This window comes from Aotus nancymaae, unplaced genomic scaffold (genome assembly GCF_030222135.1).
Source record: "Aotus nancymaae isolate 86718 unplaced genomic scaffold, 86718_ANA_hifiasm-v0.15.2.pri h1tg000067l, whole genome shotgun sequence".
Lineage (NCBI taxonomy): Eukaryota > Metazoa > Chordata > Mammalia > Primates > Aotidae > Aotus > Aotus nancymaae.
The window spans coordinates 11,545,222-11,617,310 of NW_026988482.1; the positions used below are offsets into that span (position 1 = coordinate 11,545,222).

At 35.7% G+C, this 72,089-nt stretch overlaps 2 protein-coding genes across 2 annotated transcripts; one reads left to right on the forward strand and one right to left on the reverse strand.

Annotated features, from left to right (window-relative positions):
* Nucleotides 1-15,859: 15,859 nt before the first annotated feature.
* On the forward strand, nt 15,860-43,622 carry CLDN16 (claudin 16). Its single transcript, XM_012448930.3, has 5 exons — nt 15,860-16,279; nt 30,412-30,514; nt 34,145-34,309; nt 37,380-37,571; nt 38,441-43,622. Exons 1-5 carry the CDS (start codon nt 15,956-15,958, stop codon nt 38,572-38,574), a joined length of 918 nt encoding a protein of 305 aa, XP_012304353.2. The 5' UTR covers nt 15,860-15,955; the 3' UTR covers nt 38,575-43,622.
* A 7,556-nt stretch (nt 43,623-51,178) lies between these two features.
* TMEM207 (transmembrane protein 207) lies at nt 51,179-71,932 on the reverse strand. Its single transcript, XM_012448981.3, has 5 exons — nt 71,645-71,932; nt 69,707-69,744; nt 63,044-63,088; nt 62,071-62,213; nt 51,179-52,245 (listed from the first exon to the last, which is right to left on the reverse strand). Exons 1-5 carry the CDS (start codon nt 71,717-71,719, stop codon nt 52,115-52,117), a joined length of 432 nt encoding a protein of 143 aa, XP_012304404.2. The 5' UTR covers nt 71,720-71,932; the 3' UTR covers nt 51,179-52,114.
* Nucleotides 71,933-72,089: the final 157 nt, after the last annotated feature.

The following is a 72,089-nucleotide window of genomic DNA, read 5'->3' on the forward strand; positions in this document are numbered from 1 at the left end:
ATGATAATTTCTTTTTAGTATATTCTCTGGCTTTCCTCCTGTCTCACACGTCCAAACCCTACACTTTGTAGGTTCACTGCCACTCCAGGATATGGGAAGAAGTGTATCTCTATTAAGAAGGAACTTAATAAGTCACAGACTAATAGTCCAGGCAAAAGGAATTAAGTCAGACTCTGATGTTATCAATTTTCCCACTAATGCCTGCTCTTGAAATTATGTTCCCAACCTGTTCCTTGGTACCCAAATTATTTGCTGGTTTCCTTCAAACAAAAAGTTCTATGAAGTAGTGATTTTTGTCTATTTTTCACTGATATAATCCCAGACTGCAGGAAAACCTTGAATTAGGAACTGACCAATAAATATTTGTTGAAGCAGTTCATTAACAAATATTCTGTCAATTCAACTGGAAGCTGGTGATTTGCTCATTCCTGAACCCTAGTTCTAAGTCAGATGCTCAGTCTGCTAAAGTTTCTGCCATTTTCCTTGGTTCTGTAAATTGCAAAACACCAGATTCCCTGACACTGAAGCCCACGTATTTGCTGTCCCACGTCACTGAACATCTACCTGGCTGGCTGTTGGCTGCCCTTGGACACCACAAGATTTTGCTTCTGTGCTCTCTTTCTTGAGCTGTTTGCCCTCACATATAAGGGTGTTTTAGTCTGGCTCTAAGCACCTGCTCCAGTATGAAATGCATTTTATCTCAGGTCCCATGTCTTGTCTCACAATCTTTCTCACTTCCCATTTCCCAGTAGGATTAGCCGTACTTGAGGCTGGCTAAGGATGAATCTTGCATTTGGACAGCGTTTGGAAATTATTGTTTTAACCCAAGAGTTGAAAAGCTTTGCAAACAGAGGGAGACACCACTGTCAGCCTCATTACCAATACTTCCAAGATAGACACCCAGCTCCTTCATATCCCTGAGACTGGGAAAAGTTACTAATGCTCTCTGAACTTCAGTTTCTCCAAAAACAAACCAAAATTAGAGCTAGTATTGAGCCTGGCACAGTGGCTCGCACTTGTTTTCCCAAATACTCAGGAGGCTGAAGCTGTAGTATCCCTTGAGGCCAGGAGTTTGAGATAAGGCTGGGAAACATATTGAGACCCCCCTCCCCCCCAAAATTAAAAATAATATTTAGTCTGGCTTGTCTCACACACCTGTAGTTCTAGCTACTTGGGAGGCTGAGGTGGGAGGATCAATTGAGGCTGCAGTGAGCTATGAATGTGCTACTGCCCTTCAGCCTTGGTGACAAAGCAAGACTAGGCCTCTAACCAAAAATAAATGAATAAATGAACTAAAAGTAAATAAAAATGAGCTAGCATTTGTGAACTTGTATAACGTGGCCCTTGGTCCCTAGCAATATTTTTTCTTCAATCCTTTCCTTAAAGGAAAACATAAAAGCAGGCATTCGTCAAAGGCCTTCTTTAAGTATCAAGGTCTTCCCAATGTGGTGGGGGGAGGGCCTGTACCTGTATCTGATCTGCTTATCTGAGCCTGCATCTTTAGCTCCATCCAGCCCAGCTCCTGTTTCCTGACTATTGACTCCAGCCATTTAACCCCTCATCTTTCTCTTCCTTCTGGCATTTCTACCTGTGTCTGAATCCTTACTGTACATGCTGATAATCTGCCTGACTCTGCAAAGGGCAGCCCCTTTGTTTGTTCTGCCTTCCAATCCCTGACATAGCCAGCTCGCTCTTTCTGTCTCTCAAGTGTTCTTTATCTGACATATGTAATGTTTAGGAAATTCAATTTAGAATAAGAATTTTAGCAGCTGAGAAGTCTCTTCCCTTTTTCCTTATACTTTGAAAATGAGGCTCAAGGCAGTGATATGATTTTCCTAATATAATAAATACCTGTCTCCGTTGGGGTTGAAGCCAGGGTTTCCAGAGGCTTAGTCCATTGACTCACCCAATCTGCTCTTTATCCCTCGTCCATCCTCAGGGAGTCCCTGAGCCTATTAGTTAGCAAATTCTTACTTCGCACCTATGACCGCAGCAGCATTGTGTTAACAGTGTCATTAATCATACAGGCTAAGAACATACAATTTTATGAATAACTCATTTAGAACAAATAAATTTGTTCTCTGATTCCCTATCTTCTTGAAAAGCTTCAAAGAAATTTTGACATAATGTTTTTTTTTTTAACCATAAAGGCTCTAAGAAAGACTATACTAACTTTTTAAGTATAGTTTGAGTGGTTAGGCCTCAAATATAGTTCTAATACATTGCATTTAACTAATTTATACTGCCTTAAATAATGCTATTGTGCTTAAGATAGATTGTGAGCTCCTAGAGAACAGGTCTTAGTCATCACTTTATCTAGTACCTAGACCAGTGCTCAGGCAGCATTCTTATTGTATGAATAAATTCCTCAGAACTAGTCAATGATATAGGAAATAGAGTTGACAGTGGTAAGTATTTTAAATTGTCTATAATATGCCCATACTTTAAAAAATAGAAAACAGATTAGTATTGTTTCGGTGGTCTGGCAAAAGACCCGAGAGATCCTTATACATTTCCCTTGCAAGTACAAGACTTATTTTACTTGTTAGGAAACTTCTAAATTATCCTTTTTCTCCATTTGGATGGGAGAAACTTTTCAGTGGCTAAAATTTATCTCCACATGTTTGTATTTCTTCTGAATAATACAAGGAGTAGGAATTTTAAGCAGCAAAAATTTAGCTTGTTAGGCTTTATGTCATATAATCATAGAACTCAGTCATAGAAAGGTTTCGGAGAGATCAAAATGCAGGTAAAAATCTCCAGATTCCAAGAATCTAGACTCATCTACCATATAAGTAATGAGGTCATCATCCATCTATGGGGGCATTAGGTTTCCTTCCAGCCCTGAAAAACATTGTGTGTGTGTGTGTGTGCGTGTGTGTGTGAGTGTGTGTGTGTGTGTGTTTCTGGTTTTCCCTGAATCAGAGTCAGAGACCCTTAATGTGTACAGAGCCAAATGTGTAAGTTATCAACAAGTTCCGTGAATTGCTTTTGACCAGAAAAAGTTCATAGACTATAAAGGATGTCATTTAAGGGAGCGGCAAGCTAAGTGTTTACTTCTCTTTCCTGCTCTTTCTAACAGGTTTAAGCAATCCATTCTTTATCACTCTGCAGGACTGAACTCATGTTGGCCACCTGTTTGGAAAACCATTCTCTTGTGGTTGGGCCTGATACATATGGCATGTGAAGATCAGCAAGTAAGGTTTTGAGTTTTTTCCCACATCTAGACATTAACTTTCTAGCTAGATCTAGGCATATTATTTATCATTTTTAATTCTTCAGTTTTCAGTCATTTATTTTAAAAAAAAACAACAATACTTGTTTGTTAAAATAAACAAAAAAGTAAGTTTGTTTTTAAAAAGATCAAGGCAACTAAACCTAGATCAGATTAGTGAGATGCACTTTAGGATAAGTGATAAGTAACCCTACCTTTTTCTTTCATATATAATTCCTTAAGATCAAAGAAATAATCTTTGTTTAATAACTTACTGACAGCATTTTTGCAAATGTTAACTGACCAAGAGGATTTAGGCTGTTTCATTTTGTTTAACAAACATGGTATTTAATTTTCCTTCAGCCTCTAGGCTCCTTGGAATGCCAAGGTTGCAAGTGTAGGATGGTTATAGATCTAGAGAAAGCTATTGGCCAGATGAAACTCAGATGAAAAAAGATCACGTGATGGAATTAAGAGGAAGTACCTCATACACGACCATGGGTCACAGTCATGCATAAAGAAACCAATGTGTTTTACGGTTGATCCTAGTTACAGCTGAGAGATTTAGACATTTCTACACAAAGCAGATAGCAGGAGGTTAAAAAACAGGTTATTACGGTACTAAATGAAATTTTAAACATAAGTAAAACCGGATATTCATTAATGCATTTACTTGTTCTTTCACTTATCTCTTTATTAAACATTTACAATTGATTCCAGTTTATTTCCTTTGAGTCTCCCCTCTATCCAGCAAGGCTTTTGTGAGTTAATGCAAAATGAGTGCCTCAAAGGTATTCCATTTTTAGAAGATCTGGCTTCTCCAAGTAAATTGTTACTTTCCTCTGGTCATCTTTTCTCTGATTCTTGTTCATTGCTTCACCCTTGCCTCTCAGTTAAACATTTCCATCAAAAAAAAAAACAAAAAAAAAAAACCTGATTAGTCTCTGCTGGCCCAGTATCTTGATCTCATAATATATCTGGCAAAATAATTCCAGTAACCCCCTCCATTTTTGCCAAACATCACAATTATTCTCTTGGACTTTTTGTTTGTTTTAGTGGCAGGTACTACTAGGTATAGCTTGGAACTGAAAGAGCAATAGGGTTGGATGTTTGAGGCACAATTCTCAAAGGAATCCACATCACTGACTTCAGAATAAGTTGTGCTGAAACTGTCAATTACAGATTTATTTATTATTAAGAATCCTGTACCCAATTTGAGCACGTAAGACTTTCCTTAGTACTTGTGCAGGAGAACTGGATTTCTGAGGAATAAATGATGTGAAAGATTAGAAAATTAAAGAAGTATAAAATTTTGATAATTCAACAACAGAAATGAGAGATATATTGATGATTACTGAAGGAATCACAAAATTGAAAAAAAATCTTAGTCTTGGATTTCAGGAGCTGAGAACTCAGTGGGAGAGATGCTCAAACACATAAATATAAGACTACAAAGTGTTGTGAGAGAAAAATCAACAAAAGTATCTTCCATGGGAATATACAGCAAGGAGAGAGTAATTTTATCCAGAGTCTGAAAAAGATATTGGAAAATAAAGGGTTGTATATGGTCATATTGTGGGCAGAGGAAACAATTTGAGTAAATAAGCTAATGATCTGCCAACCTAATTTACTTATTTAAGTATCCAAACTTAATCACTGAGATAATACTGGTGTTACAGAAATGTAAGGCATTTGTCAGCCCATAAAGAATTCCCAACCTGGTAGGGAGAAGAGACACAGAGAATTACAGTCTGATAAGTGATGCAACAGGAAGAGGTAAACTCAGAGAAGTTATCTCAGGTGGTGCTTTCTCAGACTCTCCTGGTGATTCAATTTTAAGAAACGACAATGCCTGTAAATCACTATTTCACTGGGCATCTGATGTTTAATAGCAATTCCCAGGCGACTCTGGTGATCAAACAGGTTTTAGAATCAACTGGCTATCAGATGATAAGACCTGAGTCTAGAAGGAGGCAGAGGAGCTAGTTAAGTGCTGAGGGGGTGAGGAAAGGGGAAGAACAGAGAACTTCTAGGCAAAGGGAAGAGCCTTTTCTGGATCCCAGAGAAAATGTTATTGGTTTCACAGGAACTGTATGCACTTCAGAATAGCAAGAAAGCAGGGAACATATTAGGGATGTGTAATAAGTGAGTCTAGAGAAGAAAAGAAGACCCAGCTTGGGAAAGATCTTGCGTGTCGTGCTAAATACTTTGCATTTTACTCTGCTATTAATGAGAATCTTTTAAAAGACACAAATGTGGTAAAGGAAGCACCTAGAAAATGCTGCTGCTAATGCATTTGATATGCAAATAACTTTTTTTCACTTAAGTTTAAATTCTTAGGATGAAACATTTTACTAAAAATGGAGGTCACATGGTCATTATCCTTCTATCATAGGAGTTTATACTCTTGGGCTCCATTTGAAGCTTCGATAGTTACATCTCTGCAAATGAGTTTAGTTGAGCTTTGTCCCTAGTAAAACAAAACAAAACAAAACAACTCAATATTTTTAGATTCTCTGTTTAAAGTCTCCTTAGATATGCTAATAAGTAAGTTACTGGTTTGTATTCAATGTATGTTATTAGTAACCATGATAAGCTCTAATATCTCTCTATTTTCTGATTAGTGATCTTTGGTTGCCAAAAAGTTTCAGTGAAATATAGTTCTTTAGGCCCTTGCTATGAGCAGAATGTGTGTGTAAATTCTGCAAGTGATAAGAGAGTGAGCAGGTGCCCTCTCTGCCCTTATGAATCTTACAGGTATAGATAAAAGTATGAAGTGAAGAAAATTTGAGTCTCATGTGTCTCACTAACAGCTGTCATCCTGGATAAAATACTTGCCTGCAACCTCCATTTATTCATCTGTAAAATGAATTAGTGAATAAGAGTATCTCCAAGGTCCCTTCCAGTTTTAACTAGGAGTTTCCAGTAATCTAGTACAGAAGGATATGGAGCTAACAAGTTAGAAGTCTATATTGCATAGTGTTATTTAGGACCATGTTCTCTGGAGTCAGTCAAACCTGGGTTTAAATCCTGGCTTCATTATTTACTTATTGTAAAAACTGGGATAAGTTACCACCCCAATCATCTGTTTCCTCATCCATCAAACATATGTTTATAACAGTGACTACCTCTTATATAATTATTATTACGATAAGCAAAGAGCTAATATTAATTCAAAGAAAAGATCACATATAAATGAGGGCTCACAATGCACTTATAAGAAGACGAGAATTGAGAAGATCTTTAAAGATAGAGGAGGATCTCAGTAGACAAGAGAGAGAAGAGGCAAAAATGAGAGAAGTTCTTTCTTAAGGAGGTAAAACTCACAAGGTTTTCATGCATGTATAGAACAGGATATACAGTATGATAGAACCTTCTATCTTTCATGAGTGATGGTTCCCTGAAGGCTGATCACTCATGATCACTCATGATTGAAACTACTTCACTGATAAATTCAAGGGAATGAAGTGACATGCTTCATCGTTTCAGTAGAGAGCTTTCATGAAACAAGGATGACAATCCAAATATAAGTGCCAGGCCCTGATTCCACGCTATTCAATGGTAGATGTGTTCTTACATATGAGTCCTGCTTTAGGATCCTGATGAGTAAGGGTTTGGACAAGTAACAGGTGGAATGGAAGCTTGTTCCTGAATAAGTGCCAGTTTTGAGTAGGCCTTGCTTTCTTTCGGAGGACTTCCATTTCCCTGACTCATCTGCTCTGGCTTTCGTAATTTCCGCTGGATGCTTACCTATATTCTACTTGGCTTGTCTTGGATCCAAACTCTAATTCTGCCACTTTCTAGCTGTGTCATGTTAAATAAGTCACTTAATATACAGTCCTCATTTTTGTCATCTATAAAATGGTGATATGATGCCTTTCCAATTATGTCTTGTAATACAAAATAAAAATAAATGCAAATGTTTATATACTCCAATTGAATATGACTAACATGAGGAATAATGATACTTATTTCCATTAATTCTTCAAAAACTGGGCTATAGACCTTTGCTAATTTGAGGCATAGGCAAACAAATTTACTTGATTTGTTTTTGTTGTTTGGAGCCTCAGTTACATAAGTTGGCTATCTACAATGGTCAGACTGACTGAACAATTGTCAAAGTTTCACCTTCTTTATTTCAATATAATATAAGCTAAAAAATTCTGAAGTGTACCTTGGACTGAAACCGAGTTTCTATAATTCCAGTCCATTTTCCTGTAAGTGCTCTGCCTCTTGAATGTAAAATATTTTCCAAATAAAGTACATGATTACAGGGTCACCTTAGAAGAATCTCTTTAGAATGCTCACAGTAAAATATCTCATCTCATAGAAAGATAGCAAAAATCTACTGAGAGCCTAAATGCAATTGGACACCATACTCCAACTAGAATATCTTGTTCACTGATTAATTTCTAGTGGCTAGCACAATGTTTGGCACATAGAATTCATTTGTTTATTTATTCATTCACTCAACATATATGTATTGAAACTCAGAATTTAATAAAGTTAGTCACACAATCCCTATTCTCACTGGGCTTTAAGTCTTTAACAAACAAACAATGTCATCATGTGGTCATCTACAATGATACATTCACTACACTTGGTGGTGTTACGTACTTACAAGCACAGGCGAAGGAAAGAATTCCTACTCCTAAGTTGTTTATAAGATGCTTCTCACAAACACATTGCTTAATAAAGTGATGCACATTCACAACTCTGTGTCTCTGTTCAAAAGGTAGGTTTCCCTTTAGGAACACTCCCTTCTTTTCTAACCAATTCTCATTATTTAAGAGCTACATCAACCATTATCTTTTCCATGAAGCATTTTGTAATGACTTCCCAGAGGCATTAATCATTTCCTCATTTATGATCCTAAAACATTTTGTGGAAACATATATTTCAACGCTGTAGATACAGATTGATCTATCATCTATCTATCTGTCTACCTATCTCTATCTATCTATCTATCTATCTATCTATCTATCTATCTATCTATCTATCTGAGCCTCTACTTGCCTGCAAGCTTCTTGAATGGTGTTTTATTAATCTATAGATACTAAGTGCCTGACCCTGATCCTGACATATTTTCTACTTGGTGAAATCTCCTTCCCTTCCCTCCTTCCTTCCTTCCTCCCTCCCTCCCTTTTGGTTATAGACTAATAAACATCACCTAGAGGCATCAAATACATAGAAAACTTAATTGTGACATACTAAACTATGCAGTTACTAATTATAAGTTCAACAGACAGAGAGGAAAGTGAACTGAACATATCAATTTGGACTTCATAAAGTTAATAGTTATTCCTGAGGATGGTTAGGATTATGATAAATGGTAGGGAAAATAAAAAGCATTTTAGGCAGAAGAAATTGAATAAACGTTGTTGAGAGACTGAAGTATTCAGGGTTAGGAAGAAAGCATAAAATTGACAAATGAGATATTATTAAACTAAAGGGCTTTTGCACAACAAAAGAAATTATCAACAGAGTAAACAGACAACCTACAGAATGGGAGAAAAATTTTGCAATCTATGCATCTGACAAAGATCTAATATCCAACATTTATAAGAACCTAAACTAATTTACAGGAAGAAAAAATACAACCCCATTAAAAAATGAGCAAAGGGCATGAACAGACACTTCTCAAAAGAAGACATGTATAGCCAACAAACATGGGGAAAAAAGCTCAAATCACTGATTGTTAAATAAATGCAAATCAAAACCACAATAAGATACCATCTCACATCAGTAAGAACGGCTATTATTAAAAAAACAACAGATTCTAGCAAGCGTGTACAGAAAAAGGAGCTCTTTTACACTGTTGGTGGGAGTGTAAATTAGTTCAACCATTGTGGAAGACTGTGTGGTGATTCCTCAAGACCTAAAGGCAGAAATATCATTTGACCCTGCAATCCCATTACTGGATATATACCTAAAGGAATATAAATCATTTTAATATAAAGATGCCTGAATGCATATGTTCATTGCAGCACTATTCACAGTAGCAAAGGCATAGAATCAACATAAATGCCCATCAATGATAGACTGGATAAAGAAAATGTGGTACATATACACCATGGAATACTATGCAGCCCTAAAAAGGAATGATATCACGTCCTTTGCAGGTCACAGATGGCGCTGGAGGCCATTATTATCCTTAGCGAACTAAAGCAGGTACATAAAACCAAATACCACATGTTCTCACTTATAAGTGGGAGCTAAATGATGACAGCACATGGACACATCGACACTGACTTCGTAAGAGAATACTTAAATATTTGGAGAGAAAACAAGAAGGAAATACAAAATGATGAGAGGACATTAATTATGACCAATTGAATGTATTTGAGTCAAAAGAAAAAAAAATCTCAACTTGTGAGATTAAGCCCAATTCAGATAGATTCATTTCATATCCTATTTCATAATAAGCATAGGATATATGTGGAAGGGTGTAGGGTGTTCAAGAGAAAGGTTTTATGCCAGAATGACTTCATGAGTTGCCTGCTAACTCAGAGGGAGTAAAATGTCAGCCTTTGACATCAGGTTTATTCCATCCTGGTTCACTCAAAACACCCTGATGGCTTAATCATGCTGTGCCGTGATGAACGTCTTGTTTTTCCAGATGAAATAAGTTACAGAATGAGTAATGACATATACCTTGCTACTAAATTTGAGGTTGATTTTTGATGAATGATTCACTGAGTCATTGCTGAGATTTGGCTTAAGTAAAATTCAAATTCTATGTAAGAAAACAGATACATAAAGAGCATAAATTTTTTAGCCCCCCACGCTTGCCCACATATTCTCCACATCGGAGATGTCAATTATTTCCATCATGAACTTATTCGTGAATTTTATAGGTAACATTTGTACCAATGGTGATCCTAGCACATTTGAACTCTCACCAAACCAGATCATTTCCCTTTCAGTCAGGTCTAATTTTTGGAAAGTTCTTCCTTAACTGAGCATAATTCTGCTTCTCTGTGCTTTTACAATAATTTGCTAGTTATATTCTCTGAAGCCTGCTAGAAAGATCATAATCCTTTGGGTCATCCACCGATTATTTAAAACCCACTGTCACATTTGCTCTGTTCCTTTTTAAAAAAATTAAAATACCGATTTCTTTCAGTCATGCCTGCTGTGAGATAGTTGCCAATCTCCTCATTAATATCACTAACTGGAACCTCTGTCGGTGGGCTTTAGTTTGTCTTAAATGATACTATCCAAGAGTAAACACAACAAATACAGGTGTGATCTGCCCAGGATAAACACTAGACTTCCAGTGCAACAACACATAAGCCAGTGTGATAGGATTTAAATTAGAATCATTTCTAACCCAGTTTTGACTGAGACCACTAGACAATAAAGACCAAGTTCCAAAACGAAGCAACAGACCTAGGCTGAAGTTGCAAAAATGGTGTCTGAGATCCAGTTCTGCAGCCTCTAGAGGACCTGCTATCTCCCTCCCCTTGAAAAAAAACAAACAAATAAAATTAACTCCAAGAAAGGAGTTCGAGATTAAGAGATAATTTTTGGAGGGAGGTATTGATATGTACTGAGTTCCACTTTTATGTCACGATTGAGGAGGCAGACACTGGGAGTTCTTGAATCTCACTTTAAGCAGAAAGAACAAGGCTTCAATTCATCTACTCTGAACGCTTGGTACTTGCTCCCTGGATCTAGAGAAACAAGAACTACTGCACCTCTCCAGCGTAAGAAATCTAAGGAACAAAAGTGATAGCAGGCACATTGCCTGCATGATGGAGGATGACTATGTGATGGAGGAGTGACTGCAAAGAGATTGCACTGTGTACGGGTGTACAGATGTACAGATATTTATATCACTGGAAAGAAGCTGTATCTCTGTGCTTTTAAATGACTAAAAAACTTTATATTATCTGAAATATTACCTGAAAATGACATAAATGTCATAGAACTTGTCCTGTATTTTATTCAAGGGTCAGGGGAAGAATAGGCCCAGACCAAATGGATTTGAAGACACCATAGGAGACAAAAATAAAATTGTTTTATGATTACACATTTTCTTTCCTGTGTTTTCAATTTACTAAGTTGTTTTTTATATAGATATAGATGGATAGATAGATGCAGATATACATACACACACATACATGTATGTATATACCAACATATGTATATGCATGGCACATATGTAAAACAGCAAACTTGTAACAAAAATTATACTAGCTACAATTTATTGCTTACTTATGAAGTTCTGTGCCCTGCATTAAGAACTTTACAAATGTTATTCATTTTTCGCCGCCACTTTAAGGGACAGAATTCATAATTCTCATTTTATTGACCAGAAGGCAGCCTCAGAAATGTTAAGTAGCCTGCTCAAGATCTGTCATAAATAAATGGGCTTAGCCTAAACTCTAGTCTGCCTGACTCCGAGGTTCAAGCTTTTAACCACCAATTTATTTTGCGTTAGTTCTAGCTAGCATGGCCTTTGAGAACAGCAACTGATTTGATTGTCTAGATTTTTCCAATGAGCGCTAGAGATTTCACAGGGAGTGAGAAGACTATAAGATATGGAATTAAGTCAGTTTACGCCTTCTAAGAACTCATATTATCATAATGAATATGGAGGGAACATTTTGTGACATTAAGGGAAACAACAGAATCAACACAAAAACATTTCGCTGTTCTGCTCAACTGAAAATGCAAGGCTGCTTCCACCTGCAGACCAAAAGGACAATTGCAGTATTTTCAGTTCTACAATTACTTCCTTTAATAGACCAAGAGCCAGGGTGTTAGATTAAGGGTGTCACTCAACTGATCACCAGGTGGCTCTAAAACCTCATCCAGGAGTCGTGCAAGTACTGGTTGAGTAGGAGCATAGTGCATAGTGAACAGACCAACATGTTTGTCTTAGAGATCTTGCAGAATGAATAGCCCTTGAGCTGCAAAGAATAGATCACTTTTGCCAACCTAGTATCCATCCTGGAGGACCCTGAACGTTTCAAAAGGGGAAAGTCCAATATTACTCCCTCTTCTGTAAAATTTAGGGTCTCTGAGAATTAAATTAAATTAGTATACATTTATTGAAGCGTACCCTATGCCAGTTAGAATTTTAAGCATGTGGGATGCACTGGTAAACAAAAAATGCCTGTCTTCCTGGAGTTTAGATGAGATAATGTATTTGAAACTATTCTGTAAACCTTATTGAGCAACATACAGCGACAATTTTTCTGTTTATAATAAATTGGAAAACACATCATATTTCTAACTAATATGCCTACGTACTCATACTGGGAGTGGTAGTATAACTTAAGACTGTTATCAGAATTACCTGAATGGAGTTCTTTGCTTCCTGCTTCTGGTTCACTCACTGAAGAGCAAACCTTTCAAGGACTAGGATGAGCTCTTCCAATCATTTATTTTCTGTGTCCCAAGAGAAAATACTAGAGTCAGAGTACACTGTCCATAAATGTGTGCTGCATGGAATAGAATTAAACTATAAAAGAGTTGATAAAGCAAAATATTGAAGTCTAGGAAGTGGCAGAACGCAAAAGAGATGTGTTTATATAGATTGGTGAGCAATTTATTCTGCACCTGTGTCCTGCATCCTCACAACTCCCTGTACATTTCTTAGAAGTGCACTCACATCCCATCCACAAAGTCTTTACTGCTCTAACAGCCTGCATGATTCTCCTTTCTTGTATCTCCTATTATATCATGGCCTCACTCACAGAAATTAACATTCAAACCTGACTGTTTTATGCTATTCTCTAAAAGTAGTAAACTTCAACTCAGGAACAATTCTATAGCCACCTGAACAATTCCCTACTCCCAATCACATACAACGTCCAGTGACTATGAATAAATGTTATAGTCTAGATCTTTTTTTATGGAAGAATCTGTGATTTCCAGAGATACGTATGCACATGTGTGTTTGCATATGGCAATGCATGCACACACTCAGCATTTTTTTTTTCTTCTTTATTTCTCTCCATTAAGTTCAGATATTTGGATTTGGGATGTATTAGTGCTAGTTAGGCAGGAGTTTGTAGCAAATATATAATTCTGATATCTTCTGATATCTTCTTTTCTAAAGATTTATCTGTGATTGGTAGTATATAACTCTAAAAAACTGATTCATTTTTTTTTTTTTTATTGTTCTAAACTCATCTCTCAAAGCGTGGTCATCTGTTTCAAAATCAGAATATTATACAAAACACATGTAAAATATGAATTCCTGGCTTCCGCTCCCAATTTCTTGAATCTAGATCTCTGGGAGTGGAATGCCTGGGTCTGCATTTATAACAAGTGGCCTTAGAGATTCCAGTGTACACTCAGGTTGAAGAACTACTGCCTTGGAGTGCACTATTAGTAGGTAAAGTGCATTGTGAAAAGTCCCTGCATGAAAAGCCATCAAGAAGTCCATGACTTTTCCTGTAAAGAACATCTGCTTTTGGAATTGGTTTGCTCTCCCAGATCAATAGAGTAAATCTTTATAGCATTTTAAATTTTAGGGCACAGGGAAAGATTCTCCTGTGACTCACCAAAGCAGCATGTGTGGGTATGTGTATTCCATGGGCAATGACATTCTTCGAATGGGTACTTAAAAACAGGTATTATTTTTTTCCAACTGTTAAATAAAATAAGTCAAATAAAAAGCATCTGTGGCAGGGTGCAGTGGCTCACACCTGTAATCCCAGCACTTTGGGAGGCCGAGGAGGGTGGATCACAAGGTCAGGAGTTCGAGACCAGTCTGGCCAACACAGTGAAACCCCATATCTACTAAAAATACAAAAAATTAGCCAGGTGTGGTGTGTGTGACTGTAATCTCAGCTACTCAGAGGCTGAGGCAGGAGAATTGTGTGAACCCGGTAAGTGGAGGTTGCAGTGAGCCAAGATCGTGCCATTGCACTCCAGCCTGGGCAAAAGTGTGAGACTCCATCTCAAAAAAAAAAAAAAAAAAAGCATCTGTAATGTACCTCATAAACTAGTTATAACAATTGCTAATGTGTACAGTAATCCCCCCTTCTCCTTGAAGGATATGTTCAAAGACTCTCAGTGGATGTCAGAAACAGAGGACAGTACTGGACCCAACACACACTATACACAACAGTAGATCTGATCACTGAGGCAGCTACTAAGTGACTAAAGGGTGGGTAGTGTATGCACTGTGGAAATGCTGGACAAAGGGATGATTCATGTCCCACATGAAGTGGGATGGCTTGAGATTGCATCATGCTATTTAGAACAGTGCTCAATTTACAACCGATGAATCCCTTATCTATGACATTTTTCATATAATATTTGCAGACCATGATTAACCACCGGTAACTGAAACCTCAAAAAAGAAACTTTTTTTTAGACTGCAGGGGTGGTAACTCTAGATTCTCCATATAGAAATAATTAAGCTTATATTCCACCTATGGTTTTCCAGCTTTTGCATTTAAACTTACGTTTATATACTTGAATACAATGAATTAAAATTAGAAAAACAAAGTTTAGTCACAAAAGTTTATCATTGTAATGTATTTTCGAAAACAGTTTTCTCAATACTGATTTTAGCCTTTTATACTCTATTTTGCAATCAAATAATTTTCAACTGGAAAAAAAGTAATTCTTTTATGAACTATTAGTAAAATAAATATCTTCGTAGTTGATTCATTCCAGAGTAATTACCTGTTTCTGGCCGTTTCTTTACTCCTTTCTTTCTCTCTCTCCCAATTTCTTTCTCTCTGTCTCCCCCATTCACATTCTTTCCTGCATTAATAATAATAATTTTTTACAATTCTCATTCAAAACTTTTATTTTAGTATATAGACATCTACCTGATGAAGATAAAATGTTGATATATGTGCTTTTAAAAGCATATTAAAGAGTATCGGTTATGGAATTTTTAGACTCATTAAGGATATCTATTCAGATACAGGTAAAATTCCAGTTGCCCTGTTACATTAAAAACTTTTCTTTTAAGAAAGAAACAAACTTTCTTCCTAATATAACAGGTTTTTTTTCTTTATTAGACACATTTTCAAACATTGGCCCATGAGAGAAAAGTAATAATATAGGAAATTCTTAGTCACGTTAATATTTTCCATTTAGTTATTGTTGATAGACACTATTCTAAGTGGCTTACAGGCACAGTATCATTTATGACTCATATGAAGAGCAAATATCATATAAAGAAGATATTAATACCTGCATTTTCAGAAACTACAGCCTAAGAGCTCCCAGACCATAAATTCAGGGCAAGGATTTCCATCCAGAGCTGTCTGCATTAAAATGCACATTTGTTCCCATTCTACGATGCTGAAAGGTTAGGAGCCTTGGCCGTCCCTACTGCCCAGGTGCTACAAATCCTTCATGGGGCTGTTCTGTGCAACACTTTGGAATGCAAACTCCCTTGAGCAAGCACTTGTTTAGCATAGTTTCGCCAGTGGCCTGTCTGTCTAAGGTAGTCAGGGAATATTAAAGTAGTCCTAACAATAAAATAACACTCAGTCAACCGTGTAGCCTTCTTCTGAGGGGGAGGAGAGTAGCTCACTCTCCCTAGAGGGCCTGAGAAAGATCAGTTTACAGGTTCCAGCATGGGGTGGGACCCTTCCTCCTTCCCCCATCTTGGCACTGGCACTTGGTCTGGTGACCACCACCTCGCACTAGCCCACAGTTGGGTCAGAAAACGTTACAGAACTCCTCTCTCCCCCACCCGAAACATACTCAGCCCTTGCACTGACCTGGCTTCTGATTGGAGGCTGGTCGCTTCGGATAATGACCTCCAGGACCCCACTATTGGTTACAGCCTGTTTGTATTATTCTTACGGCAACTCAAGACACCTGCAGAGGGATGTGAGAAAAAGTAAAAGACTGGTATTTTCACATCCCCAGGTACCAGAAACACAGAAGATTGACAACCGCCACCTGAGTGGGCCCAGGGCTGGCATCTGCCCATGTTGCCATCTGGACGGGCTGCTCACCACAATGAGGGATCTTCTTCAATACATCGGTTGCTTCTTTGCCTTTTTCTCTACTGGTTTTTTGATTGTGGCCACCTGGACTGACTGTTGGATGGTGAATGCTGATGACTCTCTGGAGGTAAGAAGATAACTTCTTTTAGTGACTCATACCGGTCCAAATTTTTGCTAAGTCCCAACTGCTGTATACAACATTCGGTATCTCTACTAAGACTTATGATAGTAAAAATAGGCAACATGGATTATTTATTGAGTCTTTACATTATCAGCTCATTTAATCCTCATAGTTAACTTATGAGGTAAGTCTTGTTATCCCATTAAACAGGTGAAGTTACTAAATAGTTCCTCTTTTTTTCTTAAGGATGAATATACACAAGGATAATTAAGTGATCTGTGCTACTGAGACCTCCAGAAATTCACATCTTCCATTGCTGCATATATAAAATTGAAAAACATTTCAGTACCACCCTTTTTCAAAGAAAAATTTGTTACTCTTGATGACAGCATTAAGAATAGTGTGATAGACTCTTTTAAGGAGCACTAATAATCTAAAACATTGAGTAAGAAAAATGCAAAGCATGCAAAACCTACTCAACTACATGCAATAGAAAAAATGTTACCTAAATGATTTCAAAGTAAAAGAAAGTATTTTGAGGGAGAAAATGTCTTCGCAGTGCATCCCGGTGTACAGGGGAAAGACATGGAATTAAGAAATTCTCCCTTGAAAATGAGTTGCTGTCAGTAACTGACTACTAGGCAAGAGATAAGTGAGTAGGTTCACGTTTAAGGATTTTATTTTTCTCACTGGAGAAGCTCAGAAAGAAGAAATTTTGAAGTTAAAAAGCATTACCTGTGACCATAGGAATCTGAGAGAGGCAGAATTGAGTAAAAAATCAAATCTTCAGAATTAGCTGCTATTCATTAATGAGGCTTAGGAAATTGCAGGTAAGAAAAAGAAACAGTATTTCAAGAGTTCAAAAAAAGAGTATAGAGCAAAACAATTTGCTTTTTTTATGTACATCCTGAAGGGAACAATTTACCCTAGCAAATGCTGTCATGTCACCTCTATAAAGTTTAGGGAAGATACTCGAATGAACTTACATGTTTTTTATTTTAATTTTCTTTATTAAACTCTCACATTGGAGGTCCAAATGGAAAGCAATAATCATTCTATTTTTCTGTGCATTATGTTTGCTGTTCACTTTTTCTTGCTTTTAATTTTCCTCTGACTTCAACATGGCATTTCAAAACCAGTGGAGTTATGAATACCTCTTTAATGCAAGAAAGTTACATTTCCAAAAATTGTGATAGAATTGAACTACTGTAAAGGATGTCTGCTATAAGTGAGCCCAGTGATGCATTTTATCTGGCCATGAACACATGCAGTGAATGAAATAAATGCCCTTTGAACAGTGCTCAGAGAAAAGTGCAGATTAAACAACGTTTGCCATTATCTAGATGGCCAGTGGTAGGTGATTAATACAGATTAATACAGAAATATGTTGAACTTGAGCAAAAAATGTAAAATCTCATCTAAAGGCATTGTTAAAATATTTTCTAAAACAATTTAAAAGTCCTTCTGTTTAAGCTGACATAATTGCTAACTTCATTTGATAAGAAATAGTTTAGAAAGGGTCAAACCTTGCTGAGAGGGAGATTGAGAGTCTTGACATGTAAAGTGCCTTCTTCTCTCATTTTAGTATAACCAACCAATTTGCCATCTGTCCCATGAAAGAATACTTCTAGTTAAAATGAATAGAATGAGCAATCCAGGTTACACACCTCAAGTAAATCCTCGCTAACTTTGAACAATACTTAATATTTCTTAAACACCTTCTTATTTCCCATACTTAAAATGCATTGCTATAATATTCCCAATGAAACCTTCACATTAAAAGAGGAACCTTCTAACAAATCAGGCTCCCTTGCCTGTCAACAATGCCTTTAGTTGTCAGGGTTTTTGTTTTGTTTTGTTTTGTTTTTGTTTTTTTGAGACGGAGTCTTGCTGTGTCGCCCAGGCTGGTGTGGCTCACTGCAACCTCCGCTTCCGGGATTCAAGCGATTCTCCTGCCTCAGCCTCCCGAGTAGCTGGGATTACAGGCACACACCACCATGCCTGGCTAAATTTGGTATATTTTGTAGAGACATGGGTTTCACCATGTTGGTCAGGCTGGTCTCGAACTCCTAACCTCTTGATCCACCTTCTTCGGCCTCCCATAGTGCTGGGATTACAGGCGTGAGCCACCGTCTCCTGGAAGCTGTTAATGTTTTTAAAGAGACAGGAATCTCTTATAATAATCGCTACTTCAACAGGCCAGGATAGTTACATTATCCACAAATTTGAAGGTTTTGATACTCACTAGCTCAATTACTCTTCTCTTTTCTTTCCCCCATCCTCATTTATGTATCACCTTTGGTCGAGATATGTTTTTATTTTTATTTTTTTCTAGATAGAGTCTCACTCTGCACTCAGGCTAGAGTGTACTGGTGGGATCATATCTCATTGCAGACTCAAACTTCTAGGCTCAAGTGATCCTCCCACTTCAGCCTCCCTGGTAGCTAGGACTGCAGGTACATGCCCCCACAACTAGCTAATTTTTAAAATTTTTTGTAAGAACAAGGACTTTCTCTGTTCTCTCGGCTGATCTCCAACTCCAGGCCTCAAGCGATCCTCTTGCCTCAGCTTCCCTAGGTACTTGCATTATGGGAGTGAACCACCACAACAGCTCACTTTAAACAATTGTTGGACAAAAGACAATACAACAAGTGTTTTTTGTTGCTGTTTGTTTGTTTCTAGAAAAAAAGAAGAGAATACCAATGGAAAATTTAAATAAGAAGGAGGATTACACCTTTTTTTTGACTATTTTTGGATGATATAGGCATGGGAATTAGAAGAAGAGTTCTATGGTTCAATTCAGTATAAAAAATACTAAAATTATGTCATGTACAGGGAATTATGCTACTCCAACTAGGAGAGACAAAGATAAAGCAAAAATTGCTCATGTCTTCCAGTTTACATTTAATTAGGAGAAAACAAAAATACACATGAAACTATAATAAAAGGCATAAATAAATTCATATTTTAAGAAAGGAATAAGCAAAGTATCATTGGGGCAGAAAATATACAATAATTATTTCCTATCAGGGACACTGAAGCAGGTCTTATGAAAGAAAAGGCATTAGAGCAAAGCCTTGAAAGAATGTAAAGCATTTCAAAACGTAGAAAGGGCAGCAGGGGACTTCCAGATAAGCTGACAATGTGGCAAAAGCTCAAAGTGAAGAAAAGCTCAGGGCTTGTTAGAGGAGTAAAGTGAGTAACACAAAGCAAGAGGCAGAAAAAGCTCGTAATTCCCTTTGCGTACCACACTCTACCTACCTCAAATGAAGTTCTTTGTGTTAGGTAAAAATGCTAGGAAAAAGAAATAGTGCACAGAATTGCGATGTACACAACCCTAAATCAGTGACCAGAGGCCCTCAGCTACCATCCTGCTTTTGTCATTATTGATTCATCTGTGTCTGAGAAGACTGATGGGGAGAAGAGAATTTGGGTTTTGAGATTTTTCAAGCGTGTCTTTGCATCTTAACCCTTATTAACTGTCTTCTAGTAAGCAAGTCACATTTCTTGTCTTTGGCTCAGTTTTTTCCATTATACAATAAAGTTGAACTCAGTTGTTTCTGAAGTCCTTTTCAGTCTCTCTCTCTCTCTTTTTAACATCAGATCTCCCTGACTGTCTGCAACTCCATACAGTTGGATACTCACTAAGGGACTGGTGGTGTCTGGCACTTCCCCAGGCATTTCCATTGGAAATCTAATGGGAGTGTCCTCCATTTTTCTGTAACTTCAGACACTCTCCCTTCCTTCTTTCCAACTTTTTTCTCTTTTTCCATCATTTCTTTTTTCTGGTCTTCTTTTATTTACTTCCCTTCTCTCTTTTCATCCCTTTTCTTGTCTTTTTTTCTTTCCCTCCTATCTCGTTCTTTTTCTTTCTTTCCCTTTTCCCGTCATCTCTTTATCCCTCCATTTCTCTGTCTTTTCTTTCTACCTTTTGTCATTTCACAAATAGTTTTTGACAACTTCTGTATTCTTGGCCCGATGGTGGGTACAGTGTTACGAAGTAGAATGAGATCAGGAGCCTCCCTAGGTTGCTCCCAGTGTAGTGAAAGGGGCAATAGGCGAACTGACAGTTATAGCATGATGTATCAGACACCGTGATCATGAAAACCCTAAGTGGCTGACTCACTTGGTCTTGGATAACGAGTGAAGGCTACCTAAAAGAAGAGATATCTAAACTAGGACTTGAAGATCAGGTGAGCAAGGCAGGAGAAGTAGGCAGTATTCCAAGCACAGGAAATGACAGGAACCGTGATCAAGGTACAAGAGCACTGTATGTTTGTGGTATTTTATATAGTTCATCATAGTACAAGTTTCGAGTTTAGAGAAAAGGATACGGGGGTTGGGTCATCAAGAGTTTCCCATAGCATGTAAAATACAGATGTTATACCATAGGCAAGGGTTTGTCACTGTAAGCAATATGTGCATGTATTTTAGAAAGATTAATTGTTCTGGCTATATGTAGGAACAAGGTAAAAAATTGGACAAGGTAAAATGAGGTATGGGGAGAAAAACTAGGAGATTTTTGTTATAGACCACAAGGGAAACAATAGTGGTCTCAATTTGGGTGGCAGCAACCATGAAGAAATATGAAATATGGGAAACTCTAAAAATGTCAAATTGATGAGAGTTATAATTGACTGCATGTGGGGAAGTAGGTGATGAAGAGACACAGTCAAAGTTAAAATCTGCCTTTCTGATCTGGGGCAATTGGAGGGATAGTGAAGTTACTCACCAACAGCTTAAATGAATGAAAATTAGTGTCTATATAGAAATCTTTATGGAGCAATGTCAACCATCCTACTATATTTTTTTCTGCTTAGTTTATTATACAACACTTAGAGGTAGGAACACAATTCTTTTCAGTGGAGAATTTTACAGATTTAACTTTATGTCAGAGGGACCTGAGGTTAAATCCCACCTTACCAGGCAGTGGCTGTATGAATTTAGACAGACTCTTAAATAGCTTTAAACCACATTTCCTCTTCAGTAATGAGTGGATAATAATACACACATCATAAGTTTCTTGTGAGAATTAAATGAGCTTGTGTATCTAAAGCATTTGCCACAGTAGCAGGCAATATGAATCCACCAAAAAATGTTAGATATATTATTGTCTATTTGCAGTTTATTGGTTTGTTTTTGTTCTGGAGAAGGGAATGACATTTTGCATAATGTTCACTGAACAGAGAAATATAAGATTTAAATTCTATCCCTATTTTTGGTATTGCTTCTCTTGGAGAAATTTTGTTTACTTCTCTAAGCTGTCTTTTTTTTTTTTTTTTTTTTTTTTGAAAAAGAGTCTTTTTCTGTTGCCCAGGCTGGAGTGCAGTGGTGCCTTCTTGGCTCACTGCAACCTCTGCCTCCTGAGATCAAGCAATTCTCCTGCCTCAGCCTTTCCAGTAGCTGGGACTACAGGCACCTCCCACATTGTCTGGCTAATTTTTTTGTATTTTTTGTAGAGATGGGGTTTTGACATGTTGGCCAGGCTGATCTCAAACTCCTGACCTCAGGTGATCCACTCGCCTAGGCCTCCCAAAGTGGTGGGATTACAGGCGTGAGTCACCGTGCCCGGTCACCCATTTTTATATTTAGATCTATTTCCCTTTTGTCTGACCAGGGAAATAAGGCAGACAATAAGTCAAATAGTAAAGGTTATTTATCAAATGCTCACATTTGACAAAGAAAATAAATTATGAGATAATAACATTGTTAATATGTTAACTACAAGATATGTAATGCTTAATTATCTACACCAAAGAAATAGTTTCCTCACACAGTTATTAACCTCTCAAATATAAAAAGGAAAAAATGTTTTCACAAGATTTTATTTTCAATTCATCTTTGTTAATTACTTATTGAGAACCTGCTGTATGCTGAGCACTATTATGATTAAAACTTTATTACCTCAAAAGAAAGCAGCTCTCATTAGTATTTATTTTATCTCTATAATCAGGTTCTCTCCTGGGATTTCTATTTTCATTAACAATATTACAATTCTTTTAGACACAAAGTAAATATTAAAATTATTATATCCAGCATGCACTTTGATTATATACTTTTTTTTTAACCTTCCAATTGATTTCAAACTCTTTCGGCAGATGTTTGAGGCTACACATATTTCCTTATTCATCTCATGATTTCCTAAGCCCCTAGCACTGATGTACATGTAATGTGAACTCATGATACATTTGCTCACATGAGTTGATAGAGCACCTAGTAACATACTTACTTGTTGAAAGAATGAATATATTGATGACATAATATGAGGTGATTGTTGAAGATTTCACATTGAACCTTAAATAAGAGGTATGTCTGTAATGAAATGACCACTTGTTTTTAAAAAGCAAGATTTCATATCTTGCTACAATTTAAATATTTTCAGGATATGTATTTGGCTCATTTAAAAAATAATATTGGAATAAAAATCTGATTCTTGGGATATCTAATAAGGCTGATGAAGAGTATATTCTGGACTGGAGAATGTGGCTTTTTGCATGTTGCTTTCAAGAGATAAGTGTAAATTAGTTCAACCACTGTGGAAAACAGTGTGGTGATTCCTCAAGGACCTAGAAATAGAAATTCCATTTGACCCAGCAATCCCATTACTGGGCATATATCCAAAGGATTATAAATCGTTCTACTATAAGGACACATGCACACGAATGTTCATTGCAGCACAGTTTACAATAGCAAAGACCTGGAACCAACCCAAATGCCCATCGATGATAGACTGGACAGGAAAAATGTGGCACATATACACCATGGAATATTATGCAGCCATTAAAAATGAGGAGTTCGCGTCCTTTGTAGGGACATGGATGAACCTGGAAACCATCATTCTCAGCAAACTGACACAAGAACACAAAACCAAACACCACATGTTCTCACTCATAGGAGGGTGTTGAACAAGGAGAACACATGGACACAGGGAGGGGAGCACTATACACGGGGGTCTGTTGCGGGAGAGTGGGGGGGACAGCGGGGGGGGGAGTTGGGGAGGGATAGCATGGGGAGAAATGCCAGATATGGGTGAGGGGGAGGGAGGCAGCAAATCACACTGCCAGGTGTGCACCTGTGCAACAACTTTGCATGTTTTTCACATGCACCCCAAAACCTAAAATGCAATAAAAAAAATAAATAAATAAATAAAATTAAAAAAAAGAGATAAATAAACAAAAAAAAATTAGAGAAAAAAGGAATTAATAATTTGTATTATTTCACTCAACATAAATTGTGATCTTTATAACTGGGCAATAATCATTATAAGGTTGTAATGCCATATTTTTAAAAGGAAAACATTTTAATGTATGTAACAATTTAAAAATGTTAGAATGGAAATATTTGGAAAGTTCAGATGCATAACTTAGGTCATATACCTGTGAAAAGCACAAAATTTTATTTTTCTACTAAGTTTGCATTATCCAATTTCTTATGATTTATATGTTTAGCCAGTGCTCCACAAATAACCAGAGTTAAAACAAATTTTAGCAGATAAACTCATGTTTTTCTTTCACATCTTATAAATATAGGTTATAGGGTAAAAAGAAAAGGCAACACTGATTATGATTATTTTAGTCTTGCTCCCTCATATTTATTAAGGCCTGTATTGACTTCATTTAAGCCCTGGAATAGATAAGAAATATAAAATAAAATGTAAAAGTAAAATGTTCAGAATTTTAGTTGAAAAATTTAAATGCATTTTATGTTAAAATTGAAAATGTTTCCATTTTTAGTAGTAAAAAAATTATTTACTACAATGTTATTAAAACTTTTGCATCTTAATAAATATATCTAAGTAAGTACTAAGTAGGTATCTAAGTAGGAAAGTTACTTCTTCAATGTTAAAATATATCAGCTCATGGATGGTAAAGTGGTGTGAAAATTATAAATGCTTATAATTTGTATATGCAAGGTGTTTTTTTAAAAAATAACGTATCTTAATGGGTTATTTTGGTTGTCTCTGTACATTTATAATCTTAATGCATATTGACAAAGAAAAATCTTGTTTGATAGTGGTTAACCAAGAATAAACATTTACAAAATCTACCGCATATACTTACTATCCAGATAGATAGATAGATAGGTGGATGATAGATAGATAGGTAGGTAGGCAGATAGATAGATAGATAGATAGATAGATAGATAGATAGATAGATAGATAGATGATAGATAGATAGGTAGGTAGGCAGATAGATAGATAGATAGATAGATAGATGGATGATAGATAGATAGGCAGGTAGGCAGATAGATAGATAGATAGATGATAGATAGATAGGTAGGTAGGCAGATAGACAGATAGATAGATACACACATAATTTTCTGTTACTAGCGAAGAAATAAATGCCAAACACTGTTGAATCTCTCTAATTCTCAAGTATTTTTGAGTTTTTCTAATTCTCAAAAGTACCTATGCAACAATTTTGCATGTTCTTCACACATACCCCAAAACCTAAAATACAATTAAAAAATGTTAAAAAAAAAATAAGGCAGGCAAAATTGTTGCTGCTTATATTTCAAGATTGATAAGAGAAACTGGGAAAGACTAGCATAGAGAAGTCTTAATGGGAGACTGCTACAGAGACCAGAGTAAGAAAACCCAGGTTTAAGGAACTAATTTATGCCACTATAATTCAATCGGGAAGAGTCATCATCTCTATGGTTTCCTAACACTTTTAAGTGACATCCTACTCATTTGTAGTACTGTAGTAAACACTTTCCAAGCCAGTTGAGTAGACAAGGTCCAGAATGACACCAAATCAATGTAAGCTCTTCAGTCTAAATCATAATGTTTGGCTTCTGGATTTAGCTATTTTTGTTTATTTAGTCAAGTAGAATTGCACATATTAAGCAACAACTGTGTATACAATAGCCATTTTCTACTCCAAACTTCCAATAAGAGTTAATATGCATTGATTGAAACATTGAGATTTTCTTATCCTCAATAAACATTTATTAAGCACCTATTATGTACCAACAATAAGAGGCTGTATGCTCCTTGAAGCCAGCTGCCATGTTTGTCTTAATCCTTGTGGTATCTCCAGCATTAATATGGACAGCATGTTGACTAGTAAATAACAGGCATTTAATGAATATAGTTTTAAGAATGACAGAGGCCCTAAATGCACATATAAAAGATAATGCAATATTTAAAGGACTATGATAATATGGACAAATTCCTGTGGGATTTCAGGGTAGAATGTGACAAATGCCAGCTAGAGAGACTTGGGTGGCGGGGAAGCTGATGAAAAATCAGAAGTCTTTAAAATGGGGCTTGAATAATAAGTAGAAGTTTGACAGATTGAGAGCAAGGAAAATTATTCTCATTAGTATAATTAGTATGTACCAGGAGGAGAAAACTCAAATGCCTTAAGGAACCAAGTACTAACATTCATGAGAGAGACAGATTGGGTAGGATCTGTGGGGAACCTGGTGAGCACAAGCCCCACCTAAATGGGAGCAGCCACTCCTTTCTTGCTAATTGTTGCTTTGTGAGACTGGTGAGTTCAGGTACCCAGACTGACCAAGTTTCCAAGGGGAGCCTGAAATCTGAACTTTTCTGTAACATCTCTACACTTTAACTATTGGCAACTAATTAAGAGATTTTTTTGCTTTCCTCAAGCTTGTGATTTCTGCTTTATTGTCATACCTTAAATAAATAAACCTACTTCTCCCCATTTAGGAAATAACCCACTCTTCACTTTTAGGAACAATAGATATTCATTGAAATAACATAGAGATCAGCACTGTTTTAATGTTATTTATTAATATATAAATTGGATGTTAGGAGAAATAAAATCCTGTATTTCAGACAACTTTGTCAGATTAAAAGTTATTACTTAATATTTGCATTTTTTAACCTTTAAGAAAGGTTAACAATATTTTAAACATCAATCTGCTTTTTAAGAACCTTGTCTTAAAATGTTCAAGAACTTATATATGCTTGCCTTTGAGTTTCTAATAAGCCATTTTATCACAGAGGAATAAGTAAATGAAGACCATAAATTATACCAGAGAACGTTCCTAAATTTGATAAAAAACATGAAAAATTTTAACCTTGCCTTTTGTATACAAAGGCACCTTTAAGGGTGTCTCCAGTAAGTGCTATATTAACACAGAAGTTTAGTTAATTACAGCCACTATTCTCACGTACCTTAACTGAGTGTGAATACCAAGCAATCTAATAGTGTGCCCCTGAGCATTAATACCTAATGAAATTGGATTCCTTGTTTTCTCTAATGAGCTCATTGCTTTTCTAAATGTGGTCGTTGCAGGTAAATGATCAATAGCCTTGAAAGTGATACCACTACTGAATTATTCTGGCAAGACAGAAATACTCTTATTAGTGTAAAATAAGAATTTTTGAATATGCATGTCAGATCACTTTCTAAACAACGTCACATATAACAGGAAGGACCATAGTAGGCTAGCTTGTTTCAGTGGCTGGCTTAGAGAGTAAGAAACTGTGGACAGTCACTGTCTGATTTACAGTGGCTTCAAACTCATATCACCTACCTTCAGTTAAAGTGAACTGGATCCAGTGTGTTCCTGTTGATTAAGAGACAGAGGGGCAGTCAGCTTTGTGAAGGTCTGTTTTCTGTTATGATACAGCAGTTCTCTATAAACCATCTCTACTATACTTGTTTCCTAGGGCTGCCATAACAAATGACCATTAGCTCAGTGACTTAACAAAAGGTAACTTTATTCTCTCACAGTTCTGGAGGCTAGAAGCTTACAATCAAGAAGTTTGCAAGGCTGCATTCCCCCTGAAAGTTCTGGAAGAATCTGTTCCTAGCCTCTTCCAGCTTCTGGTGGCTCTAGACATTCCCTGACTTGTGGCTGTATCCCTCCAATCTCTCTGCCTCAGAGGTCACATTGCATCCTTCTTTTCTGTCTGTTTCCTGCATGTGTCTCTTGTAATGAAATTTGTCATTAATTTACAGCCCACCTGGATAACTCAATATGATCTCCTAATCTCTATGTCCTCAGTTACATCTTCAAAAATCATTTTTCCAAATAAGTTCATATTCTGGGGGTAAGAATGTGGACATATCTTTCTGAAGGCCACCATCTTTCTCCAACTTCACCGTGGTTAGTTAATAAAGCCCAATATAGTCACTGCTCAAGTCATTATGATGTTTAAGCACTTTACTACTACTATTTTTATTTATTGAGCATATCGTTTATATTGCGTATATATTTATAATTTTTAATTCTTATAACCGTCTATCATTACCTCCTGTATACAGATGAGGAGATTGAGGATCAAAAATGGTAAGATCTTGCCCAAGGTTGCAAAATAGACAGTAAGAGTGTCAATCTATATTTAATATTTAATGCATATATAAATTTAATGTCTGTAATGCCCATATAAAGTTAGATGTTCACATTCTTTAGAAATTTATGCATTAAATTTCACAGGATAGCTGTTTATCATTAGATTTTTTGGTCTCTGTGTTACACAGGGTCATATAATCTTCCAGAAAGTCCAAGGCATTGCTTCCAGCTTAAACCTAAGGAAGAGCATGCCAAAGCGAAGTTTTAATAGCCTTGGGATGAGGTTCAAGTTAGGGCTTACTTCGCCCAAAGCTATCATCCATACCCAATTCTGGATGATTTATCTTAAAATGAATTTGGAATTCTTTTGTAAAAATTGTTTTTAAACATTTTTAACTGTTTAAACAATTTTTTTAGCACATGTGCAATTTTTAATGGGGTACATAGAAATGTTTTGATACACAGAATGCATAGTGATCAGATTAGGGTAATTAGCATACCCATCATCACAGACATTTATATTTTTTGTTGAAAACATTAAATATCCTTCTTCTAGCTATTTGAAATTATATCATTGTTAACAATAGTTAGCCTAGAGTGCTATAGAACAGGGGTCCACAACCCCCAGGCCACAAACCAGTACTAGTCCGTGGCCTGTTAGGAACTGGGCTGCACAGGAGGAAGTGAGCAGTGGACATGTGAGCATTACCACCTAAGCTCCACCTTCTGTCAGATCAGCAACAGTATTAATTTCTCATAGGAGTGCAAACCCTACTGTGAACTGCACATGTGAGGGATCTAGGTTGCATGCTCCTTATAAGCATCTAATGCATAATGATCTGAGCTGGAACAGTTTCATCCAAAACCATCCCTAATCCCATACCCCTTGGTTCCGTGGAAAGAAATGTATTGCATGAAACGGGTTCCTGGTCCCAAAAAAGGTTGGGGGCCACTGTTATGGAACACTAGAAATTAGTCCTCTCTTAGCACATCTCTCTTTACTCCCTGCCCCCTACCCTTCCCAGCCTTCGGTATCCTCTGTCCTACTTTTTACTTCTATGCAATCAACTTTGTATAGCTTCCACATATGAATGAAAACATGCAATGTTTAACTTTCTATTCCTGGATTATTTCATTTAACATTACATCCTTCAGTTCCATCCATGCTGACTTGAATAAACAAATTTCATTTTTAATGGCTGAATAGTATTCCGTTGTGTGTATATGGCACATTGTATTTATCCATTGCTCTGCTGTTGGATATATAGGTTGACTCCATGTCTTGCATATTGTAACTAGTGCCACAAAGAGCATAGAGGTGCAGATATACTGATTTCCTTTCCTTTGAATAAATGCCCAATAATGAGACTTGTTGGATGATAAAAAATGAGTTTTAAATACACTGCAATGCTTAAGAGCACACACACATACTGCTGTGTTTGAGTCCTATCTCCTCCATTAACTATGATTTCTTGGGGTTATCACTTAACTTTCCTATGCCCCAATTTTCTCATTTTTAAAATGGATGATAAATAATATCTCTTAAGGTCCCTTAAGAAAGAAGCAAAATAATAATATGCTAAATAGTAACTGCTTCATGGTATAGACTCAGTATAGAAAAATTATTCCCAATTATAAGTATTTTACATATAAAGTAGTAATAGAGGTACCACATTCAGAATTGTGATGACGTTGCAAGCAGTAGGATTTTATTTGTCACATAACACAGCTTCAAAAAATAGCATGGGGCAGAGAGTTTCATAGTGCGTGTCTTCCTGACTATTATTTTATTTTGCAAAGCAAAACGTTTTTATGTTTTTTTCTCCCTACACGAATTTAACCCCTTTCCTTTGCATTCCTCTTCCCACCCTGCTCTGTTATTTATTCTTTTTTGGGGAAAAATTAAGTTTTTGTTTTCCAAGATAATTCATAGTTAAACTTTACTAAACTTTCCCAGATAGACAAGGTAATTTGAATCCATAACTAAGTCAGAGGAAACAATCGTATTAGCTCTGTTCCATATGCCTGAGCTCTAACAAGAACACCTGAAAGTATTTTCTGTTGGCATGTTTACGATTCTAAGAAATCTATTGTGACTTACAGTTTATAGATAGAGTATGAGAAGGTTCAGGGCACTGGTACCTTTTAGCTCTAAGTGGATGCTTAGAGTCATCTGCACGTCATTTCCAAGTAAAAATGGTTTACAGTTGTCAAGTTGTGTGAAATTAATGCTCAGTTTGTTTACCTCCATTACATAGCTTAAACATTTATAATATATCATGGAGCAAGAAATAAGACTTGGGGACTTTATATTTTATTTACTGGCATATTTTCATTTATTGGTTTTCTTTGCTAATTATTTTAAATTTATCTACTTCCTATGTAAAGGTAACATTTTTCTTCGTGGAACTCAGTATTCATGATATAGAAACAATATATATTTCTAATAGACTCAAGATGTCAACAGTTATCTATTGTTATATGGTTTTTTTTGTTTTTTGGTGAGTAAATGTCAGGACAGATAAATGAAACAATTTTTTTCCACAACCATAACTCAATGGTGGAAGCAGCCATAGATACTTAAACATATTTAGTTATGGTTTTATCTCTTCTAGCCCTGACTTTTTTACCTACCTCCACCTTACATGAGGAAGTGCATCATTTCCTGGTCCAGAAAGGCTTTAATTGTCAGTGCTTAAGGGAAAATATTCTAAAATGCATTGTTTGTTGTAAATGAAATTCTGATCACCCGTGTAACCACTTACTTTGCTATCAAACACAACAGCCAACTTCTCCCTTTGATCAAGGGGAGCTGAAGTGTGCCTGCATGAATTGTTTCACACGGCGTCTTCTCTAACATCTAGGTGAGCACAAAATGCCGAGGCCTCTGGTGGGAATGTGTCACAAATGCTTTTGATGGGATTCGCACCTGTGATGAGTACGACTCTATACTCGCGGAACATCCCCGTACGTATGCCTTACATCTCCCTGCTTGCCACGAAGGGGAAGGGACAGAAAACTGAGTTCAGGTTTCCATTTTGTGCTTTGTTTTCTATTGTACTATACTAAAGCTTGGTGCAGTTTGAAATGGTTCAATTAGAAATTGAGTTCATCTTAAAATGTGAATGGAAATACATGCTTTAGCGTATTTTCTCTTTTCTCTATATTTGTAAATTTCTTGAGGGTAAAAATATTAACTTACTCATCTCTGCTATCCCCTAAAGGGCCAGGCATAGCGCCTCATACACAGTAGACTTACAGTACCTGGTTTTTAAATTGAAATGAATTATTTAGGGTGCTGTAATTTCATGATCAGTCTGGACAGGTTAAGTGAAATGCATTTCAGAGATGTTTTAAGCAATGACTTAGTTCAAACAGAAAGTTTATAATTATTTCAATTAGAGGCTTGCTAAGAAAAAGAGAGGTGAAGATACAGTGGCCGAGACAGAAAGAGGTAGACAGCCAGAGAGAGAGACATAGACTATGGGAATCAGTAGAAGAAAACATCAACACATGTGACACACTGTTACAGGTAATATTAAAGCTAGCTCCCTTACCTTCCCTACTTTTAGGCTTAAATTATCGTTAAGGCCAGGTGCAGTGGCTCATGCCTGTTATCCTAGCACTTGAGTTCAGGAGTTCAAAACCAGCCTGGCCAACATGGTAAAACCCCATTTCTACTAAAAATACCCCTCAAAAATTAGCTTGGCATGGTAGTGGGCACCTGTAATCCAGCTACTTGGGAGGCTGAGGCGGGAGAATTGCTTGAACCCGGAAGGTGGTGGTTACAGTAAGCTGAGATTGCACCACTGCACTCTAGCCTGGGAGACAGAGTGAGACTCCATCTCAAAATAAAATAAAATAAAATAAATTATAGTTACATGTTAGCAGAGCTTACGTTGCTATGAATAAAGAAATCTCTTATATTTAAAAATCTTATTGTTGATTCTCTCAATCCTTCTCCATAGTGTTTATTTATTTTTTTATTTAGGAACATTACCCTGCTAAGAAACACCAGTTCTGTTATGAAAGCAAAGTGGTTTTAGTCTCTTTCAAAGCAAATGATGGGTGATGGCACCATAAGCCAACTTCTTTTCTCAAGATAAATAAAAAGTTAAACCCTTGGAATGTGACTTTTCACCTGAACAGCTACTTCAGTCCCGAGGAAAGCACTTAAAAAGAGTAGTGTTCTAAAATTCTTCATCTGCTATTTAAAAGTTGGGTGCCTGGAACATCTTTTAAAACATAATTCATAAGTCCTTTGTTTTATTTTTGTTAAAAAAGATTCTCTTAGTTGTTCTTCTTTTCCCCTCTCTGTGCTAACCTAGTTCTACCTACGAAGAAACGCTATTTGCTGAACAGGAATGAACATTTAGCCTGTTCTAAAACTTCATTAAAATGGATTTTAATTCATAAGCTGAGAAGAAAATGAAAGATGAAACATTTCAAACTTTTAAATACTGTTATATACATTTATGCAAGAATAAAATATAATAACTCATAAGCTCACTACATAGAGGAAACTACTGTTTATATTTAAATATGTTCCTTTTTCGTCTTTGACCTATGCTATCACGTTTCCCTTTTTTAACCTAGTACTTTCAAATAATACACTAAAGACCCATTACTTTTCTTTAAGAAATTCTGCCACATTTAAAGACAGCAGAGATGAAAATGTACCCTAGGAAAATGATATATCTATACCCTCTAGGTTAGGATGTTACGTATGAGGAAGTAGGATTTTAGTTTTACTTTTTGCTATCTTTCATACAACTACAATTAGATAACTCTTTTCACTGTCCTATATACTTAAGGTGTTTAATCCAGACAAATATGTTTGTCATGGCTCCAGCTGACATAGATAATTTGAGTCCCCACAAATCAGCATATTAACACTATTCTGGCAGTCAAATCTCACATGATCCCAGAAAAAGAAATTTATCACTGACCAGCATGACCTATCTGCTTTCTGGACTCTCTTCCTGGAGCCAGGCTGGCCATGGGGTCCCTGGTCCACCCCATAGGCTCTTCAGAGACCCTACATGTGGGATAGGAGTTGGAGAGTTCCGAAGGAAAGAAGACCTAGGCCCCCGAGAGTTTGAATGAGTTCAGACAGCCCGATTCTGATGATATTGTTGGCCCCAGACAGTACCGTGTTTCAAAGGGTACTTGAAAAATTTCAAGGGAGGCCATTCAAAGAACAAGAACCTTTTGGCTTAGGGCACAGAGTAGGAGGCCTACTTATATATGCTATTAAATCAAGAAGATGTGTTGAAATAGTAATATTATCCAATGGGTAACGTGTTTTTCTCTTTCCTCAATTTTGAGAAAAATGAGTTTTAGATTTGGAACATTTAAATTTTTTGTAATAACGCTGAATTTTGAGATCTTATGAATTCTGTTTTAGAAACAAACATTCATATGTATTAATAAGATAATTATAAATAGTATGTTTATTAATGAGGTAGAGGCTGATTTTATGCATTGATTTTCTCTCTCAGATGCATCATAATTTTTTTAAAATTTTAAGTTAAGGAATATTGGCTGCATTTTTGCAAGCAACATATTCCAAAATAAGCCCTAAGGTTACCTACCACTGGAGAAAAATAATTTAAAATACAAGGAAACTCCATATCAATATGAAAATAAAACATAATTGCTGTACCATAAAAGGAACAAATTTTATTGCCCTTCTCCATCAGTCAGCTAGAATAGTAATAATTCTGACTTCAGTTAATTAAACTTCTATTTAAGATACAATTTCCCTAAGTTGAGCTCAGCATAACTATAACTCAGAATTCAGGAGGCTTTCACAGTTGAAGATGCTTCTACTGCAGAAGATAATTACTACTATTCCACCTTCATCTTCCTGATCTTTGCTTTCCTGGACTGTCTACCATATATTCTTATTGTCTGCAGCTTTAAAATATGGTCATTTGACAATGCAAGGTTGAAGGCTTCATATGCAATATTGGCCAAGAAGAGTCATGATTTAAATAGCTGAAAGAGAAACTGATCCGATTTCCAGAAACACCCTTCTACTTAATAGCACAAACTAACTCTCCTTCTTCTAAAGATCTCCTGATGGGTTCTACTATGCTGAATTGGCAAAAGAAAAAAAAAGTCTTGAAATATTTTATTCTACTATCCTGTGTTAAATTTTAACTAATTGTTATTATTTTTCAATAAAATTTAAAACAATTATAGTGATTACTTATTCAATATTTATTGGGAAATTTTGTAGAACAGATATGCTACCTTCGATCCAGCAATCAGCTACAATATTTGTGAATGAGACATTTTCCAAAGCATGAGGCAAAACGGAAAACGTTTCTTTATTCCCCACTATCTACCAGAACGCTATCTGCTAGTATACCAACAAAACTAAGCAGTAAACAGTGCTTAAACAGGCAATAATGTCAATAATCTAATATTTTTTAGTTTTACGAAAACGTTAGGGGTACTCATGTCCAAGTTCATACAAATGTAAAGTCTGACTTTTACCAGTGGTTATGTGTTAATGTTCCCTAGTTGTCTGAGTTTTTTGCTACGTCTCTATGAGTGACTCTGCTTTAACCATATGCCCTGGTCTTGCAGTGAAGCTGGTGGTAACTCGAGCGTTGATGATTACTGCAGACGTTCTAGCTGGGTTTGGATTTCTCACCCTGCTCCTTGGTCTTGACTGCGTGAAATTCCTCCCTGATGAGCCGTACATTAAAGTCCGCCTCTGCTTTGTTGCTGGAACCACACTACTAATAGCAGGTACTGGTCTGGCTGGACTAGCAACAGGGGTAGGAAGACTCTGCTAAGGACTTGAAGTAAAGGAGTGTGTTGCTCTGAAGCTGCTCATTTTCGGATTGTACATGGCTTCCTTTTCTAGATTGAAAAACTAAAGACCACATCTACCAGCACTGCTGACTTTACTTTTGAAGTCAGGTAATTCGTCCTTTGCTACTATCTCAGAACAAAATATGAAGCTCTCAGGCCAGGTGCGGCGACTCACGCCTGTAATCTCAGCACTTTGGGAGGTCAAGGCAGGCAGATCACTTGAGGCCAAGAGTTTCAGACCAGCCTGGCCAACATGGTGAAACCCTGTCTCTACTAAAAATGCAAAGCCAGGAATTGTCGCATATGCCTGTAGTCCCAGCTACTCAGGAGGCTGAGGCAGGAGAATCGCTTGAACCCGGGAGGCAGAGGTTACAGTAAGCCGAGATTGCACCACTGAACTCCAGCCTGGGTGACAGAGCAAGACTTCATCTCAGAAAAAAGAAAACAAAAAAAGCTCTAAAACTATGTTTCAGCCATTTAGAAAGTTATGCAACTTCGTTTTTAAAAATAATTTATTTTGTAATTGTTACTGAAGTTAAAATCCTAAAGTAACCCCAAACATCTACCTCCTTATCTGTACCCACCTCTACCAACTCCATCAACTCTGTTAGCAATAAACTAAAAATCGTACCAAGTCCTATGTTAAACTTCGCATGTGCTAACCCATCTGTTTATAAATGTAACAATACACAGGTCATATTGGTATCCCCACTGAAGATGCAGATAAAGGACTGAAGTTCTGAAGACTTCAAGTGTCACTATAATAAATCAAAAAGCACTTTAAGTAGTGTTTATTAGTGAAACAGCAAAACTGATACTTTATTCAGGTCTGTCTTCCACTTCAAAGCTTAGTCCTCATCTTTCACAATATAATGTCTTCTTCTTGTCTGTTAGCAGGAAAAATCTTGCCTGTTAACGAAGAGAATGTAAGTGGGAGCCTGACCAGGCAGTGTGGGGTAGTCAATTGATATGGAGTTTGGAACTAAAAACACTTGGAGATACACATGTGTGATATCTTCACCCATGTCTCTGTTTCCTGATCTGCAAAGCAGCATGAAGTAACGTGTACCCTGAATTGCTATGGTGAAGATTCAGTGTGGGCACAGCAAACTCTTAGCTGAATGCCTAACCCTTTATATGCTCAAAACTTGGGCCTCCCTGATTTTTTACATAGAAATGTTGAATCAACATCCTAATAATCCTCAGATTGTATTATAAAGTTATAAAAATTTAGAATTCTTCCCCTCTTTAAGCCATTTATTTCATTATCTAGCCCACTGACAGCGTAAAACTTTTTAATATACAATGTATTTTATTTAACAGATTTAAACATTATTTAATCTAATTATTTACAGTTATACAGTTTTGTTCCAGAATATTTTTGAGACATAATCAGTAAATACCAATCTTACGTAAAACAACAAAACAAATAACATTAATAAAATAAGTCACGGAAGAAAATCCTGATAGGAACGACTGAAGAAATAACTAAATTAAAAGACAAAGCATGTCCTAAACTTTGGAAACATTATTCAGAATTAGTGTACTATAAAATGTATTTTTTAAAGTCTATAATCTGTTTTGAGGTTTTAGAAAACGAATTTCTATCTAACTGAAAACTGCAGATAATGGTATTATAGAAAAGCTTTTGCAATTTGAAGTTTTCTAAATTTGCAAATGCTGCGTTTTCTAAAGGTTATATGTGTATTATCTGGTCCTTCTTAAAGTTCTTACATTAAACAATTAGGAGAAGAATGAAGTTAAATAGTGATTTATGTAGATATCTCAGACTCTCTAGGGAAAAAAATTTAAATTTTTTTGGAAACTATGTATTTTATTTTATTATTTTGTTTAGATTTGGGAAAGACAAATATATCTATATTTTATCTCATTAGATAGTGAAACAACTCTGGAAAGTAATTTAAAGAAATTCTTTGTAAACACATGAATCTAATTTAGCATAGAGTAACAAGTTTGAAATGAAAGAAAAGCAGGATCCAGTTATTTGGGGGTTGGTGGGCAAGATCTTGATCTTAATACTAATGTTGGTATAACTTCAGGATATCAGTAAGCATACATTCAGAAGTAAATAACTGAAAATCCAACTCCAGCAGGCTTAGACAATATATAGATTACTGATTTCTTCTAATTGCCTTCTGCTAGGCATTTAATGTGTGGAGACTACGTATTTTAAAAACACTCTTTTAATACAGTGTTTTGTCCCCCAATTCACCACGTTTCTTTCTTACATCTAGACTTCGACATGCAATTTGTACCTTTAAAATAACAGGAATCTACTGGCATCATTTCAAACCAGTTAATTGTCAGAGAGGCTAATCAGTGGAGATATATTTAAAGGAAATAATGTTTCTTGGTCCATTTTTTATATGGTGTTGGAGTAGTAGATAAATATTTATTTGAAAATAAAAACAATTTTTACTTCAATTATTTGTTTTTCACCTCAAAACACCAAAATCAGTGACTTTAAAGACAGTTTTCACATGGGTTCTGATTATGTAGCTGGCATAGCTTCAAAACAGGGTATATGGAGTAATATTCATAATGGTATTTACTCACAATTAACAAATCAATATAGAATGAACATGTGCTCTATGTTATTTGTGTTAGACTATATTCTTTTTGTTATGTTTGGTTTTGTTTTTAATATTTTCTTTTATACAATACTAACATGGCATTGGAAAAACAAGAGAGTTAAAGAAAACCGTAATGACAAGTTTAGATTTACACAAACAGATGAGCACTACATTATTCCATTTTTTGTATTTTCTTTATGTATAAACTGAGATAAAATTTTAAAAATATACAAGATAGAAGGCAAAAGAAAGAGACAGAAGAAGTGTCCAAAGTTTGGGTTGCCCATGAATCCACGTTATTGTTTTTAAATCTCTGAATGATGCCAGCCATTTGGGTAGTAAGCAGGCATTTTGGGGTTTAAATTCAGAAATCGTTCCCCATTATTTGCTGCATCCTCCCTTTCTTTCAGGTGCCCCAGGAATCATTGGCTCTGTGTGGTATGCTGTTGATGTTTATGTGGAACGTTCTTCTCTGGTTTTGCACAATATATTTCTTGGTATCCAATATAAATTTGGTTGGTCCTGTTGGCTTGGAATGGCTGGGTCTCTGGGTTGCTTTTTGGCTGGAATGGTTCTCACCTGCTGCTTATACCTTTTTAAAGGTAAGAATAAAATAAAAGAGCAAACTTCTTTGCCTCTACTATCTTTTTTCCCAAGCCAGTGAAAACACATTTCAAAATTAAAAAATAATGCTATCTATTTAAATTCCTATTACCATTAAAAATTCCAATTGTTTAAGGGAAAGTGAATGGTATCCATATATATGTATAATTCTAATACACATATATGTATAATTCTAATGTGCATATATGTATGATTCTAATATACATATATATTCTAATTATGTAATTTTATAATTATATATAACAATATATAATTATAGTAATATATATTATGTATGTATGTACATACATAGGTATATATGCATCTGTACATATGTGTACAGTTACATATATGCACATGTACATATGTATACAGAAACATATGTGTATAGGCACACACTGCAAATGCATTTGTACATATATGCATATATACACATATACATATATGTGTGCACACACATGCACATATATATATATCTTCGCCCACTCAAATAAATGTATGTTTAGTGTTAAACGAAGAAGTGCACTAAGAGCCAGCCAAATATTTCTTGTTAAAGGGTATAACATGTTATATTGGGTTTCTAAAAATATCACCTTAGAAACTAGGGAATACCTCTTCTGATTCTTCATCATAAAGAAAGAAAAAGAAAAGAAAAGGAAAACTACTTGGCTGAATTTTAAACCTAAAGTAACTTTCAGAATGAAAATCTTAGATTGTCTTCTAGGATTCTTCTTAGAGTTCCAAGATGCTACCTACTTTGACTATCTATATTCTTGCTCCAAAATTTGAGGAAGAACATATGAAAGGGTGATTTATAATTTTCCAAAGTTCACTGAATCCTACTTATTTTTATATCTCTTTCAAACAGATGTTGGACCTGAGAGAAACTATCCTTATTCCTTGAGGGAAGCCTATTCAGCCACGGGTGTTTCTCTGGCCAAGTCATATGCAGCCCCTCGAACAGAGACAGCCAAAATGTATGCTGTAGACACAAGGGTGTAAAATGCACATCTCACGCTGTGCTTATATATGATTTAATCAATCAATATGGTTACACTGATAAAATAGAAAGTCAATCTAGGAACAGTTATTTAGAATTCATATTCAACTAAATTAATCGTTGGTTAATCAAAATGTTTGATTCTCCTCTACTTTTCCTTTCTATTACTCTCATATTTTTCCCTCATTCTCTCTGCTAACCTTCCTCCTTACACACACACTTTCCCTATATTTTAAGATTAGTCTGCTAGGATGTAGAAATGTTTGTTTGTGATTTCTACATAGCTATTACAGATTATGACATGGTAATATTAAAATGAAATGATACTTAAATAGAAAGCAATCTCAAGAGAGGCCAGGAACTCTAATCTTTGAAAAGATGTACAAGCTTACCTTTCTCCCTGGCTTTTGGTTTACCTTTTGTATTTTTAGCAAGTGGGTGAATTATTTGATATATTTGAGGAAAATTGTTCTTTTAAATTCAAACTAGTGTATCAATGCCTACCATTATTCTTATTGTATTAAAACAGAAAAAGAAAATAACTTTGTATACCAGCCACTGGTGAGAGTTAAAGACAAGATGCCTCCTCCCACACACTCTAAATGTCAAAGGCAAATGCTAAATTAATACCGGAGCTCCTGATGAATTTCTACCTCATTAACGACCTAAGGGATCTGTGTATTATTCCACCACTATTCTAGCGTTGCCTATATATTGTCAAATTATTAGACTACAGAAGTAATAGCTCAACCAGAGAATTTACTAATTTATTGATTAAACATCTAAGTACTATTGTAATGTAGTATGTTAGAATTCACCAATTCAAGTGCCTACATGCCACTGAATCATCAGCACCAAGCAATATATTAGACATATGGCAAAATTTAACAAATATATGTTGATTTAAATAAATAAAGGTTCACAACTCTACTGAAAAATCAATGTTCCTCATAAAATGTGGGAATACAGAATTATATATATAAAGAACTGGCTAATGGAATGCCATTCATATTCATAATGTAATCATCATGAACTTTTTAAATTGTAGAGTTTTTTTAAAGGTTATAAAATTTAATCTCCAGTTTTCTAATTACTTGTCATCAACATTAATGACACTAATACCTTTAAGGTACCCTTGCATTACCTTAAAAGATAGGCTGCTGAACTAGAAGTTAGTTCTTTGAAAAAATAGAAATTAAGTTGTGAATTTCTAAACATGTGGAAATAAGTGTTTCCAATTTAAAGAGCAAAGAATAATGTGAAAATTAGCTTATGATTTCTAGCACGTGGATTAACATTTCGAGAATGTTGTTTATTACTTCCCACAGTATCTTCAACACATTCTCTGAAGCAATTCCAATCCAGTTGGAGAATTAACAGCAATAGATTTAACTTTATCTCATTTTTGTTATTAACTGTGTAATTGACATTAAAAATATTTGTAAATCATATGCACTAGTTATTTGATTATTATTCTATGCATTTAAAAAATAATTTTGTGTTTTTCCCTCAATCTTGGTTTTTAACTTTTATTCTCATTTTTATTTGATAATCTATTATCTGTCATGTTTTATCTATTCCAATAAGTCTCTTGAAATCCTCACAGGGAAAGGCAGGACAAAAATAATTAAATAGTTCATTAAATTTTAAAAATGTAATTTTTTTATTTTAAAGATTTTATTTGTATAAGAAAATATTTCAGAGAACCATGATGATAATTGGTATGTGTGACTATTTTGAGTTTTGTCTCAATTAAAACATTTTTTATATAATGGGAAGAATGTCAATATTTGTTTTTAAAAATTTATTTGAAATATTCATTTCTAATTCATTGTAATTTAATGAAGCATCCCAAAATAAGCATAAAGAAGACTATGCTTTGTATGGCAGCTAGTGAACAACAAAATAAATACTAAATGATGAAGCTGTAATAATTGACAGGTTATGGTGCAACATGACATAAGAGAGAAAAAGCAATAGTTTATTTATTTATTTATTTATCCAAAAGTATATTGCAAGTAAGATTATTAGATTGAAACATTAAAATAGCTCACTAAATACTGAGTACTAAAATTTAGGCACGCCTATTAATTGCAATGTAAGGAAAGAAAAAATTAAAAACTTGGACAATGCTATTTACCCCTTTATTAACTATTTTCTAAAATCAAATTTTTAAATTAAAATTAGCCTTTCATTATTATAAAATTTGTATATGTGCATTGTAAAATCTTTGTGTAAATATCAGAAAGATTCAAAAATATATCTTATTTAAATACCCACGCACCATTATCACAGTGTTCTCTCTACCTAGGACATCACTACTCCTAAAACTTTATTGAATGCCTTCACAGACTCTCAGATATTCTCCATTTATGCACATATACTTAAAGACATTCATATAAATATGTATCTCTTTTTGAAGAGATCATTTTATATGTTGCTGTATATCTGCTTTTTAAATCTAACCTCTGATTTATGGTAGCAATACATTTTCATATGTAATACCTAGTCTATGTTTAAATTTCTGCAAACATTTTAAAATATATTACTCAGCTACTTTGTCCAGAAAGGATCTGTATTTCATTTCATTAAGTCCCTAAGTCTCTCTTAATCAAACTACATTTTTTTCCCACTGATTTCTCTAATAATCAGTGATGTTGAGCTTTTCTTCATATGTTTGTTGGTCATACATGTGTCTTCTTTAGAGAGATGTCTATTCATGTCATTTGCCCATTTTTAAATGGTGTTGCTTGTTTTTTCTTGTTTAAGTTCCTTATAGATGCTGGATATTAGACCTGTGTCAGAAGGATAGATTGCAACAGTTTTCTCCCATTTTGTGGGTTGTCTGTTTACTCTGTCAATAGTTTCTTTTGCTGTGAAGAAGCTCTTATACACCAAGGAATTTAAATCAATCTGTTATAAAGATATATGCACAAGTACGTTCACTGCAGCACTACTCACAATAGCAAAGACATGGAATCAACCTAAATACCCATCAATGATAGACTGGATAAAGTAAATGTGGGACATATACCCCATGGAATATTATGCAGCCATAAAAAATAATGAGATCATGTTCTTTGCAGTGACAGATGGAGTTGGAGGCCAATTTCCTTAGCAAAGTAATGCAGGAACAGAAAACCAAATACCACATGTTCTCACTTATAAGTGAAAGCTAAATATCAAAAACACATGGGCACATGGGGGGAACAACACACACTGGGGCCTGTCAGAGGGCCATGGGTGAGAGGAGGGAGAGAATCATGAAAAATAGCTAATGGACACTGGGCTTAATACCTGTGTGATAAGGTGATCTGTGCAGCACATCACCATGGCACACATTTATCTATGTAACAAACCTGCACATCCTACACATGTATCCCTGAACTTAAAAGTTGTATATTTCAAAGAAAACTTATTTTCTTTATAAATTACCCAGTCTTTGGTATTCTGGTATAGCAACAGAAAATGAACTAAGACAAAATAGATATTGTATTCTTAAAAACATGCAGAGTGATGTTAAGTGCTCTCACCACAAAAATGATAGATATGTGAGGGAATGAATTTGATAATCAACTATATTTAAGCATTCCACGATGCATATATACTATAACACATCATGTTGTGCATGATAAACACCTTATTTATTAATTTGAATTTTTAAAAAGTATCTGTTGTTAATTTATTCTAAAGCATTTCTGTCATTCTGTGTGCTAGATATTAGGTATCTTATGCTTTATAGAAAACCCTAGAATTTGTTTTGAGCTCTCTCACCACTTACATTTCGATGATCAGCCAAAGAGTAAAAACTATAAATTCTAACTAATTTAAAGCCCTCTAAGTCATTCCCTTAGTCCAAGTTATTATCTTAGTCCTAGTCCAAATTTTTATCTTCTCCCTGAGATGATTGCAACAGTCTCTTATATTCCTTCCCCCAATCCATGCTTCATACTGCAGCCAGATTGTCTTCCTGTTTTTTTTAGGATAAAGCAACAAGAGTTGTAACCTAATTTTCAGGCTGGCCGTGAGTTCAGCTCTGGAAATTGCTACTACCTCTCCTTTTACCACTTTCTTCCCTACTTATCACCTTCCAATCAGACTGCATTTCTTTCTTTGCTTCAGAAGGCCCTATACTTTGCTTGCCTCTATTACCTAAACACGCTTTCCTGATTTTTAGCTCTGAACATCCTTCCTATCTCCAACAACAGATCATTTCTTAAGGGACACCTTTCCTAAATACAGCATTTTTTCCTCTTTCCAAGGTAGAAAAATTGAGGTGAGGATGTTTGCTAAAAAGTCCCTAGTGCTGCAATCGGTAATACAACCCATATATTTGCTGCATCACTGATGGAGCAGTCTTACTAAAACCAGAGTTCACCAGCACAGAGAGAATTCTGATTCTCTGTTCAGTCTCTTTACCAAACTCTGTTCTTTACACTTAAACGTATTTATTTTCTTTTTTTGTCTCTACATTCTCAAGCTTGAGAGAATAGTTTCAGCCTCATAGTCAGTGGATACACTAGAAATTAGTAGAAAAATCATTCCTAAAGCAGATTGTACAGCTTTTGTTCTCAAGTGGATCACGGTGGCTTCTGATATGCATAGTTAATTGGAAAATAATATCATACACAATCCAGTATTGGTTATCCTATGTTTCCATTACAAAAACTGGTGATTTAGTCATTTTGAGAATCTTCTGAAATAATATGTATTTGTCTAAAATAGAAAAGAATAAAGAAGTAAACAAACAAATCATATCAATTATCCCAGCATCCAGAGAGTCTCTGTTAGCATACTTCAAAAAGTATACATATATAAGATTTCTAAACAATCAACAGTACAGAAATGTAAATATTAAACAATGTATCTTATTTACTCCTATGGTGTTCCCCTATTTGTCCTCACACAAGAGGTGTACCTATGACCAATATTTTATATCTTTCAAAGAAAATAATTATGAACATATAGTATGTGTAGATTCTTTGAAAATGTATATGCCATACTATTTTCTATATCTTCCCTTAAACTAAAAATAAAATTTATAATTATTCATTGATTTTTTTTCCCGTATGACCTCCTTCTTTTTAATAGCTGCATAGTTCATTGTATGAATGTACAATTATTTGTCTAAAATGTCCCTTTAAGCATCATCACTGTTTATATGTTTTGCTACTATAAACAATGTTGCAATGAATATTTCTTTGAGAAAAATCTTTGCCTTTCTGTAGCATTATAGTTGTAGAATTAATATCTGTGTCCAAAAGCAGAAATGTTGACAGCATGGAAATATTCATCAAAATTTTAGGTACACATAGCCAAATTGGGCTTCAAAAAAAGGCTGCACTATGTTATACATCCACTAACATTGTATGAAAGTGCTTGTTGCCCCATACTCTTACCAAAACAAGATATTAACGATCTTTAATATTGCCAATCTTATGGATAAACAATGGTATTATATTGTTGTTTTGATATGCATTTATTTAATTATATTGAGCACAGTTGAGCCAATTGAGTAACTTTTTCTATTTTCACTAATTGTTTGGATGTGTATTCCTGAAAATGGGAGTTACAAAGATATTTTTCTTGTTTCTAGTTCATCCTATGTTGTGTCTCCAATTTGTAAGCACGTGTTAATGAACTTCTAAAAGGGTGACATATATACTTACTACCAATGGCATTTGAAACACATTTAGGTGGTACATAGAATATTTTTGTTTTATAGCCATTATTTATTTTTATATGGACTTGAAAAAAGTCACTTTTCTATTTGTAATATAATTTAAAGATTCAATTTAAAATACATTTCAGTTTGAAACTGATTTCACTTTAAAATACATTAAATAAAATAGGTAGAAAAGCTTTTCAGTCTGCATGTGAGGAACTGAATTTTGGTACATACTGGGTTAATCCATGTATTATTCTCACCATTAAATATACTCTAAGCAAGAGGAGAGATAGTTTATTAAGTTTCACTGCTTATGCAAAGCATAGCCATAATAGTATCAGAGTTAGCAAGTATAAATTGACATGTGTTTACATTTAGTGTATAAGCTTTATCCATAGCCAAAAAGTAAGAAAATAAGAATATTTATTTGTGCATTTAAAACATCTTAGAAGTATATAATTCCACTCATAAGAATTTCATAATAGTTATATAATAAAGACTTTATCAACATAGTGACAATACAATTACTACATGCAACAAGATTAACAATCAGCAATTCCTTAATACAAATTTTCTCAATGTTTATTTTGTTTAAGTAGTCTGTGAAATGTCCTTTTCAATTGGATCCAAAATTCAGCAATGAAATTGGTTCACACTTTGGGGTTGATGTCATGCTTAAGTACTATAATTTTAATTTCTGTAGCTTTTATTTGAATCTGTGTTTGGGAGACCATGGAAAAATGTGAAGTACTATAAGATTTATTTTGCAGAAATTAGACTGCCTTCACAAAACTGGTAGGTGACATATTTGTTGATGATAATTGGGGAAAAAAACAAAATTGCAGTTGAAAAGAAAAGTAAAAGCAAAAATCAAATAAATAGGATGCTTTTGTAACGAAGACTTTATATTTAATAAAGTATACATAAAGGGAGACAAATCAAAGTAACCTTGGCCCCTTTAATTGTCGTCCTAAGTCAGCTAGTAAAAATAGATGGAAAATAGTTGTTAAAATTATCACATTTTTCTGCTGTATTCTAACTTAGGTTATTGAATGCAAAGCTAAGCCTATGGAACTCAGAGATTTGGGAAAAAGGATTGAGAAATTTGGCTTAGTTCCAAATGGTAGTTTTCCTTTTTCTAAATTAAAATAAATATTATACTGTGTATTTTGAAATAAAGCTATTGAATGGGAAGAATTGATTAGAGGGGGCTGTTAGAGGGGATCTCTATAGGAGAAAAGGAAATTTTCCAATTTTGTAAATAGGAACGATACAAGTTAATTTAGTTAATATAGCAGAAACTGAAGCAGTCAATAAACCTTGCTAAAAGCAGACAAAATAAATATAGAATAAATTTTGCATTATTGGAGATACTTAACATTTCAGGAATGCTTTGCCACTCTTAAGAGACTGGCATTACATCTTTTATTCCAGCTCTCTTCATCTGGCATCGGTATATTTTTTTGACCATGTCACAGGTGGCAAAGCAATGTACAGAATATTAGATAGGCATGCAATTATCCACTGATTATTTCTAATAAATATGTAGGCTTTTAAAAAATTGTTTTGCACCTGTCGATACTCTTCAAAACAAGATAATAGCTGTAGCAGCCCTTCTAAACGTAGAAGGCAGTTAGTACACAAGACTCTTCTAACATTATAAGTTTACCTAGGTTTAGTTATATACAAGAGAGAATAATCCAAATTGATATGACTTCATTTTGTATGGCCAGTTTTTCTATCTGATAGAAAAAAGTTGGCTATTTACTAAATATAAAGAGAGACATTATTATATTAATTATTAGAAAAAGGAAACTTATATTACTTTTGCTTATCATGTCTCAAAACAGATTTTCCAAAGAGGAAGCCCTTCTAAACAAACACAATAGTAAAATTAAGCAGCGTGCACTGATCAACAGTTCAGTAATTCTGAGCAATGCCATTTTCATCTTAATAATGTAAAAATCTAGCATCTTGATTGATACAGATTATTTTCTCATGAGTTAGATCACAGGCATAAATTGGCATAATTTTAGAAGAAAAGTACTATTTTCCAAATGCACAAATATAAATTTTATTTTGTTTATTGTCAACCTATTCCATTTTGTAAAGGGGACATTACTTTTATTTCATTTTCACAGAACTACAGCTAGTAAAATAACAAAAATGGTACTTTTTATCAGCATCTAATATTACACATTCAAAAATGCTTGTATAGGATCATTTTGTACAAAATCACAAAGCAAAATGAATTTGAAAGTATAAGAGTCACTTAGTATGTATAGTTTATTCCTTTTCTTTGTTTTTTTTTTTAAATTACTCTCAACAGAGTGGTTTTATAGCCAACACATTTTCATTATTTCATTTTCTCTTACACAATTCTGAAGAATTTCACATTTTGCCTTAAATATAATATTCTGGGCAAGTTTCATTTTATTGTCCACGTGAATGCTATTTTAACTCTATCCCAACTCTATTTCATTTTTGTGGAAGATATTGAATTTTAAAATTGTCTCTTATAAAGTTGTAGTCCTAATGTAAATGAAACAAATTTGGAACTACAAAACTGAAAATTAAAAAGGAACTTGCGATCAGGTAAAAATGATATAGGCTAGACCTATGAGACCAGCGTTGTAGATATTACACACCATGTGGGCATTATATGCACAAAGTAGCCTACCTTTGTAGACACCTCAAACTCATAGGTTTAATCCTCAGAAACACGGTATCTATTTCAAATTTTCTACATTCTGATGCCAGGCATCTCACCTGATGCTCAGCTTTCTTGTGAAAGAAACCAGATAACTTTTTGCAAATGTGAACTTCAATATTATTTCATTCTGCTAGGGTCTGTCAAAAATTTGATATCAGTAGTAATTCAGCTTCATAGTTTCATCTAGCCATTAAAACAAGTCTAGCTAATGGGCTGGAATCATAGATTGGCTTTCATGCCCTCTGGTGGATGCTCAAAGAAATTGCTACACTCATTAGTAAAAAAGAAAAAAACCACCTTCATTTAAAAAATAAACATTTTGGCCGGGTGCGGTGGCTCAAGCCTGTAATCCCAGCACTTTGGGAGGCCGAGGCGGGTGGATCACGAGGTCAAGAGATCGAGACCATCCTGGTCAACATTGTGAAACCCCGTCTCTACTAATACAAAAAAATTAGCTGAGCATGGTGGCGCGTGCCTGTAATCCCAGCTACTCAGGAGGCTGAGGCAGGAGAATTGCCTGAACCCAGGAGGCGGAGGTTGCGGTGAGCCGAGATCGCGCCATTGCACTCCAGCCTGGGTAACGAGAGCGAAACTCCGTCTCAAAAAAAAAATAATAATAATAATAAAATAAACATTTTTGGTCGGGTGCTGTGACTGCCACCTGCAATTCCAGGGAGACCGAGATGGGTGGATCACCTGAAGTCAGGAGTTCCAGACAAGCCTGACCAGCATGTTGAAAGATCATCTCTACTAAAAATACAAAAATTAGTTGGGTGTGGTGGTGCATGCCTGTAATCCCAGCTACTTGGGAAGCTGAGGCAGAAGAATAGCTTTAACTTGGGAGGCAGAGGTTGTGTTGAGCCAAGATGGCACCATTGCACTCCAGCCTGGGCAACAAGAGCACACACACACACACACACACACACACACATATGTATATTTATGTATATACACACACACGTGTGTGTCTGCTTTCTTTTTTCTTTTTTGAGACGGAGTTTTATATATATATGCATGTATATACACACATAAAACTCCATCTCAGAAAAGAAAATTATATATATGCATGTGTGTCTATTTTTCTTAAAACAGAGGGTTGTGAGCTTTTCAACTATAAAAGAATATATACACATTATTAAACAATTAGAAAATTGAGAAACATACAAAAAATAAAATCACCTGTAGCCCCATTACCTTGAAGATATTATGTTTAACATTTTTTACTTCCTTTATACTATGACTTCCTTTGTTGGCTTGCAATTACAAGCTACACCTCTGCCAAGTCACGTACCTGTTTAATTTTATATTTCTTTACATTAAAGCAATAAATGAAGTTAATTTTAAAAGTCAGGTAGTACTATGGAATCATAATAGAAATTAGTACTTTCTGCCATATCTTATCCCACACATTACCTCCATGTCCAATTTCTTGAGACAACAATTTTCAACTCATTTAGTATTCTGTTACAAATATTTATGATCTAATTCTGAAACGACACATTTTAGCGACAGTTGTTTTTTCCTTTAATTAATTAAATTTCCACAATCTGAGATTAGCATTTAGGTTTCTTACCATATCCTGCCACCATCCTTCACAAACATTTTCCCTCTGCCTATCTTGTTAATATAAATAATACACATTTAAAATTATTAAAATTTTAAATTAATTTAAATAATATTAATTGTTTACATTATTCATAGCTTAACCATTTTTAACAGTACTAATTATTTGAAATTTTCATAGCTTAGCCATTTTATAGTTAATCCAACTTTGTTGTTCATGGATTTAATAAATGTTTTGTTTTTTCACTTTCTCTGTTTTCTACTTACTACTAATTTACATTATAGTTACATTACATATTTTTCTTTAATCATTCCTCTTATTTCCTGAAGCTCATTGCTATCATGTTCTGATTGAAACTGGCTCTTTTTGGGCTGCTGCAATGCTATCTTTTTATAGATTAACTTCATTATCATTTTCAGAATTCTCTTCACTTCTTTTGCCTCTAATTCTTGGACATTTCTTGATTGCCTTAGCAAATATTAGCTTAACCATTCTATTTCTTCCCTGACACTTAGCAAAGTAGAGAAACTTAAAACCTCAGTCAATCATGACAACCACCTGTGTTCATCTCATTCGCCTTTCCAAGTACTAAAATCTTATGATTAACTTTCTTCTTACTGTCATCTTCTTTCCTCTGTCTTTGTGAATTAAAAACATTTTAATTCCTTTACTATAATCTTAGTAGGTTTCTGAAGAGAGTAGATGTCTTCATTCTACCATGTTTAACTTGAAGTTAGGAGTAGCCAGGTGACAAAATTGTTATTAGGATAAAATCTGATAGCGTATATGAAAGGAGTTTGTTCACTATAAAGCTTTATACACACACCAGGGATTATTGCAGTACACAAAAGCTTCTTCAGATAGTTTTCATCAGTGGAAACAAGTGAGATTACGTTAAAAGCACTAAGTCAGCTGTCTCTGGCTTTTACTCACCCTCACTTTCATAAGGCCTTATCCCCATTAAATCCTCATCCAGATTTTTGGGAGTTTCCAGAACTAGGAAACATTACTTTAAAACTTAGTTTTAGTACAAGGCAAGGTGTTTTTAGTCACTTGGGTATAAATCAGTATATAAGGCAATGATTTCCTTCACTTGTGAATTTATATTCTAGCCCTGGAAGAAACGTACCAGACTACCAATACAATTCAGCTATCTAGCATAGTAGAAGATGGTAAATGCTATGGAAAAATAAAAAGTGTTTCTAGTATAAGGAGTTTGGGAGTGTCAGAGTTGGGAGAGGCTGCAATTTAAAGTGGAATAGTCAGTGTGGGCCTCATTGAGAAGGTGACTTTTGAAGTAAAATTAAAGTATGTGAGTTGATGAAGCAATGTTGATATCTGGGGGAAGAATGTTGCAGACAAAAAGAACTGCAAGGTGGGGGTAGGCTAGTACCTGATAGGTTTGAAGACAGTGTTTTTGGAGCAAATGAGTAAAAAGGAAACACAAGAATGGAGATGGTGAAGAAGTACAGATCCCATAGAGCCATCGTCAAGGAACTTGACATTTGTTTTTTTACTGAGGTGGAGTCCTTCAATTAGAGTTTAGTTAAGGTACATGATGCTCCTTATGCTGTAAAAAGATTACTCCACATATCAAAAGGTGCTTTACATCATATATCATTAGGGAAATGCAAATTAAAACAATGGGACACTACCGCACACCTATTAGGATGGCCAAAATTCAGAAGACTGACGACACCAAACACTGGTGAGGATGTGGAGCAACAGGAACTCTTCACTCATTGCTGCTAGAACTCCAAAATGATACAGACACTTTGGAAGATAGGTCAGTGGTTTTGCTACAAAACTAAACATACGATCCAACAAATATGCTCTTGGTATTTACCCAAAGGAATTAAAAACTTATGTCTCCACAAAACCTTGCATATGCATATTAACAATAGCTTTATGCAGAATTGCCAAAACTTGGAAGCAGCCAAGATGTCCTTCAGCAAGTGAAGGCATAAATAAACTTTGGTATACCAGACAATGGATTTTATTTAGCCCTGAAAAGAAATGAGCTATCAAGCCATGAAAAGATGTAGAGGAAACTTATGTACATATTACTAAGTTAAAGAAGATAACCTAAAAAGGCTACCTACTCTATGATTCCAAGTATATGGCAGTCTAAAAAAGCAAAGCTATGGAGAAAATAGAAAGATAAGTGGTTTTTTGGATTTAGAGGGAAGGGAAGAGTGGATAGATAGGCAGAGCACTGAGGACTTTCGGGGCAGTGAAATTACTCTGTGTGATGCTATCATGGTAGGTACATGTCATTCTAAATTTGTCAGACCTACAGAATGTACAACACCAAGAGTAAATCATAATATAAACTACGGACTTTGGATGATAATTATGTCAGTATAGGCTCATCAACACTTCTTGTAAGAAGTGTACCACTCTGATGAGAAATGTTGCTAAGGGGGGAGGTTATGTAAGTGTCAAAGCAGAGTGTATATGAGAAATTTCTGTACCTTCTGCTCAGTATTCCTGTGGACCTAAAACTGGTCTAAAAATAGTTTATTTAAAAGGATTACTTTAGCTTCTGTGGCTCCAAGTATTTTTTTGCCTGAGCAACAGTTGCAGTTAACTGAGATGAGGAAGGTTTGGATAGACAGATTTGGAAAAAGAACATTAGGAAATAAGTTTGGTGAAGCTAAATTTTAGACATCTATTGACGTTTATTGTTTTTTTCCAACAAGTTTGTCAGCTGAAGCTCATATAGTGTCTACAATAGATGTTTTTTTCTGTCCCTCTGCTGGTGGCCACTGCCAAAATGCCACTTGAAGATGTCTGCAGTCCTCGTGAGAACACTTATATCTATGCCAAAGGTTCTTAGCATAGTGCTCCAGTAAATGCCAAGCCTTGAAGCTCCAGAGAAAGACTGTGGCTATGGAGTCCACGTTAATTCCTGTCAAATAGGAACTTTCTTCCTCCTCCTCACCCCATTGGCATTACACATGCTCCATATCTTCAGCAATCTCCTTTACCTTCTATCTACGGTTTCTTCCTCCTAAGGCTGAGGCATAAAGTCGCTTGGACTGAGACTTGTAATCTTTGCTTTTCCTCTTCATTTGTCCTATAACCTTCGACTCCAAACTTTGCTTTTACCTGCTCTCTTCCCTTACTCACCGTAACTCAAATATTACCTTTCTGGTTCTGGTTCTGGACATGTTGGATTCTCTGCTTGGACTGTTGTTAAATTACAATAATTTTTATGGACTCCACACTAGGAAAGAGTTTAAAGCAGAAAGTGGTGCGATGTATACTGCAGCGGAGTCCTAAATGTAATAGAGACAACTTCCAGCAGCTAATTATTGGTTATTTAGGTTCTAGTTGAAAGCATTAATTCAGTGGCATAGCATAAACGTATGACACAGCAGTGACACATCAAGAGTCCACTAATTTCTATTTAGACATCTCCATGACCAAAATGTTTCCAGACATCCATTTTTTTATTTTTGTCTATTTGTCCTTCCTCAGACTACATGAATAGATTTCTGGACATTTCCACTAACTGAAATAACTATTCCTAAATTTGATGTTTTGGAATTACAGATGTCTTTAATCCTTTAAATTGATAATCCAGACCTCAGATCAGCTTGTTTTTATAATATCTTCATATGGAGGTGGGGAGCCTAAAATTTCTTCATATGGAACAGGATACAGGTCAGGGATTTGAGTCTGAAGGTGAATTCCAACAGTTGGACTCACAGCTGCTTCTGTCCCTGGAGAGAGAAAGATGAAGATTTGTAATCTTTCTAGTGAGCATAAAACATAAGTACATGAACTGCCCGAAAAAAATCTGTCATTTCTTGGATCACTGAAGCAACAGAAAATTATTTGTATCCATGAGAAAAAATTTACAACCGCCTTGCTCTTTGCAGTAAAAGTTTAGTCACATAACAAACAAAAAGAATTGGTTCCATGAACTGATGATATCATCATTATCTAACCCGTCAAGCAGTATTTACAATGTAGCAGCTGAAACTAGAAGGAATATCCTCTTTTGTAGATCACAAGACAGGAGTCCTCTAAACACTAATGGCATTTCAGCTAATGCTCCCATCATGGGAAATATAAGTTGCATTATAAACATTAAAATATCACTTTCAAAATTTTATTATTTTACATTTATGCTTGCAAACTTCAATACAAATTAATAATTATCTCTAGTAAATAGTAAAAATTTTAAGTTCAGTGATGAAAAGTGTGCATTTAAAGTATACACACGCAATAAAGAGAATACATTTTAAAAGATTTTTAAAATACTTTGAAATCAAAGTTCTTGACTTCTAGATTATGCATCATACAGACCATTAAATATTACAAACTGGCCTTTTCTTCCACTAACTGGTAACCTTGAAAGACTATGTACTTATTTTAATGGCTCTTTTGGAAATTGACTGTTAGTATTTCCTTGAAAGATTGTGTTTGGGTCACCACCCCAAAAATAGTGGTATTTTATAACCATCTTTATATTAATATTTGGCTATATATAGAAAAATGGTCACATACACACACACACACACACACACATATGCTTATATGTAAAGAATACATATATTCACCTGGATTTTTACCTACCTTTAAATGATTTTGACCGTTTTTTGCCAAAACCATAGCATCCACCAAAAATTCATCTTTAAAAAGAAACAAGTCCCTTGAACTAAATCTGACCTTTGGATGATTTTGTATACTGAATTTATGAAACACGGTCTTTTCCATACATTTATATGTTGTCTATGGCTGCTGTGCACTACCATGGCAGAGGTGAATAGTCCCGACATAGACCCTATGTTTTGCAAAGCCAAAAATATTTTCTATCCGGCTGTTCATTGGAAAAATTTGCTGACCTTTCTTAAAGGAGTAAGATTGGATACCATTAGGAATATTACAAAGAACATGCCACAATGATCAAAAGAATTCAAAGAGTAGTTGCATATTAGACATTAACTGCTTCCCTAGGATCCATAGGGAGGTGACTCAGAATGATTGCTTTGAAGTGAATAATGTTAATTTACAATAATGGATTTTCATACATTTGTGTTTGTCTTATTTCTTGTTTCACTGGTACAGAGCAAAGACTAATAATTCAAATATGTAAAGGGTGGGGTCATATTTAGAATATATGTCTCACCTATGGTTTAGCACTTTTCTTAGCATTATCTATTTAATTAGTCTATTTTTAGGCTATTACATAATATTTCTTTACCTGAATTTTCTCTTAGACAATTAAGGTATGATACTAGTATCTACCTCTATAAAAGCAAGGCCTAATGAGCATAATGTACTTAAAACAAGACCTGGCACACAGTAGTCATGCATCAAGGTTTACTATTATTATGACAATATGTCAAGACTGTACTAATCCTAGGAACATACATGCATCTTCTTTCATTTACAATATTATTTTTCAATCCATCCTCTTTTCAAGGTTAAATAATGATTTAAACATGATCATTATTACTTATAATATAGAAGTTATTAAGTGAAAAGTAAAAGTTATTGAGCAAAAGTGGAGTCAGAGCCCTTTGCAGTTTGTAAGTTTGGATTGATGTCAGATAAGTCTGTGGGACTTGATCAATCAGAGTTAACACAGGTAAACTATACTTGCCCAGTAATTTCCTGCATTGTGAAGACTTGTACTGAATGATGGCTATTTTCTTGGTGAACTGCTTCTAGCAGTTGTATTTAGTACAAAGTCAAAGTAACTTAACTATCTTTCTGCTTAGACATGTTCAACCAAACTGACTTGACACATCTATTATTTGTACTAGCTCCAATTTATTTCTACTATTGCCACTGTCAATATTGTGTTCCTAGTGATAGAATCTTCAAAGTTGCTTTCATAGAAAACGTTCATTATCTTCTTACTATAAATTTTCTGTTGATCTTGAACCTGTTATTAAAACCACAAGGCATTTGGAAAACATAACTAAACCAATATGCTCAGGAAGTTTTGAAAACCAAAGATATGTTCTACCAGTTTTCAATTTTTTTCAAAGCATGTTTACATATAATATCAGTTGATCTGGTGCTGGGGAGAGGAGGCATTTTTATCTTTTGACAAATTAAGAAACTGAGAGAACTGAATTTAAAATGTCAGCAAAAATTTTGTAGATTTTACAGAACCGCTGTCTAAGATGTTCACATTTATTGTTTAATCTTGTATAACCAATAAACTTACTGCTTAGATTTTATAGCCAGAGTTGAGATTTCCTATGTTTTTAAGAATCACTCAAATAGACTTCACCTCTTTCTACATGTTCTGTCTACCTATTTCTTCTCTTTCCTTTACCTCAATCCTTTTTCTTCTATGGGAGTTGCCAGAAGGACTGAATTTGAGTCACAGTTTTACCATCTGCTTACTATGTTGCTTAATCTCTAAGTGCCTTTGTTCCCTCATTTGTAGAGTGGTCAGAATGATAGTGAACTTTCACAGAGTGGTAAGAAAGAATAAATGAGATTAGGGATGGTAAGTGTTAGTACAGGCATGGCTCCTGGGAAATGCTCAATGAATGTGAGTCATTACTATTATCGTGTCTTTCCATGAAAATCTGTGAATGAAATACTTCTATTTTATTACCGAAAATAAGTAACAGAATATTTACATATGGAACATGAAACAGAGGGAAATGGCATTTCTAAAAAAGTCATAAAATAAAAGAATCCTGGAAGACTTGGAGGGAGAAGAGAACAGAGCCTGTAAGACCCTGCTTCTTGTTCACCTCTCTGCAGCTCTTCTTTTTCTCCCCAGCTCAGAGCACTCATACATAAACACTGCTGCAGTGCTGGTGTTTCTATTTTCCCTGAAATAAGAAAGAGGGAAGAGTATCCCTAAAATTGCAGAAGAAACGGGGTCAAGGAGATTGTATAGTTGAAGGGCAGCATTATCGAGCGATCAGACCCAATATGAAGCTAAGCCAAGATGAGTATCCCTAGGAGGAGTGTCCTCTGGTCCTTCATCTTGCGATCACGTTAGGAAAGGCAGGGGACCTCACTAGGAAGCTTTGTCAAGCTTGAGAAAACCCAGCTCCAGTCCACAGACCTCATGGCATAAAGGCAAAGGGACCCTTATTTAAATGTTATGTAATTGGTTATGTTTTATTAAAAACATGGACAAACAATTGTGGAAGTCCCTCTCCTGTGGTCTCAAATTCTCTGTTTTCTAATGTAAAGTCAATTGTTTTTCTGCCTCAAGCTCTATTTCTCCTTTTCTCACCTCCAAAACTCCAAACATTTTCCATTAATTATCTTTAAATGTCTTGCTTCCTCATTAAGATGGGATTTTATTCAGCATCACAACTTTATTTTTAATAAAACCTATTGTCATTCTTATTTTTAGTAAATTAAAATAAAAACGTTTCATTTTTAATAAACTCTGAAATCCCTTTGACATTGCCTATTTTTAAAACACAAATTTAAAAAACAGACAACTTAATCAACAAAACCAAAATCCTTACCTTTTTTGAAAAACTATTTTTAGTATCTGTTTTACCCTGTCATACTTGTAGTCCTTGGATTTATGAACTGCTGAGCAATGATCACAAACAATAGAGATTTGGGATGCAGCTGGTCATGTGAGGATTTTAATGATCTTTATCTTCTTCTCTCTCAACCTTTACCAAAAATTTGCATACATTCCTTTTAAAAACTCACCATCTGTGCCTCAATGTGTGTTTTCACTTCCCATTTCCACATTTGAGAAGGGGAGCGAATCTGGCTGCAGGTTAACATGGCTTGGATCTGTGTCCCTGCCCAAATCGAACGTTGAATTGTAATCCCCAGTGTTGGAGGTGGGGTCTGGTGGGAGTTGACTGGATCATGGGAGTGGTTTATCATGAATGATTTAGCACCATGCCCTTGGTGCTGTTCTTGTGATAGTGAGTTCCCATGAGATTTGGTTGTTTAAAAATGTGTAGCACTTGCCCCCCGTTTTCCCCTCCCCGCTCCCTCTGTCTTCCTCCTGGCCCAGCCATGTAAAGTGCTTGCTCCCTCTTTGCCTTCGGCCATGACTGTAAGTTTCCTGAGGCTTCCTCAGAAGCCAAGCAGATGACAGCACTGTGCTTCCCGTACAGCCTGCAGAACCATGAGCCAATTTAAGCCTCTTTTTTTTTTTTAATATAAATTACCCAGTCTCAGGTATTTCTTTATAGTAATGTAAGAATGGATTAATACAGAAAATATTCTGTGTTTTCAGTTGTCTTACCACTTAGGAGATATTCTGAAGGCATTATTAAATTAGGTAAGGTACTGAGGGATATGGTTTGGCTGTGTCCCCACCCAAATCTCATCTTGACTTGTACTCCCATAATTCCCACGTGTTGTGGGATGGACCTGGTTGGAGATAATTGAATCACAGGGTGGTTTCCCCCAACACTGTTCTTGTGGTAGTGAATAAGTCTCATGAGATCTGATGGTTTTATCAGGGGGTTCTGCTTTTGTGTCTTCGTTACTCTCTCTTTGCCTGCTGCCATCCAAGACATGACTTGCTCCTCCTTGCCTTCCACCATGATTGTGAGGCTTTCCCAGCCATGTGGAACTGTAAGTCCATTAAACCTCTTTCTTTTGTAAATTGCCCAGTCTCGGTTATGTCTTTATCAGCAGCATGAAAATAGACTAATACACCGAGATAAGAAAACATTGAAACAAATGAAAAAAAAATTACCCCAACACACGTGCTGAACAAAACATGCCCACATTATACTACAATTATTTATCTTTTATGGTTCAGGGAAGGAAGTAAGAAGTTCTCAGAAACTGTAGCATGAATGATGCCATTTGAAAAGACATAAGGGCATTGAGTGGACACTTTCTGGGTTGTAGCAGAGATGGTGAAGGAGAACTGGATCCAGAAATGAGTGAAGTCCAGGGCAGCATAATAAGGGAATAAGGGAGATGAGGAGATTCTGGAGCTGACATCAGGAAGAGGAAGTGGGCCTGAAGACAAAAAAAAGAATTTAGAGTTTGATTAAGGTAAGTAGGTTAAATTTTAGTCCTTAAAATATCTCTGATTTTAAACTGTTTCTTCTTTTCTTCCTCTTTCTCTTGCTCCACATCTTCTCCTTTTCTGCCTGTTTGACTTCTGATCTTCTTCTCTTCTTCTTTCTCTGGCAATACCTCTTCTTTCTCCTCACTCCCCAAGACAGAGTTGTATTAGTTTACCAGACTTGTCATAGCAAAGTACCACAGACTGGATCACTTAAATAACAGAAATTTATTTTCTCACAATTTTGGAGACTAGACATCCATGATCAAGGTGTCAGCAGGGTAGGTTTCTTCTGAGGCTTCTCTCCTTGGACTGCAGATGGCCACCTTCTCCTTGTGCTTCCACATGGTCTTTACTTTGTGCCTGTCTGTCTGTGTGCTAATATCTTCTGATAAGAATGATGGTCATATTGAATTAATGTTCATCTCAATTACTTCATTTAAATTTCATTGTCTTTGTCTTTTTATAGACCCTATCTTCAAATACAGTCACAATCTGAGATACTGGGGTTAGAATTTGAACATATGAAATTGGGTGGGACACAACTCGGCCTATGATAGGGGGCATCAGAGGGAATGTTTTTTCCTTTCTGAAGGGTAAAGAGCTTCCTAACATAGTATGCACATAGAGAGTAATCACTGAGCACATAAGTGCCAGGATCTCTTCTACTGAATCCAACAACTTCTGAGAAGCCCCTGAGTCTAGGATCCACAATTCAGGGGCACAGATCCTATGAAGTGGAAGGAAGACCAGTTATCTAAAGACTGAATCAGCAGAGTACTGTGAAAAGACAGGAACATTGGCCCAGGAAATGCTAATGGGGTCTGTGGTATTTGACTGAGCTCCAAGGACCTCTCCCAGATAGGAAATCTCATCAGACATTGGGAAGGTGCTGGGAACACCTTCCTTAAACCTTTTATAAGGATCCAAGCCAAGTGTTTGATTTTTTTTTTTTCTGTTTAGTATTTCTTTTCTTTTCTTTTCTTTTTTCTTTTTTTTTGAGACAGAGTCTTGCTCTGTCTCCAGGCTGGAGTGCAGTGGCATAATCTAGGCTCACTGCAACCTCTGCCTCCTGGGTTCAAGAGATTCTTCCGCCTCAGCCTCCTGAGTAGTTGGGACTACAGGCGCGTGCCACCACGCCCGGCTAACTTTTTTGTATTTTTACTAGAGACGGGGTTTCACCATGCTGGCCAGGATGGTCTCGATCTCTTGACCTCTTGATCCGCCCGCCTTGGCCTCCCAAAGTGCTAGGATTACAGGTGTGAGCCACCGCGCCCGGCCTCCGTTTAGTATTTCTAATCAGAGTAACTGGCAACCTGCACCATGTAATAGTGTCAGTAGTTCTGATTGAAAGAAATTTTCTATTTTATATATTTTAACAATAGTATAATTTGTCTACCTCAGTTTCTCAGTCAGAAGTTTCCTCTTAGTTCTTCTCAGTTGAGGGCTGCTTCCAGAAGATCCTGAGAGTCAAACCTCTGCCCCACAGGTCAGAAGAGCAGAGCTATTTCGATTAACATATTCAATAAATGGTGATAATTAAGTAAAGTAAGTTTTGGAAAAAAAATTTAAAAATTAAGTTCTGGGAGGAACTCAAGGTTAATATCTCAAATCTAGTCTCTCCAATAAATTTTTCAAATGACCCATTTCCCACATTCTGTATTCAGGAGGGAGTATCCTTTCTTCTCCTTTGTGCTCAAGAAATGGCAGGAAGTCCAGAAACTGTATTTTATATTCTAACACGTCGCCAGTGTCATTCCAGAGATTTCTCATTTTTCTCTTTCTCTTCTGAACAGGGACTGTGAGGGAAATTCAGAAGCACAGTCCAGTAACCTCGATGTGGGCATATGAATCCTGGGACAGCTGGATTCCATCCTTAGCTGTGAGCACATACTCTGTGGGAGCTGTGGAGGTAGATGCTGTGGTTTTGACCTTCACCTCCTTCTGTAGCCATAAAAGTAAGCAGTTCTCTAATTTCTTTAGGAGAGCAGCTTCTTTTTATAGAAATATTAGGTAGGAAGAATCATTTCTATGGAGACGTGAAAGTATAATGAGGACCTAGTGGGGAATGTAAGTTTAGCATGGGTCCAGGTTTCAGACTGTCTTGAAATATTGACTGTCTGAAATTTACTTACGGAAATTACTAGGTAAGAAGTCACTAGAGATGGGAGACCACCTCTTCCTAAATTATTCTTTTGTGTTTTGTTTTGGAGCGGGGAATCAGGATTGCCAAAAAGCATAGCTCTGGACACCATACCCACATCAAAGACTGTCTGAATAGCTGTTCCCTGCTTGTCCTGCCATCCTGAGCATCCCCAGGACATGATGGAGGATGGGCAATAGGTGGAACAACCAATGCTCAATTCAGTGTAGGCACAAGAAAAGATGAATAGGACGGAGCAACTAATGGGAATGGATAGTGGAGAGATTTGCAATGCAACTAAGGATGGAAGAGTTTAAATGTTTCTTGAGCAAAATGAGATCCAGAAGTTAAATCAGTGGAATTGAAAGCAAAGGATAGAGTGAGGATGGACATGAAGATCCTGGAGCACAAGCCCTACCACTGAAGAGCTGCTCTAAAGAAACGTCTAGGTGTTCAAATAGTGAGTACCTCTTACTCTCTAGGGCTGGGCTGGGCTGTGAGTGACCAGCCCACATTTTCACTGGTTCCCTATCGCCAATTCTGGACAATTTAAACTCAATTTGTTGACTTACAGTAAACATCTATGCGTGTATGTTTATCCTTGAGAGTGAGAGAAGTAAGTAACATCCTCTAAGATAAATAATAGCCACTTTTCCAAGTTAGTATTTAGGAATTAGAGATAATATCTGAAAATTTTCAAATTACTACTTAGCATTTGACAAACGTAAACCAAATTGTGACCATATTTTTTTAAATGCAATTTATACCCAAGCTTTGTTTGTTTGTTTGTTTGTTTTGCCTGTTCTGAATGATCTCGGAGTAATATAGGGAACATGAGTCTATCGCCCATCACTCAGTGCTATCACATGCAGATTGCTAAAGCAGTAAGTACATCAGCCTTGACACCTTCTCACATACTCATTCCTGTTTAGGCAAGTTCAGGTGCACATATGGAAACTACAATGCAAGAAATATAAAAGCATTAGACAAAGAAGTATATAACCATGGCACATAAACTGCTTTAAAAATTACAACATGAAAACTGATTAGCTTAATATTACACTTAAAATTTAAAAATAAATTCTTTTAAGATTCAAGATAAAAGGTCTTTCTCAAAGTGAGAGAAGAGCTGAAAATACCAGGCTGCATTTTTCTTTTTAGAAACTTAAGTTCAGATTAAAAAGCATAACTGTATTTACTTATTAAATACCTCTAGGTAAATAAAGAAAAATAGTCCAATGTTACCATGTCGACTCCTTTGACTAACGTATTTTGTTAAAAGATCAATAACCCTATTTCCCTCTATGCCCCGTGGAAAGGCCTTTTGATTTTAGGAGAAAGAACTTATTGTTATTGGAGACTTTAATTATCCTTTCTAAAATAACCATTTCCCAAACTGGTAATGTGTTGCCTCTGTTAAGCAATAACTTCTGAAGGAGAAAAAAAGGTGGAAGTGAATATAATCATTATGTTAGAGAACTGAGTTTGATGTTAACACATTTTTGTTTATTTTTACCCCACTTTTTATCTAGCTGTTACTTTTTCTCAGGGCACACCTTGCTCCATCTATTGAAAATTTCATGGTGGCTCAAGTTTCTGAAAGATGGCTTTAGTTATTACGTCTGTTAAGTAGTCTTGAAGTAACCGTAGTGTGGAATGCAGTCCCTTAGAATAAAGTCTTGCAACAGTCCCTGGTTGGGACAATACTTAAGATGAAGAAACGGCTATCAATTATGGCCTCCCAGAAATCAGTGAGTTGCTGGGTTTTTTTCTACTCACAGCTGAGACTGGCATCTACAAATAACTCTAAGCCCTTAATTTCCTTCATTCTTTATTTCCTTATGCAAACTGGAAAATGAAGGAAAGGGCATGGTTTTGGGAGGGGTGGGCACTGACAGGATCAGGTTGCTGAGATGAAAGGGCATGAAAATTGACATTCTCCTGACCATTTCACAGAATTTCAGATTCTGCATTGACCGCAGACAATCTGGAAAGTTTTATTCAATGTTACTTCAGATGAGTTCAGTAAAGCATAGGAAGCTCAATAAATGAAATTACAAATACTAGTTAAGATAGGTTGATAATAAAAGCTTGGAGATGCTTTTTGGTACTGTAAACCCTACCATTCACCTGGACTGTCCAGCCCTTCTCTTCTCTTCTGCTTGTTGAACACAAAATATTTAGTTACTGTCCCTATACTCAACTGTGGGTCGGTTCCCCAGACACGTTTTCTTTCTTCTGGGAGTGTCTTTCTTTTGAAATTTTCTCCCTTAAACTCTCCTCAATGCAGGCCTTTCTGTCTCCAATAAGCCATATTTTTTTCCAAGTTCACAAATTTGTTTTTGGGAGAATAGTTTCTAAATTCACTACAAAACCACTAAGTTTCTAAAAGGAGTCCAAAGTGTGTAGACAACTCACCATAAATGGAGTCCAAGTCTCCAACAGCAAAAACGGCCATGGTGCGCCTGTGAGAATCAATTCGGGGTCTCCTCAGCCAGCACTGGAAGCAGAGGACCACTGCTCCACAGAGAAGAGTTGCCATGAAAACCAGCAGCAGGATCCTGGCTCCAAAAGTTACCAGGGAAGAATGAGGTAGAGCATGCGGGGAAGTTAAGAGCTTCCATTACTACCTGGAAGTGGATGAGGACTCAGCTATACTGGCTGCAAGCAATCTGGGACACTGAATTCCTTAAGCAATTTCCTACCACTACCCATACATTTCCACTGAACCAAAATTAGTCTTTGGCCTCAGAGAGGGTTGATCTTTCCGGGTGGTAGTAGTCATTTTCTCCTTGGGAATTGGAGGGTTATTCTAAAAGACAGTGTCTTAATTTATTCATCCATTCTTCCTTTTATCCATCCATCCATCCATCCATCCATTCAGTTAGTATTTAAGCAACTGCATACACTTTAGATATTGGGGTTAAGAATTCAAAAGTACACAGAGAGGGTCTCTGCCTTTGAGGAGCTAGCCAGCTAATTGATTGAACTGACAATGTTAAGTTGAGAATATACATATGTCAAGATGTAAGAGGTTAAAATTTCTGAAGGATTATCTCATAGAAGAGATAGTGGTTATTTGGAATGACTTTTAAGGCCAGAACTAATATCAGTGGAGGGTCATTTAGGGAGATTTCAAGACAAAGAACAATTATTTTGCTGTTAAAGATTTTAAACTCTAGAATAAACTCTTATTCTTAAAAATAGTGAGTCCCTTTGTCACAAGAAGTGTTTGAGTAAACACTAGCCAACAATCTGAAAGTGATATTTCTATATTGATTTGCCTGACCCCTTAAGCTGTATGATTTCATGTACCATCTCAAATTATTTAGGACAAAGGTTTTGTATATGCCACCAACTGTCGTATAAAACAAATGGAGGATATTCTTACCAGATATACCAGCCATTAGGGTGTCGATCATTATAATTTACACACCTGGTGATAAAGGAAGAGCGTTAGTCCTGGAACTCTGGATAGCCAAAGCCTATTTCTTTCGTCCAATAAAATTGGTATCGATCATACTTGTTTCTCCAAAAAAATCACCTACATATTCCCATATCAGCTCACACCTCCCCACACCTAACACAATTGTGCAAATGTTTATGCCCACTCAATTCAAGGCACTGGGAATACAAGTAAATGTGAAACTATCAGACTGATACACCAACAGATAATTGCACTATAATGGGTTTGATTCTAGCGTTACAAATACTGTTATGCATTGAAAAGGCAGTGACTAACTCTTCAGGGACAACAAATCATAAGTGTTAGATGTTAGGCAGGTAACCATTATACTGTTCATCTAGAGACCTATAGTCACTTAAAACTCAGATTTTCCAGGGAAGAATACCTTGGTAGAGAATAGGAGGCATTGGACAACTGGTTGCACTCTTGTTAACAATTGGTGAGGGAAGAAATTAGGCTAGGAGGAAAATGAATGAATGTGGCCATACCTACCATTTACCAAGGAGTAAGAAGTTTATTCCTTCAGTCAGAATGGTCAAATCATATGTGTGTCTAGCCACAATTCAGTCATTCCTGAGACAAGTTTTAAGAGATCACAGACAAATGCAGTTCACAAGTGACTTTTGGGAGGTATAACTCCGCAGGTGTAGAGAGTCCCTCACTATGTCTAACATGGCACACTAAATGTAAGTTTGCTGATGGACTTTCTTCATACCTCAATATACGAGCTACTTTTAAAGTATTCTGAGCTTGAACAGTAGAAATCTGTTATTCTCAGTCAGATACGCTTCTGAGAAGGCAGGATACTTAATCATATCTTCTTCGGCCATTGTTAAAATATTTCAGTTCATTTCAGTTTGAAGACATTCATAAATGTCAGTTCATTTATTGCTTCTAGCTTCCATGAGGAAGTGCATCATGCCCATCATCATACCAATCAGAAATGACTTTTAAAATATATAAAGTGTCAATTTAAACATTTTATCACGAACATTTAAGACAAAAACCAATTATCCAGCCTACAGATGATTTCCTCCCCTTCCACATATAAATATCTCCTCCTTCCTTTTTTTCTGTCTGTTTTTTGTTTGTTTTCTCTTTGTTCTTTTGAGCACCCAGAGCATTTAGCAAAATTCACAGGTACAAATGGCTGGGGGAAAAAAAAGTGTGACTTTAAAAAGCATCTTAAGACAAATGACCATCAATAAAAGATGTGAAAAATAATTAATGGAACATACTTGCAAGGTAATATTGTCCAATCATCAAAAATAATGTAGACATGTTTATAAATAAGTCTTGTTAACTAAAATAGTATAGATCCTACTTTGTATAAACTATTTTCCACAAGTACAATGATTTCACCAAAATTACTACTAGACATAAATATATACCAGACAGTAAACTGCTCACTTCTCTTGAAGATGGCATTATGAAGAACTCTATACTTTTAATATTTTTATATTATTTGACTTAATGTACATGAATCACTTTGTAGTTAAAAAAACTTTAAAATATTATATTAAAATATCAAAACCTTAAAAATACAGATTTTTTAAGAGGCGGGTGTGGTGAAATTCTCTTGGTGTCCTGGCCCAATTGAAAAAGCACAAGGTTTTTTTTTGCAATTGTGACATTTGAGCTGATGGTCAAGAGTTTGGATTATTTCATCTCCCTCTTCCTGCTTCTCTTTTTTGTCCATTTTAAAATAGCCCATATACTTATAGTTGAAGTCAATTCTAAATATTAACCACCTCATTTTGTTTCTTAAATCTAATCTTTAAGGCATTCTATTTTTTCTTCCTGTGCTAACAATTTTCCAAACCGACTTATTTAACTTTTTCTTTCTGAGCTGGTGCACCCTCTGGTGGAGCTTCTGATAAGCAATAAAATGGCTGGGAAACAGCTGGAGAAATGCAGTAATCGTGTAATTTCCAAATTGCAGGCAAACCTTTGAGAGCATTTATTACACCCTCGGGATTTTATACATTGTACCACTGAGACTTAAGGTGGAGAAAGGAAGAGGGAGGTCACTAGCTAGTTAGGGAACTACACTGAAGCATGTGTCTTCTGGCTCCATATGCTCCCCTCCCCTAATTATTATCTCCATTTCTTACTTAAATTCAACTTTTAAACAGAAACTTTTTGAGTTCTTAAAAAAGTAAGAGTATTCTAATTACTCAAATATTACTTCCAAGATATTATTTTTGGAAATGAAGTTATTCCTCAGGGATCAGTCAAATTAGAATGATTATGCTGAAAAAATATATAATCATCAGGAAGAAATGAAAGCTGAATGTAACATGTAAGAAAGACATTTGGAATAAGAATTATCTAGAATTGGTTGTTGACGGAGATAATTTCTGTCCTTATCAGAACAACAACTTCCTTTTGTTACTGTGAGGTCATGGAGATGATTTCTGTACTATACGAATGGTTAGAAGAGTATATTTTTATTCTTCTTCTCGGTGCTGAGAATCTGTGGACCTTATACAACTATACATTTATGAATTTAATAAATTCAGGAAGAAATACTCAGAGTTGCTCCATTGGTTTCTCTGTTACATGACTCAGCATTATCTAGGCCAGGCACTCTTCTAAAACCTGTTGCATGACTTCATGTGAAATAACGGACTCTCAAACTTACACCACTATATGGTAGGGTCATACTATTATAATTCTCCTTTTACAATTGAGAAAACTCAGTCACAGAGACATTAAGTAACTTGCCCAAGTTAACATAGCTGGGAGTGTTTTAAACCGAAATGGTCTGGCTGCAGAGTCCATGTCTCTTACCACTGTGTAATGGTGCAACTGGAAACAGTAATAGCCAGCTCTAACCTCGTGTTACTGTGTGTAGTATTGCCTGAGTGCATCCAACATCCTGCATTCAAAATGCTTTAAGGAAATATTGAAAAAACAAATAGAAATTAGAGCCTGATGAGGATCAGACAAACAGAACAGGCCAATAGTGAGATCAGTTTGTAAACTGAACATAGTAAATACCATATATAAAATCTAAACTGAACTGCAGATCTGACTTAAGCTTTCTAGTAGCTAACATAATGAGACAGAATATTGGTTATACAGTATCCTCTAAAATTAACAAAATGAACAGCATTACTCACCAGATGTACAACTATTCCTGGCATAGAAACCAGAGAAAAATTCAAGCTATAAGGCTTCATAAAGAGAACACTGTCAACCATCAAGAACAATGTTTTCCATAGTACTCTCAGAATAAATTCAATAACAAATTTCATGAATGCTTTTTCTTTTTAAAAAGTCATTCCTCAACATAGGCGAAAGTGTAATTTAGCTACAGTAATTTGAGGGAGGGATGAGTCTCAAATCATATATCACCCAGAAACTGAAAGTAAATTGTTTAGTATCTCGAAGAATGACTGGACTAGGTATCCCTCAGGTATTTCACCAGATGTATAATTCATTAAATGTTGGATATACAATATAGCTTTGTGGTTGAAATTCGGGACTCGGGAGTCAGTCTCAGGTTCAAATCCAAACTCTGCCTTTTAACTTACTTTCCTACTCTTGAGTAAACTATTTCACTTTATCAAGCCATGTAAGATAAGGTATATCATTAGAAAATCTATCAATGCAATTAATTTACAGAATCTTTTGTATGTATAGTCACATGTGTGTTTCATGAATTAATCTGTTTTTGTACATGGATGCACATAAGTATCCTTGGCTATTTATCAGAAGTGGAGTAAGTCAGAGGTGTGATGAGAGGGGCTCTGTCATGTTTTATTTCATAAAATGAATTACTTATAGTATTTAAATTTTATACAAAGCACAGCAATTCTTTGCTCATATTAAAAATACAGTTATAAAAGTAAAATAATTGGATTGGATCAGAAAAACATACCCTGGTTTTGAAAACAAATTTAAGTAGAGAATAAAAAATAGACCAGTTTGTTTATTTATTTATTTATTTTTGAGATGGGGTTTTGCTTTGTTGCCCAGGCTGGAGTACAGTGACATGATCTCAGCTTCCTGCAACCTCCACCTCTTGGATTCAAGTGATTCTCCTGCCTCAGTCTCCTAAGTAGCTGGGATTACAGGTGCACCTAGCTAATTTTTGTATTTTCAGTAGAGATGAGGTTTCACCATGTTGGCCATGCTGATCTCAAACTCCTGATCTAGTGATCCGCCCACCTCAACTTCTGAAAGTGCTGGAACTGCAGGCATGAGCCACCTTACCCGGTCCACCCTCTTTTTTTTACTGGAAAACATAGGCAGATTGTTTTGCACAACTCTTGGAACATAGAAGTTTATTAATAAAAACACTTTTGTTTCTAGCTAATCAGTGCCTCCTCCACATGGCCTCTACCTAGGCAATCCATGTTTCATGGTTTTACCTTGATACTCCCTTGCATTCTAATCCAAGCCTCCCTTTTCTGTTCACATTTTGCGTGTGAACTTTGGAGAAGTTACCGTCCTTTTGTGTTTCTCATTTCTAAAAGATTGGAAGTAGACCATCCTTATCATCCTTTTCACTGTACTCTGTACTTTGTGTGTTACTCTCTTAATAGCAGTGCTGGTAAATTAATGAATATCTTCTCTTGGGTGGGTAGTGTATTTTAACAGGAGATAATATCTCAGATCAGAGAAGTGATTCTAAACTGAAATACCTTGTATAAATATAGTTAGAGAAAGGATTTTGCTGGAGGGGGCTTTTTACTTCCTCAGGAAACAGCATGACTTTCCTTACAGATTCTCCCACCGACACTGTCTTGTGATAACAAAAGATTTGATATATTGCTCCCTTCTTCAATACATTTACTTACCTTCCACTACCACCCTACATTCCCAGCCACTCTCTTTTTCGTTTTCTGCCAATTTGCATTTCATTTGAAGGTTTTTTTGTTTTGTTTTTAACCCAAAAGCAGTTGTATTAAATAATGATAAACATTACAGACACTTAGATGCAAAATGATGTAGCCAAAGAATGTCATACCTAAGTACCAGTTGAAGTCCTACCACTAATTTACTGTTTCTCTTAGGTTTCAATTTCTTCATCTAAAATGGAGAGCAGTAGCCTCAGTAGCTCTAAACTCAGCATAAAAACTTTCTTAATACCATATTTTTCTGTCATGTTGATTAGAGTTAGATTCAACGTTTAAGATCCTTTCCAGTTCTGAACTTCTTTATTTTGTTATTCTGGGTCAAAGGCAGAAGATGAGATAAAATGAGGGCAGGCATGAAATCTAGTCAGATAAGCATACAAACAAAATCTGTGTTACATCACAAACAGCATAAGATGGAGTGAAAAAGCAGTTCCAAAACTAACGTAAAGAAATAACAATGGAGAGCCAAGCAAAAGCTGAAAGAGCAGCGCAAATTTAATAAGCAGATTATTAACCATAAGATGATCCACCAAAAACAGGTGACTGCTCCCAGGGTGTAGGAAAACATTTCATCTAGCATGGCCTTCTGCTATACAATACAGTCATAGCCTCCTGCTATACAGAGAGCATGACTTTGAGGGTAACAGACAATGAAAACTGAAAACACTGGCTAGGTGTGGTGGCTCAACACTTTGGGAGGCCAAGGCAGGCAGATCATCTGAGGTCGAGAGTTCAAGACCAGCCTGGCAAACATGGTGAAACCCCATTTCTACTGAAAATACAAAAAATATCCAGGCGTGGTGGCGTGCACCTGTAATCCCAGCTACTCGGGAGGCTGAGGCAGAAGAATCACTTGAATCTGGGAGGCAGAAGTTGCAGTGAGCTGAGATCACACTCCAACCTGGGAAACAAGAGCAAACTCCGTCAAAAAAAGAAGAAAGAGAGAAAGAGCGAAAGAAAGGAAAGAAAAGAAAGAAAAAGAAAGAGAAGGAAAGAGAAGAGAGAGAAGGGGAGGGATTGAGGGAAGAAGGAAGGAAAGAAAGAAAACTGAAAACAGCTGGCTAACAGTAAGGGCTGCAACCAGGAGAAGACAGTGCTGGGTGGAAGTGCTTTTCTGATATTTGCACTAAGTCACAATAAATTACAGCTATTAATTATCAGTAGAATTATTAATGACACTCTCTCTTCATCTACTTAACAGAATTCTGAGAACCATTAAATCTATAGCACAAAAATGAAAAAAAATTAAGTAAATTATTCACATAATTCATATCACAAGCAGTTTGAAATACACACAGTACAGGTTAGAATTTTGGTTAGTTTCTTCGTATTTTAAATGAGTTGCACAGAAAACTGCCTCACTTGGTCACTGTGACTTTTGAGTTTGGATGCACCCATATATAACATTGTGATTCTTTTGTGAACTTAAAAGTAACCTTGAAACCTTGCAGGAGAGAAATTCAATGTGCAAAAACATCTGCAAATCAGCTAGGCTCCTTATTTGTTTAACAAAATTGATCATAATGAAAATTACCTTTCCTGTTTTCAAAAAATGAGTCATCTGCATTTACAAACTGTTTACTTTTCTTCTTACATAATTATAACGATCATTTGAAATTCAATTGGGCCTTTGCTAATGACTTGAGCCTTTTTTTATACTTTGAATTTTTTAAATACTAAATACTAAATAAAAACATGGAGTATTTCACTGTTTACTTACATTTCGTCTTCTTCACATGGTAGGTCCAAGAGCACCAACTGAAACACATGTTTAGAACAATAAAATCCAAACATCTCATCAGTCTAATCCTTTAATACAAGCAGCGCCTAGAGACAATGTGGGTTTATATCATTTCGTTTGCTTTTTTAATTAAAAGCTCTGTAGCAGAGTTTATTGTCGGTACACAGAATTTTAATTGAAAAAAATCTCTGGGTGGATTCTTACGCTCAGCAGTGGCAGAAGGTATATATTGTGAACCAGATTCCATTTTTACATACCAATGTAAATGGATTTTACGACAACTTCTGTTTTTCCTATAAGTAGATTTTGCTTGCTCTAAAGAGGTTTTATTCACTGCACATTTTTTGTTTTCATGTTTTAGCTAGAGGACAGAGGTTCATTATTTGTGAGTATTATTTTCACTCAAAAATAAAAAAAAAAAACCAAGTTCCAAGAACATAAGTGGAAACAGAAGTCAATCCTATTAGTAATAGGTATTAAATATAAGCATGAAAGGGTGGTTTTAACCTGATCTAAGGCTAAGGTCCATTTAAGATCACATGACATTACAGTTGATATTTACAGTCTTCTCTTTATCAGAGAAGAGAAATAAAAGTAATCATCATGGTTGCTTTGCTTGAAAAGTTCGATTCTATAAGCATTCTAAAATATTGCTCTTAGTTTTCTGAGCTGAGTGTCATAGGTTACAACATCTCACACCCTAAATCACAAGGAAAAAGGCACTTCTGTCTAAAGGTTTTATTGTTTGTTTGCTTGCTTGACCCTTTGAACCAGGACTCCTTCCTTGAGCAATGAGAATGTCTTCAAATGGCAATTGTCTGTAGCTCTAAACACTGAGTTTATGAGGTCAGTTGAAGTATTTATTTTTCTGGACTATAACATGCAAATAAAAGTACAAGTAAGAAGTTACACAATTTAAGTGATTGACTTGGGAATTCTGTGTGAGATGCGTCTTCCCCCTCTTAATCCCAAATGCATCTTCCTCAGCACCTTGTATTTACTCCAATAAGTTTATCTGGGCAAAGAGATTTGTGGAGTTGCAGATGGAGCCATGAATTGGCCATTAGAGAGTATGGTAATGAACAATTTATAAGCACAGAAAATGAGTTGCATTCTTTTTTTGCTAGAATGCTGCAAATAGATTTGCATACTAAGTAAAAGGAAAATGAGCATTCACATTTTGTCCATAAATAAAGTTTATTTATGAGTAGATGAAATCACTTGGGATCCAGCTTAACAGATAAACAAATAAAGCCAGCATTTCACTTTCAAGTCACTTCCGTGTCTTTTCTGTGTGTTGTACCCTAGAAATAGTACACAGTAGTACATTATTAGCACCTCACTGCCAACACATTGGCTGTCAAACTTCCAGTTATTATGAAGAGGTAGGCAAAGCTGTAATATATTTTAGATCTAAAGCTTTCAGATACCTTGCATTGAAGTAACACAGATACAGAGATAAAGGTTAGTCAGAAAGGGATGCTGGAGCAGAGGAACTGAAATAAATCCTAAAATGGTTCTGTCTACATCAGTCAGCATTGAAAAACTGTCAAGCATCAAGTATGGTTGCAGGCAACAGTAAACACATCTTAAATTAATCCAGCCATAGCATTTTTTTTTCTGTGTGAATAGCATTTTGAATTTAAAAAATACAGCATAACAAAGTTAAACAAAGGTTAAATTTGCAATCACATTATTTCAATAGCAATAGAACTAATTAAAGGAGAAATAAGACTAATGTCATGGACATTTTTTTGTCCCTTTGACCAATGAATACAATAAATCAGAAGATGCTAGTAACACTTGAAGGAAATCTTTTAAATGTAGAAGCAGTTAAGTTGCTCACATACAAATCTATAGCAAATCAAGCACTCAGAGTACCTCTGAAAATCTTTTCCCAGAAAGCGAGATAGTTACCTGGAATAGCAGCAAACATAAGATCCCTATTGTTGAGATCACTGAAGTGACACTGAAAAGTCTGGATCTTGACATATTTAAAGGACAATCAGCTTAGGGTAGTGGTTTGCTGCCTGTGTTTACTTCCTTCTTTCTCAGAACGTACTAGCTTCTTTATAAGTTATGCTTCCTACCAGGACATGGATTAATGATGGCTTCTTATGACTGGTGAAGTGCATGCGAGGGGAAGGAATGTTGGGTGCATGCTTGCAGGTACTAAGAGCCCAAGGAATTTAAGTTTAAGGTCAGAACTTTAGCACTGTTTGTCAAGGTCTTTAAAAGTAGGGGTTATAAATGCTGACTTACAGAGTTAGCTGGCTACTTAAATAACTTTCCACATTCAAGTGCATGTTTTATTCAGGGAGGTTTTGGGTTTCTAATAGTATCTCATATTTGGAACATTTAT

Excerpts from the sequence above, each read along its gene's own strand:
- TMEM207 (XM_012448981.3), bottom strand. The coding sequence starts at position 71,719 with ATGTCAAGATCCAGACTTTTCAGTGTCACTTCAGTGATCTCAACAATA. Across the intron at positions 63,089-69,706 it reads CCATGTGAAGAAGACGAAAT|GTGTGTAAATTATAATGATC; the intron begins GTAAGTAAACAG and ends CTTTATCACCAG. Across the intron at positions 62,214-63,043 it reads CCTAATGGCTGGTATATCTG|GATCCTGCTGCTGGTTTTCA; the intron begins GTAAGAATATCC and ends TTTTGGAGCCAG.
- CLDN16 (XM_012448930.3), top strand. The coding sequence starts at position 15,956 with ATGACCTCCAGGACCCCACTATTGGTTACAGCCTGTTTGTATTATTCT. Across the intron at positions 16,280-30,411 it reads ATGCTGATGACTCTCTGGAG|GTGAGCACAAAATGCCGAGG; the intron begins GTAAGAAGATAA and ends TCTAACATCTAG. Across the intron at positions 34,310-37,379 it reads AACCACACTACTAATAGCAG|GTGCCCCAGGAATCATTGGC; the intron begins GTACTGGTCTGG and ends CCTTTCTTTCAG.